This window comes from Rhipicephalus sanguineus, chromosome 11 (assembly GCF_013339695.2).
Source record: "Rhipicephalus sanguineus isolate Rsan-2018 chromosome 11, BIME_Rsan_1.4, whole genome shotgun sequence".
NCBI lineage: Eukaryota > Metazoa > Arthropoda > Arachnida > Ixodida > Ixodidae > Rhipicephalus > Rhipicephalus sanguineus.
This window is the reverse complement of record NC_051186.1, coordinates 12,763,584-12,835,672: the sequence shown is the minus strand read 5'-3', so window position 1 is coordinate 12,835,672 and position 72,089 is coordinate 12,763,584. Positions and strand designations below refer to the sequence as shown.

The 72,089-nt window shown below is 45.7% G+C and overlaps 2 protein-coding genes across 4 annotated transcripts in view; both read left to right on the top strand.

Moving 5' to 3' along the window:
* Positions 1–2,537, top strand: part of LOC119373471 (salivary cystatin-L2-like) — a 10,037-nt gene extending 7,500 nt beyond the window's left edge. Inside the window, exon 4 of the mRNA XM_037643506.2 lies at positions 2,345–2,537. Coding sequence (XP_037499434.1) covers positions 2,345–2,446 — 102 coding nt within the window. The 3' untranslated portion in view covers positions 2,447–2,537. The remainder of the gene's footprint in view (positions 1–2,344) is intronic.
* Positions 2,538–11,916: 9,379 nt separating this feature from the next.
* LOC119373470 (salivary cystatin-L) lies at positions 11,917–54,611 on the top strand. 3 transcript variants are annotated; one of them, XM_037643502.2, is made up of 4 exons: positions 11,917–12,050; positions 12,911–13,138; positions 17,684–17,788; positions 19,200–19,319. In XM_037643502.2, the coding sequence occupies exons 2-4, from the start codon at positions 12,917–12,919 to the stop codon at positions 19,299–19,301; spliced, it is 429 nt and encodes a 142-aa protein (XP_037499430.1). In that variant the 5' UTR covers positions 11,917–12,050; positions 12,911–12,916; the 3' UTR covers positions 19,302–19,319. The 3 variants fall into 3 exon arrangements, with proteins under 3 accessions (XP_037499430.1, XP_037499432.1, XP_037499433.1); XM_037643504.2 differs by lacking the exons at positions 12,911–13,138; positions 17,684–17,788; positions 19,200–19,319 and adding exons at positions 49,205–49,432; positions 51,486–51,590; positions 54,490–54,611 and having other exon boundaries at positions 11,918–12,050; XM_037643505.2 differs by lacking the exons at positions 11,917–12,050; positions 12,911–13,138; positions 17,684–17,788; positions 19,200–19,319 and adding exons at positions 45,218–45,378; positions 49,205–49,432; positions 51,486–51,590; positions 54,490–54,611.
* Positions 54,612–72,089: the final 17,478 nt, after the last annotated feature.

Below are 72,089 nucleotides of genomic sequence, written 5' to 3'. Positions count from 1 at the left end.
CACGAATCCAGCTTAGCAATCAAAACTCATTAGAATCATTTTGTATGCCGGGAGCGACTAATAGTGTTTAGTATCCTGAAGACACTTCACGAAATGCTGAACGTTCACGGTTGCCACAAAAGTAAAAAAAAAAAGATCATTTATAGGCGCTTTAGCGATGCCATCACAATGCGAATGGATATTCAGATATATACCATACCCACTGCTGAAGTTGTAATTAAGATTTTCTTTATTAGGCAGCAACATAGGCGCAGCGTATTAGCAAAATTTCAAACTGTCAGTTCTAGAAGCTTGCCTTTAAAAAAAATACGAGAGTAGCACTAGATACCACAAATAAAAGTCCAAAATTATTAGCACAATGCATTCAGTTGTCTTTCTGTATTTAGTTTTCTTTATGCTACTGTTGACGCTTTCCGTTCTTTAAAAAAAACGTAATGACGCACCATGCAGACGAGGTAATGGTACTGGTCGTTATTTACGTTTGAAGAAGGTTCATAGTACGTAGGTTTAGGGGTGTTAATTTTGAGAAAGGTTGCTACCTCTATTGGTCGTAGTTGTTATGATGTAATGACGACAGGCTGATGTAAAATTTACACGCAATGCAAATTTTTGTTATGTTGGAATACCAGTTCGGTGCAACGTGATGGCACGAATATACAGGGTGTTTGAATAAATGTGTCCAACCTTCTCAAAAAATCAGGAAAATGCGATATTTTCTCGGGGCCTTTAGAATTGCTTTTTCTGTAGCGGCAGGAATCTTAAGGTAGTTAAGGACATCATTTAGGGCAGTAATTAAGAAAGTTACGTTAATTAACGTTTTAATTAGAGGAGTTAGACGATTGTGTCAAATGGGAGCTTTGAAGTTCTTCATGCGAGGAACCCATCCGAGCTTTGAGATTTCGAAAAAACGTCCTCTAGTAATTGTTGTGGCGTAATGAAATTCAAGGAAATGCAACGGCTTTCAAAGCGAAAGCCATCGAATTCGGTTGAATTTCATTACTTCGTAATTATTTTAAAAGACCGCTTTTTCGAAATCTCAATGTTGGGATAGGTTTCTGGCACAAAGAACTTCAATTCCCCTATTTGACACAGTCACCTAACTCCAGTAAATAAAAAGTTAACTTAACTTTCTTAATTACTGTCTCAAGTCATGTCTCTAACCACCTTAAGATGCCTAGCGCTACAGAAGAAGTCATTCACTCATTTTGGACGTCTCAGAAGAATATTGCAGTTGCATTCTTCTATGTTTCTGTTTAGGTTTCGCCATTGAATTTGGTTGAATTTCATTACTTCGTAATTATTACTAGATGCCACATTTTCGAAATCTCAAAGTTGGGTTTCTGGCATGAAGAACTTCAATTCTTCCATTTGACACAACCACCTAACTCCACTAATTAAAAAGTTAATTAATTTAACTTTTTTAATTACAGTCCCTAATAATTTCTTTGACCACCTTAAAATCCCTGCCACTACAGAAAAACCAATTCCGAAGGCAGCAATCAAATATCACATTTTCCTGATTTTTTGAGAAGGTTGGACACATTTCTCGAAACACCCTGTATGCAAATGGCAGGGTACAATGTACTAGGTGGAAAATGTCGCTTATTCCTCTAAATTCTACGGCATCTAACCTGTACTAGATGTGCTGCTCTCTCTCTTGTGCATTACCTTTGCCTAACAGGCTATATTCCCTAGAAAATGTGTGGATTGACTAGAAGGGCGCCGCAGGAGCAGCATCATCGCATCAGTTCAGAACCAGCAAATTTTATGCAGGACAGTCGCCGTGGCTGGAAGCAGATTCATTCGTTACAAGTGCCACATAATGACATCTTGCGGAGTGGTTTCGGCAACTTACTCTAAGTATAAGCCTGCTATAAAGTGACAACGACACAATATTCGGAAGATCTCAATTACGGTCGATTTCACTTTTGGAGTAACCGCGGTCGCCGCTTTGGGCTCTCATCGCTGGGGAATGATGTTAAACTTCGTGTAAGATGATAATTATCGACAATTACCATGAACTATATTCTCACTCTGAAACACTCCTCTATTTCACAGCGGTCTACTTGTAATGCAACTGAGACAGCCCACGCTTTTATTTGCTGTGTTAAAGTAGGACAGCCATTGTGACTTAAGCCTGCTATACAGGTGGGGGAAAGGTAGGGCAAGACGAAGTTAGATACTGAGACAGACAAATTGAAGAAGTCCATCGCTGTTGAGATGAACAGCCTTTTTCTCACACATTTCGCACACCTGACACAGGAAAATATTAATAGTTCGTTGATTATGTATAGAAAAAAATGGTTAAGCCGCTATCGCACTCTTCTTCAATTTTTTTTTTCAGACTATCAAGGACGTCTGTACTGCCGCAATCACTGATGTTCCCTGGACGAAGGTGCGCGAGCTTACGTCATTCACCTGCGAAGGATCAACGGTTTCCCACTAAGTCTCAATCGTCTTTCTGGTTCCTGTGACTGTACTTTGTGTCATAAGAATTTGCACTGCAACGTGCGACTTCAATAAAGATGTTTTAGTAACTGCCACCATACGGTCGATTGCGTCTGCTCGGTTTTAGCAGAGAGCTGCTTATGCCAGCCGTAAAAACTTTGGTGTCCCCACAAAACCGCCGAGGAGCGCCTCGCTGCATGCCCTCTCTTCGTCGCCCTGCTTTATCTGCTGCTTTGCTCCCGGAACACGTGCGCCGATTTTCCGACGCGGGATGCAATGACTCTGATGGGCGGGACAACGAGTAGAGTGATCGCGAAAGAAAGAGACAGAGAGAGAGAGAGAGAGAAATACAGATAGTAATGATAGAGAAAATTTCTTTGCTAAGAGAAATTCGTTACCCGAAGGTAGTGAATACCCGAACATTCGTCCTAACCAGTCGGCTATCCAGGCACGCTAGAAGAGCATAGAAGGCACGCTAGCAGAGCCTTGTGTAATATAGTAGGGTGCGTCCAGATAATAGCGAACACGAAGACCCGGTCACCATTCCCGATTTTGATTTAATTTACTGTTGTCCTAGGTATTAGACCCATAACAATGGTTTCCAGGTTAGTTTTGAGAAAAAAAAAAGATTGTTCGCCCGAAAAAAAAACAAATTCTGACCGCAAAAAACACTTATCCGCCAATTTCGCGATTTCTGAAGTTTGAGAGCACCTGGGGAAAACACAATGTACTTCATGGTCACAATATTTATTCCCCTTAAAGAACAAGTACAATACTATCGTATGAGTTCATTATTTCTCTTACCTGCCTAATCACTTTTGAAGAAAAAAATCACAAACATTGTAAATCACATAAAACACCGGTATTTCAGAAATTTATTGCTGTAAACAAGTTAGACAGGGTCATAACTGATACTCGCGGTCTTTTTTAAAATTATTTACATATCTTTATCGCGCTCCATTTCCCTCCATATTTGTGCATAAACATAGGTCATTTACGAGAAACGCCAAAGTTTGAAAATAGTTTGCTCAACAAGACCATTTTCGAATTTTTTTTAAATCCCTCTGATTCAAGCCAAGGACGTCACCTAGCATCCTGTGCAAAAAAAAAAAAAAAACGTTCAGTTATTATGGCTGCTAACAAGTTATGATGCGTCCTATGTGACCAAGTTAGCGGCCACGCCGTTCGTTATGCGCTGAATGTCGTATATCAGTTGTTCAAAATAACTGTACGCGGTATAGTCAGAAAGCAGTAGCTCCGCAACGGCAAATTCGCAGCCAAATGTCAAGGTTCAGCAAGCTTTGTCTTGAGATCAGCCGCTTGACAAACTCGCCGCAGCGGCCTCTCGATGCTGCTAACGCCCACATTGTATGAGTGCCTTTTCGACTGCGGACGAGCTCGGCTTGCGCACCAAACTACGCTCAGAGGACGAGCGAGATTACAAGACACAACAACAATTGACAGCACAGTTCTGCTATCAATCACTGCGTGAATAACATTGTCATTTAAAATTCCTGCATGGCCAGCAGGGGTTCTACCCTAGCCAACCATGAGGGAACGCATTCGTTTGTTTACTTCGATAAAACGGGCCATAATTTCCTGAAAATAGTCTTGCTGGTCTTCCATGTGGGTCACAGAAAAATCTAACCATACGTGAGCGCCATATACTGTGCAAAGAAATCATCATGATTAGGTCAAATGATAACTCATCTTAACCGTCTACTGCTAGGTACCTGTTATTATGCAGGTCTAATGGAAATGTTTCTTTGATTGTCCTCTCGAATGCGTTCCAAAAGTATACCCATTCCCAACAGTGTAGAAAAACTGGATCAAGGGTTCCAACCGCAAAACCTTTCTCTTTTAAGTGTCACACAGGAACACATCCACTAAGGATATTACTTAGGAGAGCAATGTTTTCTTGTATCATGTAGCTCCGACAGCTTAATCTGTAAGCAACCTGAAACTTGGCTATCAAGGCACGCTACCAGACCATAGCATAGCCTTGTGCAGTGATGCTACCGAGGACTTCTGATTTGGAGCAATTTTTGAGGCAGCAAAGTTTCCGTTTTGGAGCACTTTGGAACAGCAAAATTTTCATCTTGGAGCACTTTGGAGCAGATAATTTTGCATCTGGGAGCACTTTGGAGCAGCGAATTTTACATCCTGGAGTGCAATACAGAAGCATATTGTATAAACATTCAAGCACCTGAGTATTATTATGGGGCTCTTATGAAGGTTAGAAATATTTCGATTCATTGCAAATCTCATGAAAAAAAAATCATCTCAGGAGCATAGGCGTGCGCACAAGGGGGAGGGGGCAGGGGGGGGGCGCCCCCCCTAATCACCTAAGAGGGGGGGGGGGGGGGTGCGCAAAATCTGCCCCGTACATTGACCCTTGCGATAGCAGTTATATGGACACTCTCGGCGGATTTTTGCCGTCGCCGTTGCCGTAATTTTCCGTATAAAGTCCAAATTAATAACATCACCACGTCCATTCTAGCCGCGGGTAAAAGCTCGCGAGCGCTGGCGACGAACGCGGCTGAAGCGGAGATTAAACTAGTCGGCCTTCTGTCTCCGTCGCACGGACAGCGCATGAGATAACATCTTCCCACGTGCGGGCCTGCCGTCGATTGCTCATCAAACAGAGAGGAAACGCCCCGCCCGTCTTTCGTAAGGAGCATGAAGGTACGCCAGGGGAGCGGAAGGGGGGGGGGGACCGCATTGTTCGAAGGGCGCAGTCGCTTGTGCGCGCGCTATCTCGAGGCATCAGGAGACGGCTCGTAAACTTGCTGTGCTCTCAACGCTTACTTCGCGTTTAGAGAACTCAGAGAAAGAAAACGCTTCGGTTCCTGGAGGGGCCATATTCCCTTAAACCAGCGTTTTGTTGAGTTACGCGAGATCGGATCCAAAAGAGTTAGCTGCTAGTCTTACTTCGTTTCACAATACATTTTTGGTATCTCATTCATTGCTTCGCTCTTAAGCGAAACTGAGTTTTTTTTTACCGTTAGCTATTGACCCCCGAAAGCGAGGGGCGGACGTGTAACATGGCGTAGCCGCTTCACTGTGGGCCGTCAGCGACGGGCCCGCTACTGGACAGCTGCGCATTTGCTGCTGCTCCGACCAGGATATATGATGTTACTAATGCGATGACATTTTTTAAAAAGCAAGCAAAAAATTCGAATTGGAACCCTAGCACGTGAGCTCGAAAGGGCAGGGCCTTTTAGGGGGTATTTACCGCAGAGTGATTACAAACTCGGACGTGCTGGCGGAAGGAATTACGAAAAAGCTGTTCTGGATGAAGATCCATGGATAAAGTATATCTGAGGAAAAGTGTCAACGCGTTTCCAGTTCGCGTGCCCTTCCATAAACGCGAAGCAAGGAAAATTCGATATTGTCCCATATATCTACTGCGAGCGATCCCAGATTTCATTCCTCGATGTCCGGAAACAGAAGCGACAGACATTTTAGCGGCACTCATGTAGTTATTACTGAACACTGCTTTCCTTACGTGCCGTGCGACGCTTGAAACGAGCTATCAGCAGCGTTTCTGGAAGAGACGGCGTCCGCCGATGAATCGCCGTCGCACTTTCTCGCTACCGATAGGCCTAGACGTCACGAGCCTCTGCGGAGAGCGCGTTTTGCTGTCGAGCCGACTTGCAGAACAGAAGCTGCGTCGGCACCGTGCATGGCATCGTAGCTTACTCGGAACGCACGCGCGAGCGCTATTTATTCAGCGGAATAATTCTTGGTCCAAGATTGCGACTTTATTGGCAGCCCCAAGATCGAGCTGCACATGTTCTGACGCGCCGGCGGTGCGATTGCCGGTGATAGACGCCCCCAAACCCGAGACTATGGCGCAGTTTGGCGCAAGTTTCGTCTATATTATCAGGATGGCGCAGTAAATACAATTTGGCGCACTTTGGCGCAGTTGGCGCAGGAGTGGAATCACTGCTTGTGGAGTATTGTATAGCAAGGGTGTGGGGTGGGAAAGGGAAGTGAAAGTGACGAGGAGAGACGTGAGCACGAGTAAGAGGAAAAGTAGGAGTGGAGAGATTAAAGTATTACATAAATAGAATAGGATCGAGAAAAATAGAGAGAAAAGTTGAAAGAGAAAGAGGAAATAAAAAATAGAAATATATATATACACAGCAAGAGGAAAAGAGAAGTAGAGAGAAAATTAGTAATAATGGGAAGAATTGAAAAGAAAGATGGAAGGAACGAGAAATAGAAAGAAATATAGAAAGAAAGAAAGAAAAATAGAGAGAAAAGAGAAAAGGAAGAAAGATGTGAAGAAAGACAGAGAATAAAAACAAACAACACAAAGAAACAAACAAAAAGAGAAACAAAGAAGGCCTCCAAGTTCCGCACTTCCTTTAGGCTTGGCACCACTATTGCGATGATGATTTCATTTTTGTATTTACACAGTTATAATGACGGAAGAATTAAATTCTTCAGAATCAAATCGCGACGCTTTGTAAGTGCCTTAGATGATGTCATTATGTCAAATTTAACAAATTTTCGCGATAGAACAAAAACCTGTTATTTCAGATGTGCGTGGAAGGTTCAGAATAGTGGTGCTGGAGGTAACAACTTTATTGAGGTATCGGGTAAATTCGTGGGCTGGGCTTAGGCCACCCCGTAGGAGCACCAGAAAACTGGTCTCCTCGCCGCCTCCCAGGATTGCTGGATGGCCCATAGTTCATATTAGAGGTTTGAGCTGCAGAGCGTGGCCGTCCTCCGCACCACAATCCATCTAGTGAGACTGCATTTTTTCTCCTATAATCTCACATTCCTAGAATATGTGTCTAAGAGATGCATTAGCCCAGCCTCATAGTTTGCAGTTATCGTCTGAATTGATATATGCATATATCCTCCTGAGATGAATGCGGCTGGGGAACGTCTGGGTTTGTAACTGCCTCCAATCTACTGCTTTGGGGGTTTGGGGGTTGCTAAACACGCCTGAATTTTCGATAGAGTTATGTAACGTCATAGTATATCTGGTCCTTCGATCCCTCTCGTCCATCCCTCCTTTCGATCCTCATCCCACAGAGAGGACCTTTCACACGGGCACGGCACGTGAGACTTCGCGCTACGTGTGGAGCCCTCTCATTGAAGTTGGGCATGCGAGTGTGGTGGGACGTGCGAGCCGGAAACTGTATAATGTCTCTTTCCTTCACCTTCTCGGAGGCGATATAGTTCACCTTGATGTTGAGGATAGCCCCGGTTTTTGGCGAAAAGTTTGCCTCGTACATAATTTCTGACTGCCGTCAGTGAGTCACTGAGCATACATCTGCAATCGGGGCAAACGATGGCTAGGACTATGACCACATCATCCGCTACCTCTGGTTTTTTTTTTCGTGTATGCTACACTAGCTTAAACCTAGCGCATAAGAGCGATATACTCTAAAGAACAACGCTAATCGTTGTCTCATGAGTATCTGGGGGTGGGGGCCTTTGTCAGGCTCATAAGCATCCAGTCCTCGCAGCCCCCTTTAGTTGTCAAGGAAACGAAGACACTCAGTGGAATTGAACTGAAAACTGCAAATTTTTTGTCAGTGTTAAGTACTGCCACGACGCAGCGAGCGATGGAAAGGAAAATGATAGGTGTAACCTTAAGAGACAGGAAGAGAGCAGAGTGGATCAGGGAACAAACGGGGGTTAAGGATATCATAGTTGAAATCAAGAAGAAGAAATGGATATGGGCTGGGCACGTAGCACGTCGGCAGGATAACCGGTGGTCATTAAGGGTAACTGACTGGATTCCAAGAGATGGCAAACGCGTGAGGGGGAGACAGAAAATTAGGTGGGTAGATGAGATTAAGAAGTTTGTAGGTATAACGTAGCAGCAGAAAGCACAGGACCGGGTTGATTGGCGGAATATGGGAGAGGCTTTTGCCCTGCAGTGGGCGTAGACAGGCTGATGATGATGATGATGATGATGATGATGATGATGAAGTGCTGCCACTGCGAAGGCACATCCATCCGCGTATTCTGCCGCGTCTACAAATAGCGCTTCCTCGTCACTGTCGAAGACTTGTAGTAAAGTTTGAGATGCATGTTCTTGGTAAGTTAGCCACCTGAAGCTGTTTTCCTCTTCGAGCATGGGAGGGATGCCTTGTCGCCATGCCGCTTGTGATAGGTTATCGCGAGTTTGTCCTGGATGCTCCTGCCCGTTAGCGTCTTGCTTAGGTACTCCGCTTGGGAAATTTGTTGCGTCTCTATTAACTCTTCGAGCTTGCTGTGGACGCCCACCTCTAGCAGAAGATCCGTGCTAGTGCTACATGGAAGGGCACTGCCATCCTGTGCGATCTCCTAATTAGGATGTTCATTCTGGCCTTTTCGGCCGCATACCATTTATGGAAAGCGGTCACTTAGGTGATGTGACTAATGACGTCGCAAAAAATTTCAGGACAACTCAACCGTGTGCCTTTTTTGAGATAAATTCAGGCAAAGAACTTGAGAGATACATGTATGTTCATGCAGTTAGAGACAACGCTTTGTTGACACACGTAATCTATTTTGGCGACGGCGCCTTGCTTGTACTTCGGCAGCGTGTACCTCTAGATTCTGACGTCGAATTTGCTGAGCCACTATTCTGACAGCTCATCTTGCAGCCGTGAAGAGAAAGCGCTTCCACCAGTCAAGTCGCTCATTGTTGAGAAATAGCTGGCGAGAAATGTGATCCTCGGGTTAAGTTTAGCCTTTATACATTGCTCGTCGATCGTTCCATAGTAATCGCGTGGCTTCCAGAGAGTACAACGCTATTCGCGTGGCGCATGCAATCACTACTGAAATGGCACTATGCAGATGTTATGGTGCCACCTCTGGGCGCCACCGCCGATGATATTCTCTTTTGGCGGTGCGAATTGCATTGCCCTCCTCAGCCTTGCGCCATCCTCTCCTCACTCTGTCGTTCTCGCGTTTACGACGGACGAGGCACGCCAAAGCTCACAGAGGAACGAGTGGGCAAGAGCTGCGCTCTAACATGCACCATGGCCTTTTGCTGCGACGAGAGACGAGGCACAGCTGCACCGATAGCCCCCCAACCCAATTTTTCTGTGATGTTTGTTTCTTTCAAAAGAAGGTACTTCCTATCCCTTTCCGCTCATAGCTCAGTGTCAGTCTCTCAAAACATCATTCGATGCTGTTAAATGTTGGTATTGTGTTGCCTATGCAGTGAAAGAACGAAGCAGCCGCTCGGAATGTTTTCCGGTGTTTCATCATGTACCGTCGTTTCAGGAGCGGCAAGTTTTAACACGGCATGTGTTCCCGGTCTCGCTCATATGCACTTTACATATCGCCTTTAGGATCATCACACCAAGCGTTTGTCATCGGGTTCGTTCGAGTGCAATGACACGGTGGTGCAGCCCACATTTATTGCAAACATTTGTTTAGGACTGACCTTGCTCAAAAGCTTTCGCATTGGCATTCATATAAGCGTATCTTGACTGATTGCAGCAGCGTGAGAAAGGTGGAGACCTTGTTGTACACCAGCAAGAGAACCAAGGAGCGACGCCTTCTTGCAACGAAAATATGTTAGGAAGCTGCGCACATATAGATACAGTAAAACAGGTCGAAGAAAGACAAAAGAATCAAGCTGAGAAAATGCAGAGCCCTTTCAATGCTGTGAAGGTGGATGCCTCCGAAGCTGTAACTATATTGCGATTGTCAGTTGAAATCCCGCCATCGCTACGGGGAAATGTTCAGATGAAATGTTCCGGCAGCGTGCATCGCGCTTGCGTTGCGCTTCAATGGCGCGATCCTCGTCGGTAATATTCGCCCTTAGGCGCCGGTCCCACCGTCGGTTTTTAGGTGCCGAACATCTTATGGCAGAGTTCAAACCGGTGGTGGTGTGCGGCGTGACCACCCTTACTGTGCATGCGCAAACCCTCTCCACTCCCCTCTCTCTCCGTCTCCCCTTCTCCTCTCCACTTTCCTTATCCCCTCCCCTCTCCACTCCCTCTCTGAAAGGCGGGCTCGACGTGCCGAAACACTGCTTCGCATCGCTTCATGGTTCTCTTTAGCGGGGGATGGTATGATTTTTGCTCACGTCATCGCTTAAGGCGGGTGAGCTGCTATTCTTCCGTGATGGAGTCGCAGCTATTCGACGTGGCGGAACTCGAAGCACCGGTAGCGGCTGCAGTTGCACGGTCTCAGGCACCGGAGCCCTTTTCGCGCCCATTCGAGCTTCTGTGTGCGTTCTCGCTCCATTGATTGCGTACTCCAGCAGTGAAGTACTGCAATACTGCAGCAGTGATGCCCGAAGTAGATTTATGATGGAAACACTCACTTTATGCCTGCTTTTCTGTTGCAGTGTATGCAGGAAATGTTGCGTTCTAAGTCAACGCGGTTATTGAACAGTTCGCCTGCTCGCAAGAAATTAGGGGAAACTACAAGTAGCGCTTGCTCTAGTTTCTGGGCATCCCACTGGCGCACCTCAAAACTAGCTTGGTTTCCGACACTGTGCACCTAACGGAATGATGTTCCAAAATATTTATTTCCAAGCATTGCGTTCATACTCACACAAATGAATTTACTCAGGATAGGCCATCGATAGTTTCTGGTAAGCCTTGAAAGAAGACGCAGTTTGCGGTGATTACTTATTTACTTCTCACGTTTGAATGATGCTTTCATGACTCCCATAAGCCTGAATAATGTGGGTCACGTTACGTGCGAAGGTCGTGTTTTTAATGTCTGTTTTTGTCGGTGAAATGGAAATGGGGCAGTACATTATGCACCATTTCAGATTTGCATTCTGTGAGAAATCGGCTTCAGGACACTGCTGGCCCAACTGAGAATCTCCCGCTGAACTAAAGTGATTGTGCCTTTCAGAGATGTTTCTTCGCACAAACGTTTGTCTTCTCCAACCGCCGACTCGGCTCGCTTGAAGGTTCTTTGTCTTTCAAAAAACAGTTGCACCCAGAGCCTCAATATTTCCGCTGATGAGCATCTGGTGATCTGAAGGAAGCATTGTTTTGCCTTCGACGAAACAATTTGATAGAACGCCACCCTCCAGAAACCTCCGAACAGCGCGAACGGAAAGAGACTCCGCGACCCTAAGTATCGTAGCCGTCTTCCTTTATTTCAGCAGCGCCGCCAACAAAATCAAGGCCTTCTCGAGTTGCGAAGAGCTTAAAGCAAGCACGCTACGCGAGTCGTTATGCCAAAGTGTGACGAAATACCTTCAGTTCTCGTGTACCATAGGCAACACACGCGCAACGACATGTGGCAACCAGTTTACCCGACGGGCACGGCTCTCCATCCTCTTACCTGCCAACCTTTCGCAACTGCGATACAGCCTAGCCTCGCGTTCCCCGTGATGCGTGGTCGCTGAATGAAAATAAAGATTGCGAGTGTAAACGCGCATATTAAACGAAGGCCCGCCTTTCTATCCGGTTTTGTGAGGGCCTTCCTCCTCGTCCGTCTTCAGTGCGCATCTACTATAAAAAGCACTGAAAATAGAAAGGACGTCGCAGTACATTTAGCGTGGGAACCGCGCTGTTTTGTCAGCAGCGCTCTCGAGGAAACTTCCCTCGTTGGTAGCGTGAGCTTCGTTGAAAGGCTCAAGGCATTTAGGTCCTCCTGCGACTTACTGATCAACGGTGAGATGCTAATTCGTTCGGCCTGCTTTCTGTGCTAATGTTTGCAGTAAATTATTATAGTAGTATATTAAACGGCGAATTTCTCCCAACTGTCACACCGACATATCTATGCGGCACGAACGCAATGACTATTTAGGACAGCTAAGCTGCAAGCACGGGTGTTGAATTCATGTCCCCAATCACTTTTCTAACGGCACAGACTTGGCATGGTGTATGGGTTACGGATATATATTACTATATAGCTATAGCCACGTATCCTTTGTGGCTATGTATGTGGTTATATTCACATTGACATGAATTTACCAACTTTCCGTAATCGCGTATAGTAAAGCATTGCGAAAGAGCTTGAAACATAATACTAGTAATCGAAGGTTCTATACTAGCCTTACTAGCTATGGTAGTTTCTAATGAAACTAAATCGACTGCCATGTTTTTTTAGTCATGTTATTACATCGCGCATTTTTATTATCAATCGACACAAGCCTATAAATGCAAAAAATGCCTACAGTAATTGCACAATATTCGCCAAGAACAGCCTTTGCGTTACACACCGATGAAGGTAATTGCACTGAAGGCGAAAGCCAGCCGGCGGGGATGTTTCACAGTGCACACATTATATTACACCGACGCCCCATTCTTTATATTTTTTTTTGGCAGCGCGTGTCGCAAACACGAAGTGAAGGGACAGCTCGGGCGGTCCCTTGAGATTTTCTGACTCTTCACGTCGAAATGTTACGGCCTTTTTTTTTTGCAAGACGTTAGAAACAAATGGTGCTCGCTGTGAATTGGATCAATTCGAAAGAGCAGGTAAGAAGACTAAAGCGATTAACTCTTTTTCTTGAAAAACGACACAACTGCAGGTAACCATGGTTTCGTCAACGGCCGCCTTGTATGGGCTTGTGATGGCTATGTTGGCCGTCGTCGCGTGCAGCGGAAACGAGCCGATACCGGTGCTTGGAGGTTGGCAGAAGCACAACGTGGGAGACAATGCCATCTACGAGGAGCTGGCCCACTTTGCCATTTCCAAGCAGGTGGCAGGCCGGCAGTTTTTCGACACCGTGCTCGAACTCGTCGATGTCGAGACACAGGTACGTATTCTGCTTGAATATAACAAAAGTTCCATGGCGTTAACCATCCTGACAGTTTGCATTAGCAAAGGCCTGCATTTCAAGTTGCGTTGTATCCAAGGTGCTACTTCGCAAGAAACGGTAACTGCGCTGTTGGCGAGAACCATAGGCGTATCTACGGGGGGGGGGGGGGGGGGGGGGGGATTGCAAGGGTGCGTTAGCCCCTCGCCCCCCCGCACTGAGAAATGTTGAGGGGGCGGAGCCCCCCCACTTTCGAGAGCGGTTATTGTCGACGGCAGACTGGGAAACTAACAGGTCAGGCAAAGTTTTACTTGCACCCAGCAATAACTTAATTTTGTAATAAAATTTGTCCTACGATTCTGCTGTGACGACTGTGCTCCGTGTGTCATGACCGCGCACTGTAGGCTACCTGCGGTGCGGGCTGCCTATTCCACGCTTGTGCGTCTTGCGACGAGCGTTGCAGAGGAGGCTATCGCTCAGCAGGGGCTCTATAACATTGCAGCAATCTGTCATGATTTTATTTTGTTCTGCCTGGCCTGAAATTTAAGTAATCCAGGACGCAAATATGGGTGGGAACCAGTCAACGTGTTATAGCCCGATCAAACGCTCTCCTCTTTCAGGAAATTCAGTTTCTTTCTTTGAAAACAAATAGCACCGCCACTACTCCATATTCAAGCTGCTGTGAGTTGATGAGTGTGCAGAAGTGCCCAGCATTTTAGTTGTGCGTAGCCGGGACAGCTAAAATAGATTCCCACTTTAGTCACCCATTAGCCCGTTTCACTTGGCTTATCATATGGTAGCCTGCAGCGCTCGTGGCGGCTTGTAACAAGGCAGTGGACTCGAGCACATTGAGAAGCCCAGCTTTCAAGTTTGCCCCGTTACTTGATCTGACTCACCAGGAAGATGATATGCGTTCATGGTTTTCTGGACTAAGGAGGCTGCCTACTTGCAAAGGATTGTGTCTGCTCCTAATAATGTTTATTTCTCTCTCTACCTCTTTCTTAGCAAAGATGAGTTCACATAGAGCTGTACACGCGCAAAAGCAGCTCAACATCGTCATACTACTACTGAAAGTATATAATATACACATATGAATCCATCTCACCCACTGCTATCTGTAGCCTCTGGCAATGTGATTGGCGGGCACCCTTCTTAAATTACGTTCAGAAAGATACACTGTCTGGCTATTCCGAAAAAAAAAAAGAGTTATTGTTCAGCAAAGTAACGTGCAGCTTATTGTGCACACTTCATTTTGACGCCGCGAGTTTTCGCAGACTTGTGACATCGCGTAACAAGAAGGCAATTTTATAGCACATTGAAATTTTTTTACGAATAGCGAGGAACCAATGACAAACAATCCGCCGTATTGAAAATAGTTCATTATTAATATTATTATTATTTACGCAGTCATGCGTACGTGGTAATTACGCGGTGGCTCACTTACGCGTCATTTGTAGCGCGTCATTTTACGAGCAGGTGCTGTGAGCATGACCCAGAAAATTTCGACCAGTCATTAACAGCTAACGACCCGTACGAAAGAAAACAATGCGGGGTAGTTTAAAGTTATGTTGGCCCACATTTTTTCAAGGAAAACTTGAGCTTACACAGTTTACGTAGGCTATTTACTTGGAGGAACCGGAGGGCAAGAGTAAAGGGCCACTACACCGCTTCCCCCCCCCCCCCCCCCCCCCCCCCCCCCCAAGCTGGGAAAAGTAGAAGGGCAAGGAACGACTCCTATATAAAGTCGTAGTCATTTATAATCTTATAACTATGCACAACCAGCTCAATGTGGTTTGCTGCAGTATTAACCGACTGAACTTGGTCTTCTTCTTAAGAAAGACTATATTATAGCGCTCTAACAGTAAAGAAATTGGCATTCGGCTTATCCTGAAGACTTCTGCGAAGTACCTTGCTTTGTCAGCCACGTTTTGCTTAATAAGTGAGGTACTAGAGTCATAGCAGGTTCTTCATACTCATCGTATCTACAACGCCAAAGTAAGAGTGGGAAGTTTGCTGATGCAGTGCTCAGAGGATCATGTCAAATTTGGGTGTACTTTTTAAACTTCACGGTAATATTTCCAAAATGTTATGGAACACTGCCCATGGCCTGCACAATCTCTTTGTGCAGATTCGTGAAACAAACAGTTGCGAAAAGCAAGTCGTCTGATCAGCTCCATGAATATATATATATATATATATATATATATATATATATATATATATATATATATATATATATATATATATATATATAGTGAGCGACGCCAGGCCCCCCACTCGCGAACGAGTTGGTACGCCACTGGCGAGAACGTAACCTGTTCACTTGCCTTGTAGAATGGCGATACATGGACAAATGGAATATTAAGGAAAAAAAGGTAACAGCTTCAATAAAAATGCCACGTATAACATCGAAATATTTCATGCAAGCCATAAACACTGAAGGAAAATTACATTTAACTGGACGCACCATTAAAAGCAATGCTCAACATAAGCAATTAAGGAGTGTCTAAGTATAAAAATAAAGTATAATTAGTGTCTTATTCGGATAACCCGACAATCGCTTGCCACAGCGCTACGGTGATATGAGACGCTGCGATCTCCATACATCCTTCCTTGATCGGTATAAAAGTTTACTTTGCTCACCGCATTGCAATACAAACCTTTTTACAGGACGCATATATTATACTTCTGGTGTCAAAATAATTCCGAGCATGTTTTCTCTAAAGTCGTTAGATTTTTTCGATTTTACTTAAGTAGCGACAACTGCCTCCTTTCCCGGCCCTCACTCACGCGCAGCTGGCGTTCGACGCCATTTTCTTCCTAACTTGGACGAATTACAAAGCCATGCGCGTCTAAGTACATTAGCCACGCATCTTTCAGCGGACAATATGCTAACGCGACGTGCCTTTCTCCTCCCGTCAAACCCCTGTCATTAGTGAATGGGGGGTCGCGTTTCACCGGGTGCTGGAAAAGAGTTAGGAAGAACATGGCTACCGAAAACGATCGTTAGCCAATGAGATTCGTCGACGGCGCTTCAATGGTTGTCGGTACTTAAGAAAGAACAGGGAAATATCTAGGGACTTTAGTTTTCTCCACACACCTTCCTTGAATACTTATCCTAACGTGACGTAATAAAGTCTGCAAGGAAAACATGGCCGCACAGGAAGCGAAAAAACAACGTAACAGAAAAGGTTTCAGTTACAGTGGGGAAGGGCGAGCGAGTGGACTCGCCCCTCGCTTGGCCGCGTATGTCAGCAGCCCTAATTAAGTGCTGCATTTTATTTTGCCCGTTTATATACTGATGGGTTGAGCCTTGCGTAATAAGGCTCTATCATGTTGCTCGCAGCAAGACCAGATCTATTGTTATATTGCAGATCTGCCTTTAAATTTACAGTGATTCCAGATTGACTTAGTCCCTCATTCATCCCTTTCGTTCTCTTAGAAAAACAAAGTCCCTATTCATTAGGTAGCGCAGCACGTGACTCATCACAAGTTAAGGGTCATTTAAAACCGGCGTCATAATAGTCACAAAGCAACGTCGCCAAATTAAAATTAGAGGAGGAGGAAGGGAATACTTAAGGGCGAGGGCAGAAAGGTTAACCAGACAGCAGTCCGGTTGGCTACCCTACGCCGGGGGAAAGGGAAGGGGAGTGGAAAGATGGGAGAGACAGAGAGTAAGGGGGAGCGAAAAAAAAAGAAGGAAATGATCAATAAATGCACTGACATTGCACTGACACGTATGTGGCAGTGGCACTGTAAAAATAGTCCCAAGCGCTCACAAGCGTTCACACAAGCCCGTTGGAAGAAATTGGGAGCTTATCTAATGTTCTTCCATTGATGCGAAAATGGGTTTGATCTGTCACTTCCGAATGAATACAGAGGCTTGATTACATAAAATGTTTTTTATATAAATGAATATCAAATGTATAAATGATATATATAAAAATAGCAGATGAATTTTGTTCTACTTCTTTTCAACCTATCACCTGACTAGTTTCGCTGAACACATATATATGGTGCGTTTCGGCCAAGTGGCTATCATCTCTGGTATTTGGTAGAGGAACGCTGTTTCAAGCGCGCAGCACTTGAGAGAGCCTGACGCGTTCTTCTTGACAAATTATTTCTGAACTGCTCCAGCATGGCTGCCTAACGTGTGGCTGCCTTGTTTGTGTATCGAGCTTTTACATAAAGTTCCGAATGGAAATATGGATATGGGCATTACTATCGCATCCCCTAGCAAATAAGTTATTATTCAGTCGTTATTGTGCATTTCTCATATAAATAAATACATTAATAGTTCTGAGTACGACGCACTGATGAAGACAATGGGTTTTTATTTACCGTTACTCGGAGAAATGACCAATGAGTATGTCTGTTCACACAAAAGAATTGTCCACTTCTGCTGCCGTACGAATCTGTAAAATTCTATTGGCGTACAGAATTAGGTTTTCTTCACGAATCTCTGCATTTTTTTTAAATTTCATTCATGTGCAGCGTGCACTGCAAGAGATGTTTCGTCATGTCCTTCATTTATTGATCTCACAGGTAGTAGCGGGTATAAACTACCGAATCAAATTCAAGATAACTGAATCGACCTGCAGAATTACGGACGTTTACAGCAAGACGACATGTGTACCCAAGTCACGAGAGGTAAGCGAATTTTCAACTCCGATTGGCTTTGATCACGAAAATTCCAGAAGATCCCGCGCATTATGGGAATCGATTTCATGCGAAATGGTCAGCGAGCCGCTCTAAATGCGGCACTTTTGAACCAAGTCTGACGTGCTGAATCGATGTTTTTGTGCACTTGAAGTGCTGAGCTTATAGTGGGTTTATCAGGCACGTTGTCTACACCGACGTCTAAACGGTAGCTCGTTTTCGTATTTTCACGCATAACAGTCAAGCTACTAGAGAAATTGTTGGAAAGAAGGTGACTTTTAAGCGCTCGTTTTTCTTTGTTAGACACAATATTAATGAGAACTAACAGACAATAATGTCAAGGAAAGTATAGGGGTGTTATTTCTAGTAATTAGGATATAAATGTGTAGAAAGTAAAGAGGGCGAGAAGATAACTTGCCGCCGGCAGGGACCGAACCGGCCACCTTCGAATAACGCGTCCGATGCTCTACCACTGAGCTACGGCGGCGGTCATCCGCCCGTACACTTTGTGGGGTATACATGTACATTTAAACCTAGGAGTGTTAGTGAGCGCCGCTCGCAGCCATGGCGGCGAGTGTGGAACACTCTTTTTCTGCCTGTTGGCGTCACGTAGCACGTGATCTTTTTTACGAGCCGGCAGCTGACCAATAATCCCTTGCATACTACCTGAAGGCATCAAGTCTGCCAGAACGAGACCCTCGATATGAATGAAGGAAAGAAAATGACTTTTAAGGGCTCATTTTTGTTTGTTCAAGATGGTTTCATCACATAGCAAAAAAATGTACATGAGATCAGTTTTGTAACCGTTGCTAATCTTCACAGAAGCATATGTTTCCGTTTCCTTTTGGCTATGAATGATGTAAGATCACGTGATACTTGGTGAAGGTTAAAATAGCGAATGTTCTTTCTAATATAGTTGGTTGTGAGAAGGCGCTCTGTGGTGCGTCGCACATTTATTTTGTCTTTGATTTTGCGCCGCCCGTTTCAAATATGTATAAGTAATTCCAACTTCTGCGGTTTGTTGTCGTACTTTGTCTGAGGGCTTTGTGGAACGACTGTTTCCTCGCCCATAAAACATAAATTTGGCGACAGTCAAGGAGACGGCAGTAGTGTTACACTGTACTCGTGCATTTTGCCGTCGTTCGCTTACAAGGCTATACTAGTACACCTTATACGCTATTACGGCAAGTGTCAGAGTGCATAAGACAGCTTCAATTAAACATGCTCTGCTGGTGAATATAAAATGGCACACCTAGAAGGAAACCGCAGATGTACGTGGCAGTAAAGTTCCTTCTTCTGGAACATTTTGAGCACCTGGTATAGAGAAACATTGAAAGATTGCCGATGATGTTTAAAATAAAACATTTTCCTTTCCTCCTATTCGTTTACCCATTCTTTCCAGAACGTCAAGGACGTCTGTACTGCCAGTGTCGTTGACCCTGCAACGAAGAAGGAGCCCGAACTTCTCTCATTCACCTGCGAAGGATCTTCTGCTTCCCATTAAAAACTGAATCAAGTTTGCAATTCTTGTGACTGTTCTTTATATTTTAGCAGTTTTCACTAGAACATACCACGTGAAAAAGAAAGTGAACGTTTCAGCAAGTTCCACCACCTCAGTACGTTACGCGCGTTGTTCGTACTGCGTGTTTGTTCTGTTGCCTTTACTGCATGCAAAGTTATTTGGAGACAGTGATAATGGCTTTACGGTTATTTGCTGGGTATTTATGGCCGCTGCAGTTTAATGTAGTTTAATGTAGGGCAGTTTAGTATTGCAATGTATTCAAGATTTGCCCGTCGTATTTGGCAGGCTCATTCTGACGAATAGCAGAGCAACTCATCCCAAAGACGCTGAACACTGCATGATTACTTGAGTAACATGGTGGAGGTTGTGTCTGTTCCCGTCCCTCCTGGTAGAGGCGTCACTCAATGTTGCAACATCTTGTGCAGAATATGAACACGCATACGCCCATTTTATTGTATTCCCGACCATCCCTAATTGTCCAGATCACTGTCTATGACGAGGTTAGTACTGCTCAATGTAGCTGGTAACTTTGGCATCGTGTTTCAGGCCGTTTACAATTCAGAGCTTCCAGGTGCGACGAGGCGACATGTCCAACGAAAGTGAAGTTCTAAATGGTCGCTAGAAAATTGGCGGTGACGAAATGCCAAGAAAAAGCGCGAATTTACATGTCTCGTTAGGAAGCCCGTGTAGCATGTTTTAATCGTGTGTGCACTCTCCAATAAACACACTCCTGGGTCTCTTTCTTGTCGGCATGGCTGAGAAGGGCAGTACAGGAGCAGATAGCCAAGTCGCCAAACGGCCAGAAGGAATAGCTCCTATTTGCGAGCTCAAGTTGCGTACTCCCAATTACGCCCCTTGCGGTGAACATCTTCAAAGCCAAATTGCAAAAGAAAAAAATCGCTTGCACATCACGTGCACACCACATTTCTCCAGCTTCTTTTCCTCTTCACTCTCCTTCGCCCCATACGGCTCTCCGCGGTTTCGCATTCGCCAAGAGAGAGAGATAATAAAACGAGAGAAAGGCAGGGAGGTTAACCAGAATTGTAGCATCCGGTTTGCTACCCTACACTAAGGGGAGGGGGGAAGGGAAAAAAAGATGGAAAGGACAGCGGAGAGAAGAGCAGGCGCGCGATAAAAAAAAATATAAACAAAAGGAAGCTGTAGATCGGCAGTACTAAAGCCTATTCAATAGGCCACTGGCACGCAAAAAGTTCAGTAAGGCCTTAAATGATTTTCGCTGTGCAGACAGTTCGGGTCGGCATTCCAGCACTGACTGTTCCGACAGGGGTCTGTCGTCAAGGCGGGCCAACACAGCAGCTAGCGACAGTCTGTGCGAGCTGTAGCGAGGGCAGCGACAAAGAACGTGGTCTATCGTTTCTTCGCTGTCACACTGGCTGCAAGCAGCACTCTCTGCCATGCCGATTCGGAAGGCAAAAGATTTGGTGAAAGCAACACCAAGCCACAGTCGACAAAGCACCGTTGCCTCGAGTCGAGAGAGTCCGGACGGAGGTCGAAGTCGACGACACGGGTCTAGTCTATGCAGTCGTGTGTGCTGTAAACTTGGTGTGTTCCACAAGGATTTTATGTCTTCATTGGCAATCTCTCGAATTTTCATCGCAGCATCCGTTCTTGATAACGGGATGGATTCTTGTACGCCGTCTTCGTGTGCAGTTCGAGCAGCAGCGTCGGCATGTTCGTTGCCCAATATGCCGCAGTGACTTGGAAGCCACTGAAAGGTGATGTCATGTCCTTGAACGAAGAGGTGATGGAGCAGCGCTCTCGCTCCATGTCAGGGCGGTGTATGGTGGCCGGCCCGTCTCGTTTCACTGCTGCTAACTGTTGCTTTCCGGAAATCGGTTGAACTAAATCATTGGGCTGAACACCATAAAGTTCCGAACATCAATATTTCCCGGTACCATGAATAAAGGTCTCATACTGCACTGGAAAGCGAAACTTAAGGCTATTCTTAAGACCGATCTTGAAAATAGGATTTTTCGTGCATTTATAGGCATTTAGGCACAAACGCCAAAAATAGGCATTTATAGGCACTACAAAAACCCGATAAAAGCCCTTCTTAACCTCTAATTTACGCTAATATATCAGAGTGGGGCGATAAGAGCGCGAGGAACGATATAGGAATTTGCACTCTAGAAAAAAATTGTAGTGGCTTAGCTCGGCTACGCCAGGATGTACGTAGCGTGCGCTAAGTTTCAGCTGATTATTCTATATCTCGCGCCACGGTTTTATCCTATTCAGGCGCCGCCGCTAAACTCAAGGTTTCACGCATGGCACTACTTAGCGGCGTCAAGTCTTTCATGGGCCACAGTCTTTCACAGACGTCGCAAACATATCCAAACGGATTGTTTACGAAGTCCGTCTCGAAGGTCGGAGACGCACTGACGCTTTCGCTAAGTCTCAACGTATAGTCAGTCGATCGGCGAGCCTTGACGTCATCGACGCCGTCTTCTTGTTGCTGCTGCAGAGGTGGTCGGGCACGTCGCTCAGCCACCCGGCGACGCCGCTTTGTTAGACGTTCCTTCCTTTGCGTCATTGTCTCCGCAGCCACGTTTAGCCTTGTGCCTTTCGTTGTTCCTACGCTCAACCGCTAATTACCAGGCAACTACTTCGGGATCAGATGAGTTAAGCTTCCCCGCTATTCTGCGCCGGTGAGCAGCATTTGCACCCTCCTTCTCCATGGCTATTGGCCTGGTGTGCGACCGACGGCGGCGCTGCAAACGGCGCCTGTATGAGGTCATAGCGGGGATTCGCGCGACTACGTCGGCTACGTAGGCCCAGCGCCGCGTTGAAACCACCGTTGTGGTAAATCTCAACAAATAACCAGTTCAGTTGGTTATATTGCGTATGGTGGTTACTGACGCTGTTCGAACAACCGTTGAACTGCTTTTAACGTTCATTTAGAACTACAGCTCTTTGTTTCGTAGAACTGCGGCCGCTTGCCTCAGCGGCGAGTGCTGCGCAATGGTGAAGTACAGCTCTCAGTGTACTCCGTCCGCTCGTGAAAAAGGCGTTAGCTTTCACAACTGTCCTAAGGGCCCGAAGCTGAAGAAGAAGTGGATAGTCAAGTTCAGAATGGGAAAGCGCCCCAGGCCTTCATCCACAGTGTGCATCAGGCACTTTGCGGACAGTGACTGCTGCTACCCACCGTATACGCGCCACTCTTAGGTAAGCTTGTGACCGCGTTTAAGCGCCTCGCCAATACTTAAGCCGTTTATTGCACGCAGGCTATAAGCATAGGCGACGTACACCAGGTGCGGTGCCGTCCCACAACCTGCCGCGAAGGCCCCTAGAGAAGGAGCCGACGACGCTGGCTCCGATTCTCCTCGCAGGAAAGCCCGCCTCGTGAGCTCAGCTGAGCGGCGCAGGATTTCTGATACTACGGCTGCATTTGGATGGTGTAGGCACGAATTTTACCTTTGAAGGCAAGCGCGCGCCTAGCGGACTGCTTATCATAAAGTCATAAGCGAAACCTGGTGCCACTGTTTAGTGTACATTCTCTAAAGGTTTTCACCTGAGGCAGCACAGACGCGTTCTAAAAACGGAGCTCTCTAAGCTTTTCGTTAGGCTGCGTGGCGTGAAACTCGACCCAGCTTGCCTTTGCCGCGTTAATCTTTGTGGCCATCCCTATTGGAAAACCCAGTGGCGCTGTCCCAGTGCCATACATGATTATTCGGCCAGTGTGGCGCTGGGTACTGGGACACTGGCACGCTGCACGAGGCACGCTGGACGCTGGCGCGCTGCACACTGGGACACCCGTTAAGGGCCGAAATCAGGCTTCTAATTTTTTTTTTTAGGGGCGAAGCTCCTTAAGGCGGCACCCGTTCGTCCCTCGTAGTCGTAGTAGTAGTCGTAGTGCGTAACCAGTCTTACGCTTTGACCTCCAAGGTGGTGCCGGTGGGAGATTTTTCCTGTGCGTTGTTGAACAATAAAAAATTCGCAGCGTGCGCGTTAACTAAAAGCCGAATTCTTGTGTCTCTCATTCCCCATTAGCAGCCATTGGCATGTTCCAGTAGGAAACGTTAGTAGAAGTAGAAGTGTAAGTCTTAGCTAAAAGCCGACTTCTTCTGTCTCTCATTCCCATTAGCAGCCATTGTTTACCTCCAATGTAGTGCCTGGTGAGATTTCTCCTGTGCGTGATTAAACAATAAAAATTTTGTTCAAAACGCCGTTGATTGATGAAATAAACCAACGAAAGACGCCAGATGTTTTGTAAAAGCAAAACGAAAGAACGCCAGATGTTTTTAAAGCAAAACGAAAAGACGCCAGCTGCTTAACGAAAGACGCCAGATGTTTTCTAAAGCAATGGTTTTCTAAACAATGAAAATTCACAGCGTACATGTAAAATTAATGTGAGCTGCAAGTCGTCATAACTCATCGAACCTTTAGTATAAACGCGCCCGATCTCACGTCGGTGATGATGTACTGGGCAGAATTCACGGAAGATTCACGGTTTACCGATGAACCTCCGCAGCTTCGCCCACTCATCATCATTCACTCCGTGGATATGCTGTGATTTTTTTAACTGTGGTCATCCCCAGATTGAAAGGGAACATTATCACAGGTGATTTCATTTTTATGTACTTAAAACATTCTTGCTTTGTATTCATTCATTCCTTGCTACAAGACAAAGGGTATGAATTTTTGAAGCACATTTGGAATTAAGTAAAAAAGAATTTTGTTACTGTTGCACCTATTGAGATATATATGAACAGAGCAGCACTATACGCCGTTAGGCTCGCAAATTCGCTAAGGTTTGCACATGGGCTGTAAGCTACATAAAAAAGCATTGCCGCGCTTCCAATAATCTAAACATGCCTTGCGCAGAGGTGTGATATGCTCTTACTGTGTACATTTATCAGTGATTAAACTTTGGGCTTTCTTTTCCCACATCGGCGCGTAACACGCGCAGCGTGCTACGAAAAAAAAGATAGATCTCGTTCGCTATCTCCCGTGAGGGACCTGAGGGCTGACAGGGCGGTAATAGATTGAGTAGCTACGCCGCATACGCGCTCATAGCTCTCGTATCCTACCTATCTCAGACCCAGCCGCGACTGCTAGGAGGCGCTGGAGCGGTCTAAGGCCGACTTCTCGACCGATCTACAGAAGTGTGCTTTCGTAACACCTCATGTGGCTTCATCTGTAAAAGTACTCGATTTTTTGGGCCAACATCATGTGTTCAGTGAAGTGCTGATGTACTCGTACACTGGTAAATTTAAAAGATTTGTTATTCGCTTGAACTGCGTTTTTTGGTCGCGTGGGCTGCGCCACACGTTTAGTTCTTTTTTGGTCATCTGTGCGGCGTCACGTCTACTGTAAGCGAGCCATATGTTGTGCTGCATGGTTATGAAATAAACACAAGTTCGAAGTTTAACACTCATCTTGTTGCCTCTCATTTCCTTCTTTGCTATGGAGTCGTTCCTCCGTGATAAAGCTGAGCTGCTCTATAGCAAAACGGCTCTATAGTGCACCAACTTGCGCAATCTGCTGTACTTGTCAGGAAATGGGTGCCCCCTAAGCCATTTGTGGTTATTCGGTGAGCACGCCGTGTGTCGTGTGCCTTTAAAAGTATCAGTGCTCGAGGTGCCGTTTATGTGATAATTCCTGTGCCAGGCAAGTTGCCCCGTATCTGCCCACTCCTTCAGGGCATGGTCGAAGGCTCGCGTGCCTAATGAGGTCGTATAGTTAAGCACAAATGACAGTCCGTAGATTGTAACATAGGAATCGGGGCAGCCACTATTGTGTAGAGGATGCTACATAGCGCTGTCCGAAAGATGCCTAAGTATTGAAATACATGGGCACGAGAATAGAAGGAAGAATTCGCCCCGAGATCGGGCTACAGGTGGCAGCACTGTTGCCGCGCCAGTGTGGATAGACGGCCGGTGGTGTGTATACAAATGTACTTACACAGCGGCGCTTCGTTGTGAGCTCCTTGAACTGATTGTCGGCAAATAAAACGCGTTGACTGCAGCTTTCTGGTTATATGTACGTTCTCCATTGCCGAATGGATGCATGAAGCCCACCGAACGATACTATTACTTGTGAGAGAAGCGCAACCTGCCAATGAACGGGATGCTCCTCGGCGACCGTCTGCGGTTTTGACATGTTTTGCTGTTTTATTTGAACGTATTTAGCTGGTGCCCCGCCTACTACGCAGTGCTGTTGTTCGACTGAACTAATTACATATTTACTTCTTTCTTATCTGGCTACCGAATAGCTCTCTGTACACTGTGTGCACGAATACGCACCCGTGTTTTCTTTTTCGTATTCAGCTCTCCATGAAATGTAGGACAGTTGGTAAGAAATTTAGTCAGAAAAGTTACGTGGCTGACAGCGCTTTGACAGTATGAAGATGTTTCACACGTATGCGCTTGATTTTATTCCAGTAACAGCGTAAAAAGGACACAGTTCAGCAAAGAGCTTTCTTCGATTCATTACCAGCATGACAATGACGCAAAAAAGGAGTGGTTAATTTATGGGACAAAAGTGAGTTGTTTCTTTTTTTTTTCAAGCCAATGATGCCTTGCTATATCTATATATAGCAAGGCTGCACAAATGCTCAAGGTGACGTAAAAAGAACAAAGATAAGGTTTTGCGTGAAATTACAACGATATGACTGTAAGGCACGCCGTATATATGGAATTATTTTTGAACATCTGGGTTCTGTAACGAGAATCTAAATCAAAGTACACTAGTGTTTTAGCACACATTTCGCCACAAGTTAAAAGAGCGCCCGGCAGCTCAGTTTTATAACTTCGGTGTCGTTCCATTATTTGTTCTCTTTGGGGGATTATTTAAGTACCGAAGAGTCAGACTTGTGAAAAATATCACTCTGCAGTGCAACCAGGACCGTGCAATAAAAGCACATCTTAAGCACAACTAAATCTCGTCACGTAACTGATAAAAGACAGTCACACAATTATACACCCAGCAACAAGTGTGACACACAAGTGAATGGCATAGAGCACTCTTTTGTTTACCACTGGGTCGCTAAAGCGCTGCATTCACACGATATGCTCCTGATGTTTAGGACGACGCCAACTGCACTTTACGATGTGCTTGAACCACAAAGCGACACCCACACTGAAATGATCCTGGCGATGGCAGGGTACGACGACCACACAGAGCGCTCTCGACAACTGCACTCACTGATCTTTTTACAATGCATATACAGCCTAGAAAGGCCAAATGCTTTTGTACATCGTGGTAGGTACATGTACAAGCATTTAAGAGTGTGCTAACACAACAGACAAACTGCCCTTTGAAGACGTGCACGATGTACGTGCCTATGCAAACACGCTGCGGCTAGCAGACGACGCAGGGAGCTATCCACTCTAGGCGCGCTTGAGCCAGTTGCCGCCAGGCGGCGACTCCGCTCGATCTCGGGGCCAGTAACGAAATGACTGACTCGGAAATACACTTACGCTCAAACGAGTGTATGTGACGATATAGTAACACTAACATCGTCGTCAGACAAGATGATCACGTAACCCGCCTAATACTTGAGGCAGACCATATACAAAAATAAAAATACAATCGCATCAGCCATCTATGGATCGTTCTAACAGAAAAGGCGACAGACCATCAGGACGAGTGGCATTGACATTGACGGTATTTGCAAGTGAAAGGCGCGTCATGTGCAATGGGGTATTAGTGGCTCATATTGACGTGAAGTACAGTAACAGCTCGTTAATTTGAATGAGTTTCGAAGCGCCCCGAGCGCGATGCACCGCTAATGTGCGACGCAAAGAGCGAAAACGGTGTTTGCGGACAACCGAACGGAGGCGGCGCAGTCTGCATCGACATCGTCGTCAGCGCGAACCGTACTGTAACGACGGTAACGACGTTTTGGGTTAGCGTGTTTCGGGTTACTTAAGACAGGGAGGTCTTAAGCCGCGGTCACCGTGTGAACAAAGTCGCGGGTGGCGAAAATTGCGGCTTTTACACTGCTCGTTTGCAAAGTAAGTGCACGATTTACGTATTTGTCAAGAGGATGAAAGTTTATTGACGTCTTAGACATTTATTTAGGCTTAATTCGGAATTAAGTTAATTGCGACATTTTTTCCGGTCGCGTGAAATCAGAATTAACAAGCTTTAATAGTATAATTTGTTCCCATAATAATGCGTCCCTATATAATGTGCGTCCCTAATAAAAATTGCAGCTGAGAGTGAGCCTTTGTGTTTTGTTCATTTCTTTCTCACTATTGCGGGCGTTTGATTCGCGCTGTTAGACTGTCGATCATTTAGCTTTGCCAACTTGCCCAAATATTTGCTATTATACACTGCATTAAAACCACACGCTTGAGTTATGGCACCCAAGTAATATAACTGTAATTAAATGTAAGTGTAACTGTAGCCAGTGACATATGCCAGCTAAAATGAAGCTGCCGCAAGTCATGTCATGGAGCCCGCCACTGGTCGCCGTTGGTGGCGAACATTTAGCGAGCGTCCCGGCACAGGTTCACTAGAGACACATTGTAGCACTAGAGGCACACTAGACATGTCGCTAGAGAAATTGTCCCAGGACGAGATACCAGAATAGAATCAGTGTGAATTGTAATATCAACTAGCGATATACACGCAGAAAGTGTATGGTAACGCGCAATGGCAGCAGAGAGAGAGAGAGAGACTCTTTATTAGAAAAAAATCGGCAGATCCCACGCAATGTGGGAATCGATCTAATGCGCAGCAGCCATTGAACAGCTGCATACATCGTCTGGTTCTTCACTGAGGGTAATGAAGTCATTCATGTCATGACATCTAGTTCGCTATATATCGCGAGATTGTCATACATGCATGCGTTTACAATCTGGTATATGCCACGCTAATGAAACATATATTCTACTAGATGTATACGATGCGTGACCTGGCATTTATGTTCGTCACGCACTCCTATCATGCCATACCAATTTAGGTATATATGCAGCTAACAAAGCGACCGCGAGTGCACCGTGAGCGTGTCGTCTAAATCACACCCTACACGACATGCATTTCATGATTTTCGTGTTACCACCTGTTATTTATATTCGTCACACAGCCACGCAGCGCATACCAATATTGGTGTGCATAGGCGTGCACAGGGTTCCTCATTAGGGGGGGGGGGCGAAGGTTCATCGCAGCGCCCCCCCCCCCCCACCCTAAAAAGTCCATGTATGGGGCAGATTCTGCGCCCCTCCCCCTCTTATGTGACTAGAAGGGTCAATTTACGGGGCAGATTTTGCGCCCCCCTCTTAGATGATTAGGGGGGCGGCCGCTCCCCTGCCCCCCCCCCCCCCTCTGCGCACGCCTATGTTGGTGTGTCGAAACGGTCGCCAGCGTACCGTGAGCGTGGCAAGTAAGTCATGCTGTACATCACATGCGTTTCATCATTTGCACGTTAGGACATGTCACTTATGTTTGCCATACCCTCTTGTCACGTCATACTAATTTTGGTATATATCAAGTTAACGAAACGGCCGCAAGAGCACCAAGAGAGTGGCATGTAAATCATGTCGTTCATGACATGGCTATTATGATTTTTATGTTATGACCTGTCATTTATGTTCGTCATAAAGTCATGTTACGCCATACCAACTTTGGTGTACATCCTATTAACGAAACGACCAGGAGAGCACGAAGTCGTAGGCGGCTAGATATATAGAATGACAGATAGATAAGCTCAAAGCTGCAGAAGTTCGGTAAGAAATGCTTCGAATTTAAAAACAGATTTTTGCCGCGGGTTGTATACCACTGGTGTGCTACTCTGTGTAGAGATGGGGAACGGGATATAAAGGCTAAAGAGCAGAGAGAAGGCAATATTAATAAAAGTAAGAATAAAAAGAAAATGAAATGCGCAAGTAAACCTTATCAAAATATTTACAACGACAGTGTTAGGTAAGTTAAGGTTTGGCTATGTGAAACAGTCAGTCGTTAGAGCTATCCGACTAGGCCACTTTTTGACACGTAATGTCTTCTTCTCCTGCTTCAATGCCTTAAGATATACACACTGCGGGATTCGCTATACCTGTGACGCTTCTGCGTCCGTTCATCGACGACGACGGACTCATAAGCGTTGGAGGGCGCCTCCAACTTCTGCCCGGCATCATGCCCCTCCGCCACCCTATCGTGCTTCCTGGTGGCGACGCTGTCATTGAGTTGCTAATTCGTTCTACTCATGAACGAATGCTTCACTCAAGTGTCGAGCACACACTCATCGAATTACGGGAGCGATTCTGGGTGCTGAAAGTTCGCAAAACCATAAAATCCGCATTAAAAGGCTGTCTGATGTGCCGACGACGCAAGATTGCCCTTTATCCTGCATACTGTATAGAGATACAGGATTTCTTAAAGCTGCAACACGACCGAAGGAAAGCTGATAGATGAATCTTTTTTTTTTTAATTTTGAATATAGCATATCTCGAATATACCATGCCATGCCTCCACACCAACTCGCCCAACTGTCAGTACTACTTAACGTAATTTCGCTGCATGTCGAGAAGCATTGCCTTTTTAACTACTGCGAGGACAACACTCCTGAGTGGTTCAAAATACCGGCGTCTTTATATAGCCTTCGGCATAACAGCTCAACGTGTTTAGTTGTTTTTTTTTTCCTTTTTCTTGCAATTTGGGCCTGCAGTTACTTATAAAGTATTAGCCATCGGTGTTGCTTCTGTTAGTGTACGAAATTTGTAATGTTGCATACGTGCACTGAATTCTGATTTATGCACGAATCACAGAATTTTCTCTTGCAGTCATATACCATATGCTCTCGTAAACAACGTCTTGCCATGTCTTCCATTTTTCATCAAACAAACGGTAGCTGGTACAAACTACCGTATCAAGTTCAAGATTACGGAATCGACTTGCCCCATTACGGTTGCTTACAACAAGGCGACGTGTCCACCCAAGTCTCGAGAGGTACGCGCTTTGTATGCACTGATATGCTTTTGATGAAAATAACCGGGAAGTGCATTCGCGTTGCAGAAATTACTCTACATATTTTCTGCCAGCCAACGAAAATGCTTCCAAGAGAATGTGCACACACTTGCGTTAAGACAGAGGTCGCAAAGTTGTCCTGGAAAGCGAACCCACAAAAAGGCTTCTGCGTTATCTTCATATGTGCAAGTCACATGTTTTCATTCAGATGACAGTTATACATCTTACGCACCAAAAACAACTCAGTAAGCAGCTAGTAAATCCATGTATTTATTAGTATTGAGTGAATTTTCGTACCTTCGTGGCATCTCTTTACTTGTGTAGAGCAAGTAAAGCTAGTAAATTCTGCCGGTACTAACCAGTGAGGCTTTCTTGGTGTCTTTATTTAGGTCTCCACTAAGACGCGTCCATGTATCAGACGCTTCGTAGATGGCTCTACCTGATAAAAAACGGCAGAGGCTGTGTGGACATTAGAATTCCCGTGAGTTCTGCCAAAAGATTATCGTTAGATGAATCTTCAATCATTATTTTTAATTAGCAGCTGTGGTATGTATGTGTTCCTTAACTGAATAATTGAAGCAATGTTCAACAGAAATTCAAATATGCAAATGTATCGCCTATCACAGCTCTCGAGAAATGCATCGCAGCACGAATAAATGTTCCATGGCGCACAAACTCAGCGTTCAAAACTCATTATAATCATTTTGTATACCGGGATCAACTGATGGTGTTTGATATCCTGCAGATATTTCATGAAATACTGACCGTTCACGGTTTCTACTAGAGTAAAATAACGATGACTTAATGGCACTTTAGCGATGCGATCGCAGCGCGAGTTGATATGCAGATATATACCATAACCACTGCTTAGGGACTATACGCGCGCTATCCGCACACCCGCTCCGCACGTGGCGGGACACCTGCCGCCCGCAAACGGAGGAGGAAAAACCGGTACCCCATGTGCGACGATTGGCGTCGTTCCGGTTTTTCCTCCTCCGTTTGCGGGCGGCAGGTGTCCCGCCACGTGCGGAGCGGATGTGCGGATAGCGCGTGTATAGTCCCTTAAGTTGTAAATCTGATTTTCTTAATTAGGCGAAAGCAACATAGGACGCAGGGTAATAGCAAAATTTAAAATTGTAATTTCTAGGAACCTGTCATTAAAAAAGATTGCGCGACTAGTACTAGATACTACACATACCAGACCAATTATATTTCCAAAATACATTCAGTTGTCTTTGTGCATTTTGGTTTCTTGCTGCTCATGTTGGCACTGTCCTGTCTTTAAAAAAACGTAATGATGCACCAACAACACGAGGTAATGGTACTGGCCTTTACTAACAGTTACATAGTAGGTTTATGGATGTTAGCTTTAAAAAAGGTTGCAACCTCTCTTGGTCGTAATTATTATGTTATAATGATGACGGGCTGATGTAAAATTTACACACAAAGTTATTTTTTGTTATGTTGGAATAACAGTTCGGTGCAACGATGCAAATGGAGGGTACAAGGCACTAGTTCGAAAAGATTGGTTATTCTTCTAAATTCTACGGCATCTAACCGGCACTAGGTGTGCTGCTCTCTCTCTCTCTTCTGCATTCACTTTGTCTAACAGGCTATATTCCCTAGAAAATATGTGGATTAACTAGAAGGGCGCCGCCGGAGCAGCATCATCGCATCAGTTCAGAACCAGTCGATTTTATGCCGCACAGTCACCGTGGCTGGAAGCAGATTCATTTGTTACAAGTGCTACGTAATGAGATCCTGCGGAGTTCGTTTGGCTACTTACTCTGAATATAAGCCTGCTATAAAGTGGCAACGACACAATATTCGGAAGAGCTCAATTATGGTCGCTTTCAATTTCGAGGGAACCGCGGTCGCCGCTTTAGTGTCTCTTCGCCGGGAAACGATATTGAAATTCATGTGAGATGATAATTACCGACAATTACCATGAACTCTTTTCTCACTCTGAAACACCCGTCCATTTCACAGTGGTCCGCTTGTAATGCCACTAAGACAGCCCACGCTTTTATTTTTAAGTGCATATAATGCCTTACGGGTGTTTAGCGGATACCATGGATCTCCGCAGAATGACGAAAAATTGCATAGTGGCTGCTTCCCTACTTCACAAAAATTATAGTGATTTATAGCGTAGTGGGTTCGTCGCAAGTGGACTTCTATTGGTTGCCAAGGAAGCCCATCAGGCTCCCATGATCCATTTCCTCAGGGTCTCAATGAAGTTAATTGCCTCTCCCTCTTTCTCACGTTCACGTATGCTATAAAGCATGGTGGGAGAGTGCATTAATGACCGGGCGTCACACAATGCCAATTATGTAACTAGTGGTCGCTTAAAGCTGCCAACCCTTTACAAAAGGCTCAGCCATAATTCATCGTCATCAACCGTCGCATCTACAAAGTTCTCAGAATGCCTTACAGATGGTACCTCGCTTCTCCGTAGTGTCGTGCTGGGTGATTCCCAACTTCACAAAAATTATGATTTGTAGCGTAATGGGTACGTTGCTAGTGCACATATATTAGTAGCAACAAGAGAGTTTATAACGGGCTCTCGAAATGCCAGTCTTCCTGCTTTCGCTGTGACTGCGCTGCGCTTTCCGCGCAGGCCTGGCGGTTTTTGTGTTAAGGTAGATCTAACATCGGAGGGGATACAGCGCAAGAGAAAACGAGGACAAGAAAGGCGACGCACACAGAGCGCTGACTTTTCCGTAGTGTTTTCCGCACCGGAGAAGTTGTCCAAGCTTTGCAAGTTTGCTTCGAGTGGCCGCCGTAATGGCTGTTCTGTGAAGCATAAAAAGCAGTTTGTGCCCTGTACCACTGGCGTGGTATACGTGATTCCTCTGTCCTGTGGGAAGAAATACGTGGGACAGACTGGTAGGTGCTTAAACGACCGTCTAAGAGAGCACCACAACAATGTGTACAACACGGTTCAGGGCCACTTGGGCATTCATTGTCGTGACTGTGGCTGCGCGCCCTTCTTTGAAAAAAGCGAGGTCCTGGCCAGGCATTCTTTGCAGTTGACACGCGAAATCATCGAGGCAGACTTCATCAGAAAGTTCGATAGCAGTTGCATCAGCTCTCCTTCGATAGCACTTTCATCTCATGAAATATCATATCTAAACAGACCATGAGTGATACGCCCGTGTGCGCAGTGATGGTTGCTCTATGTATAAAGTTCAAAAAAAATCGTCAGTTGCCCCGGTTGTGGCGCATGTCAGCGAAGTGTATAAATGTTCATCTTTCCCTTTCTACCAATAAAGTGTTGTAAGTCAGCGCTCTGTGTGCGTCGCCTTTCTTGTCCTCGTTTTCTCTTGCGCTGTATCCCCTCCGATGTCTAACCAACACGCCCAAGCTTCGATACTAAGTCGCTTTATTTCTAGTACAACGGGCCCTTTTCCATGTGCTGTGCCGTCTCCCAGTGTCTTAGTTAGCTACATAGCCGGCGCAACATGCCGTGCTCGCTCTCTCGCATACTGTATCCGAGCTAAGATCCTGCCACAAGAAGTCAAATTACTGTGTGCTGGATTCACACCCTCCAGTGGTCATGGAGTGAGGATATGCAAGATTCTTCGTGCCGAGTGGCAACGCCAAGCTCGTCTTCACCGCGACAGCCTTTATCTGCAGCTGCATCATCTCGATAGACCATCAACGGCAAAGAAAAAATGGCGCGAACTGTGTGTGCTAATCGACAGAGCGACTGAGTTCCTCTGGCAGCGCATGCTCACTACCTTACGGGACAGCACTCCGAAGAAGCCGCCGCAGCCAAGTAACCGTGTGCACATCGTGGGTGAAATTACCCTTCCGGAAGAAGTGAACCAGATCCTGGGACTTGGACCAAAGTTCGCTGTGGAGCCTCGAAAAACGCCACATGAACTGCTTACGCTTGTTAGGCAAGTTGCTCAACGCATGCCGGAGGACGAATCAAACAGGTGTGTCTCGGAAGGTGTTGACATTTTGTTCCGTCAAAAACCACGTCACAGTGCCGTGCAGACCAAGTCTGTAGTCTCCTTCTTGAAGGCGCAATCTCTGGTGCTTTTACCTTCAGACAAAGAAGGAGGTTTTGCTGTTTTACGTTCGGGTACCTTTAATGACAAAGCCACTCTGGCTATCAGCTCTGCATTCAGACGTGACGATGGTATCTCTTTGAAGAAAGTAAAATCCGAGGCCAAGAGGCTCATTACTTCTCTAAACTTCGATAAGTTAGCCAAGTCTGTCGAAAAATCAACAAAGCTTAGCTTAGATTTCCTTTTTACAGCTAAAACACACAAAGATGACTGCCCGCTGCGAGTAATCGTAACCGAAAGAGGGACCTGGCAGAAATCTGTCGCAATATTTTTGCAAAGCAAGCTTAAGCTACTAACGGTTGACGACCCCTTTCTAGTAAAAGACTCGGACGCTGTAATCAGGTTTTTAAAGCAAAACAGCAAGGGCCTGAGTGCTTTTCTGTAGACGTTAAGGATTTATATTATTCTCTGCCACATGACGACATGTTAAAATGTGTAGAAGACGCTATTGACAGTTTCGGGCCAACAGCTTTCCAGAACGCCACAGGGATCGCAGTGAGCGGGTTTATGAATTTGATGACAATGTACCTTAAATCAACGGTTGTCTCGTGGGAAGGTTGCCAGTACATACAAAAAAGTGGCGTTTGCATCGGGTCGTGCCTGGCACCTATCCTAAGCGATATCTACCTTGCCCAAAAAGGATCGCAATATTCTGTCCAACCTCGATGTGTCCGTAGTTGAAAAAGTGTGCAGATATGTAGATGATTTCTTGATTTTCATTGATTGTCCGAAAGAGTCATTTGAACAAACTGCGGAAGAAGTCTTAAATGTGTTTAGGCAGAACCTACTTCCGCTGAAGCTGACGCACGAATTACCCGAAATGGTTACTTAAGGTTCTTGGATATCAAACTGTACCTCTCTAGCGAACATGTATGTTGGTGTTTTGAACCGAGGAGCGGAAAACCACTTCTGTCATTCCATTCCGCTCATTCAAAATTAGTAAAAAGAGGAATAGCGAATGTGTGCCTCTTCAATGCCCTTAGAAGGTCGTGTCCGCATTCGATGCAAAAAAGTTTTGACGCCCAGGTTAGCCGCTTGGTATCTGCAGGGTATACGAAGGCTCTGGTTTCGGCTGTGGCGGAAAAGCTGTTAAAACAAATCAGACGTGGTGAAAATGACCGTGTACCAGTTGCGCACGTTGAAAAGAAAAAACTTGCTGTACTTCCGTACATACATGATCTGTCCCACAAACTTAAGAGGGTAGGGCAACGTGCTGGCGTTAAGGTAGTGTTTTCCGCACCGGAGAAGTTGTCCAAGCTTTGCAAGTTTGCTTCGAGTGGCCGCCGTAATGGCTGTTCTGTGAAGCATAAAAAGCAGTTTGTGCCCTGTACCACTGGCGTGGTATACGTGATTCCTCTGTCCTGTGGGAAGAAATACGTGGGACAGACTGGTAGGTGCTTAAACGACCGTCTAAGAGAGCACCACAACAATGTGTACAACACGGTTCAGGGCCACTTGGGCATTCATTGTCGTGACTGTGGCTGCGCGCCCTTCTTTGAAAAAAGCGAGGTCCTGGCCAGGCATTCTTTGCAGTTGACACGCGAAATCATCGAGGCAGACTTCATCAGAAAGTTCGATAGCAGTTGCATCAGCTCTCCTTCGATAGCACTTTCATCTCATGAAATATCATATCTAAACAGACCATGAGTGATACGCCCGTGTGCGCAGTGATGGTTGCTCTATGTATAAAGTTCAAAAAAAAAATCGTCAGTTGCCCCGGTTGTGGCGCATGTCAGCGAAGTGTATAAATGTTCATCTTTCCCTTTCTACCAATAAAGTGTTGTAAGTCAGCGCTCTGTGTGCGTCGCCTTTCTTGTCCTCGTTTTCTCTTGCGCTGTATCCCCTCCGATGTCTAACCAACACGCCCAAGCTTCGATACTAAGTAGATCTAACATCTTGACTGAAGCCTGCCATACAGGTGGGAGAAAGGTAAGGGAAGGCGAACTTAGATACTTAGACAGACACAATGAAGAAACCCATCGCTGTGGAGATTAAAAGCTTTTTTCTCACACACTTTGCGCATCTCATACATGAAAGTATTCATAGTTCGTTGATTATGTTTAGAACAAAAGATTAAGACTCTGTCGCACTCTTTCATTTTTTCCTTTCAGACTATCAAACACGTCTGTACTGCCGCGATCACTGATGTTCCCTGGAAGAAGGTGCGCGAACTTACGTCATTCACCTGCGAAGGATCAACTGTTTCCCACTAAGTCTCAATCGTCTTTCTGTTTCCTGTGACTGTACTTTATGGCATAAGAATTTGCACTCCAACGTACGAAGTCAACTCAATAAAGATGTTTTAGTAACTGCCACCATACTGTCAATTGCGTCTGCTCGGTTTTAACAACAGAGATGTTTATGCCGGCCGTAACAACTTTGGTGTCCGCACAAAACCGCCGAGGAGCGCCTCGCTGCACACCCTCTCTTCGTCGCCCTGCTTTGTCTGCTGCTTTGCTCCCGGAACACGTGCGCCGATTTACCGGCGCGGGATGCAATACCTCTGATTGGGCGAGAAAGAAGTTAAAGAAAGCGCAAGAAAGAGAGAATGAGAGAGATGGAGAGAAAAATAAAGAGAAACAGAGATAGAAAAAGATAGAAGTTCTAGGGGGAAGAAATTTCTTCGCTGGACGAGATGTCGATATCCGAAGGTAAGCACGCTAGCGGAGCATAGCATAGCCTTGAATAGTGTAGTGTAACAAGGACGTAGGCAACGAAAGTGAGTGAGAGGAGGACAGATTAGATGATGAGGAGGAGAGAAAGAAGGAGGGCAGAGCATAGAAAGAGAAAGATAGAAATAGAGAGAACAAAAGGTAGAATGAAAAGGAAGGAGAGTAAGAGAAAGAATCAAAAGAGAGCGAGAGAAAGAGATAGATTGAAACGGAAAGCTAAAAATACGTAGAGAAAGAGAGAGAAAGGGAATGTAGAAAAATAAAGAGACAAAGACCGAGAAAGATATTGAGAGACAGAAAGAGAGAATCAAATAGAAATAAACAGAGACGAGAAAGAGATATGCAATGGAGAGGGGATAGAAAAAAGAAAGAAAGAGAAAGTTCGCGGAACAACAAAACAGCAATAGCCAGGGCTACCTAGGTGCCCAACATCTTTGATGTCTCTTTAGCATTGCATCTCCGGTGCAAGGTACGCTAATTTTTTTTCATTAAATGTTCATCATCTTTTTATACTCCAAACTTCTCATTTTGCGCCACATCAGTGACATTTTCAGACTGTCGCTTTTTCGAGTACAGCAAGAAATGGCTAATTTTCTGCTGAAACACTTACACATATATTGACCACATGTTATACGAACATCTCCAAATATTATAGATGTTCAACGGGTCGTTCACACACGCAATGACAGCGCTATAAACCGTATCGAATAAAAATTTGACATAATTTGTTCTTACTGGAAATAAGGGGATAGGCTAATCCTATCCATACGTCGCTTGAAACACGGGCTCTGTTTGCATCAAAATTAGGCTGCTTTATGGCGGTGACCTGCGAACCCCTCTCTGTGCGCACTCCATACAATTATAACTATTACACTTCCTATTGTAATGTGCTGTGATATTATGTCGCATTCCGTTGATTATACGCTTGCGTGTTAAAGTGATACCTCATTTGTGAACCTATGGGGTATTCGTGTCCTGGCTGGGGAGGAGAGAGAGCTCTTTATTGAAAGGCAGGGAATTTAGTCGGCGTGTGTAAATTCGCTGACTTGCTACCCAGCGTGGGGAACGGGATTGGGGACTGAGAGACACAAAGAGAGAGCGATATAGAAAAAAAATATAAAAAGTAAATGGCTGTTGGGTGCTGCTCTGCTGCGGAACTACTTTTCTTGCATACTTTTTTTTTATCCTGCCGGGTAGTTCATACGAAGCACAACAGTATATGGAGCACACTGCAACTTTGTCGTCTAGACTACTCAGTATGTAGGCTGTACTTAATATCACAGTGAAAAAAACAGCGCGTTACGAAAAAAAAAAACAAGACAAGAAAACCAAATAGGATCAGCGCTGAATAGATATATTTACTATACTGCACATGCATACTGTGTATTTAAACTATTCCGTATATACCAATGTCCCAATGAAAACCTCTGCAACTATATCAGAACAATTCGTCTCTAGAGTTGATGAATGTTGATATCGTGCTCGCCTCAACACAGAGGCCTGTCAACAACACCGCAAGAAGCGTTGTGAGAACCCTCATCGTGGCTTCACCTTTTGTCCTGATCATGTACTTCCTGGACGCCCGTTGGCACCATATACTGTTACTGAACACCCTATAGTGTTACTGAACGACCATTCTCAGTAGACTATCATGTAACTCCCGTCGAGGTTTCTACGGATCGTCCCTACTGTACTTCTGAGATAGTTCTCGTTTCGCGTCTCAAGCCATTTGTTCAGCGTCCCCTTTCCGCCTATGTCTCTTCCAGGGTGGCTGTTTACGTGGGCGAGCAAATTACTGTGAGCATTATTTATGCGCCTCATCTTCGCATCTCTGCATACTGATCATCACCGCTTGGGTTTAGATTGCGGGACTCGTAGTGGAGGAAATAAAGAGACTGAATTGTTCTAAAGGTTGCTTCACACCTTGTGCGTGTGTATATATATATATATATATATATATATATATATATATAATAATATGCACACATACACATACATACATGCATACACACATGAGCTGCAATGCGCGGGCAAGTTCGCTCCTTCTCTTCTCTTCTGCAACTTGCCCGCGCATTGCAGCTCATGCATGGGGTGTGAGCCGGACTTCAAAAAGGTAAAAATTCTAGGAAGGAGCAAGGAGAGAGTGGGTCGTGAGCTGTTAGAAGCTTTTTATATTAAGGAATTAGGGGACAACTGCGTGAGTGACACTTCTGTTGCTCTGTATAGCGCAGAAATCAATTTTCTGCGCAGCTTTTGTTTTTGACGTGAGGTATCCTTGACATGTTTCCTCCTCTTTTCTTCTCCCCTTCTTTCGTTTTATTTGGGACGTGTGATAAAAAGTTAATATATATGCAGCGACCAAATGAATAAAGCCAGTTGATAGTTTGCGCTCTTTCCGTTTACTCTGTCCTTCCTTCCTCTGTTCGTCCGATTGAATGCGCAACGATTCCCACCACGAATAATTATGTTACAAGACACAACAAAAATTGCTAGCACACATCTGCCGTCAATCACTGAGTGAATAACATTGTCATTTCAAATTCCCACATAGTCAGCAGGGGTTCTATCCTAGCAACAACGAAGGAACAGATAATTTTCTTTACTTCGATAAAACGGGCCATACTTTCCTGCTAATACATTCTTGCTGGTCTTTTATCTGGGTCGCAGCAAAATCCAGCCATTCGTCAGTGCCATGTACTGTGCGAAGAAATCATCATGATTCTGTCAAATAATAAACCATCTTCATTGTCTATTGCTAGGTACCTGATTTCATGCTGGTCTAATGGAAAATGTTCTTTATTCGTCCTCTCCAGCGCGTTCCAAAGTATACGCATTGCCAACAGTGTATCAAAACGTGATCAATGGTTGCAAATGCAAAATATTTCTTTTTTTTAAGTGTCACACAGGAACACATCCACTAATGATTTTTTTAGAGGAGCGAAATTATTTTATGCCATGGAGCTCCGACTGCTTAATCTGCAAGCAACCTGAAACTCGGCTATCCAGGCACCCTACCAGAGCATAGCATAGCCTCGTGGAGTATTGTATAGCAAGGGTGTGGGGTGGGCAAGGGAAGTGACAGTGACGAGGAGAGACGTGTGGATGAGTAAGAGGAAAAGCAGGAGTGGACAGTGTAAGGTATGGCATAATAATTGAGAAAGAAAGAAATAGAGAGAAAGGCTGAAAGAGAATAAAAGAAAGAGAGAACTGCATATAGACAGAAAGAGAAAGAGATTGAAAGAAAGAGGAAATGAGAAAGAGCAAGAGAGAAAAAAATGGGAAGAAAGGAAATGAAAGATAGAAGGAGCGAGATACAAAAAGAAATATAGCGGGAACGAAATAAATAGAAATAAACAGATCCAAAGAAGACATGAAAAAAGAGAGAGAAGAGAAGAAAACGGAAGAAAGAGGCGAACAACGTCAGAAAATAAAAAGAAACAACACAAAGAAACAAACATGAAGAGAAGGCCATCAAGTTCCGCACTTCCTTCAGGCTTGGCACCACTAGTGCTATGCTGATTTCATCTTTATATTAACACAGTTATAAAGGCGGAAGAAGTAAATTCTTCACAATCAAATGGCGACATTTTGTAAGCGCCTTAGATGATGTCATTATGTCAAATTTAACAAATTTTCGCGCTGGAACAAAGGCTTGTTCTTTCAGATGCGCGTGGAAAGCTCTGAATGGTGGTAGGGGTAACAACTTCATTGAGAACTTCGGTGAATTCGTGGGATGGGCCTAGAGCACTCCCGAGGAGGTTAAGAGCACTTGTCTCCTCGCCGCTTCACGGGCTTGCTGGATGGCCCATAGTTTATCTTGGAGGTTTGAGCTGCCCAGCGCAGCCGTACATGGCACCACAGCTCCTTCTGGGGAGACTGCGTTTTTAGGAGCGAAGCTCCTGAGGCCTGCACCCCGCCTTCGCCATCGAAGCTCCCTTCTCTTAAGCATCGCTTTAGGCTGCAGTGGCCGGTGATTTAAGAGGAAATACTTAAGCCTTCAGCGGTTTGGTTTTAACGCGCCAGAAATTCGATGTTAACAGAAGTAAGCTCTGTGAACAAGTGGTTAAGTTATAATGGTCGTCTTCACTTTCACCACCTTTATCGTGGGTTGTGAAATGACAACCATCATTCTGGCGCACAATGGGCGCCTTGTCGAAGGTAGTAGCAGACGCTCTACTCACCCGGCGCCAGCGGTAAAACTGAACTGAACGATGCGAGCGCCAAACGCCGCGTGCGGCGTTAAGGCCCGAACACACGTACGCGTTGCAGCGCGTCAACGCGTGACTTTTTGACACGGTGTCTCGCCCTCTCCCTATGAGGAGAGAGGGCGCGTGGCTACGCGAAGCTGCGCGCCCTCCCTCTCCACAGGGAGAGGGTGCGACGCCGCGTCAAAAAGTCACGCGTTGACGCGCTGCAACGCGTACGTGTGTTCGGGCCTTTACGTTGCCGATGTGGAAACTCCCCGCCGCATCACCGCTCGCACCCCTCTCACACCTGTCTCCCTCTCCCTGCACTGCGCGTGCCGCACACTCACTCGCTCAGTCGTTCCCGCCACCGAACGCACCAGAAGGCCAACCCACCCACTACACACATTACCTCCTTCATAAACGCCCGCAGCGAGATCAGGTGCATAGTCGTCTGCGTCCCATTTCTAAGGAGCTTCGCGCATCGGTTGTATTCGTACAAGGAACGACTGCTAGTTTCCCCCCCTATAATCTCACATTCCTACACAATGTGTCTAACATATGCATTAGCCCAGCAGCATAGTTTGCAGTTATCGTCTGAATATATGTATGGATATATCCTCCTGAGATGAACGCGGCTGGGGAATGTCTGGGTTTGTAACTGCCTCCAATCTACCGCTTTGGGGTTTGAACACGCCTTTGTAACGTCGTTTCGTAAGTTTTGTAACGTCGCAGTATCTGGTCGTTCTGTCCCTCTCGTCCATCCCTCCTTTCGATCCTTATTCCCCAGAGATGATCTTTCACACGGGAGCGGAACGTGAGACTTCGTGCTACGTTGTGGGCCCCCTCATTCAGGTTGGGTATCGGGGTGTGGTGGGACGTGCGAGCCAGAAACCATATATTGTTTGTTTCCCCTCTCTCCTCGGAGGCGATATCGTTCGCGTTGGCCTTGAGGATAGTCCCGGTCTTTGGTGGAATTTTGCCTCTTGCATAATTTCTGACTCCCGTCCGCGAGTCACTGAGCATGTAGCTGCAACCGCGGCAAACCATGGCTAGGGCTATCGGCACTTATTCCGCAGCCTCAGGTTTTGTGCCGTGTATACTACACGAGCCTAAACCTAGCGTATAGGAGCGATATGCTCTAAAGAAGAATGCTGACCGTTGTCTCAAGTGGGGGCGGGGACCTTTGTCAGGATCATAAGCATTTAGTCTTCGCAGCCCTCTTGAATGGTCAAGAAAATAAGGACATTGAATGCAATTGAATTTAAAGCTGCCAATGATTTGTCAGTATTAAGGACTGCCACTGCGAAGGCATATAAATCCGCGTATTCTGCCGCGTCTACAAACAGCGCTTCTATTTCCTTATCAAAGACTTGTAGCAAAGCCCCACGGATGTACTACCTCTTCGACCCTGATCGAGTTCGGGATGCATGTTTTTGGCAAGTTAGCCACGTGGAGATTCCTTCCTCTTCGAGCTTGGGATGGATGCCTTGTCGCCGTGCCGCTTGTGATAGGTTATCCCGAGTTAGTTCAGGATGATCCTGCCCGTTCGTGTCCTTCTTAGGCACTCCACCTGCGAAATTTGTTGCGTCTCTATTACCTCTTCGAGCTTGCTGTGGACGCCCAGCTGTAGCCGAAGTTCCATGCTAGTGCTATATGGAAGGGCACTGCCATCCTGTGCGTTCTCCTAATCAAGAACTTCATTTTGTCTTTTTCGGTCGTATACCACTTGTCGCAGACCGCCACGTAGGTGATGTGACTAATAACGAAGCCCAAAACTTCAAAGCAACTCAATTCATGTTTCCTTTTTGAGATACACTGAGGCAAAGAATTTCACAAAGGCATGTATGCACGTACATGTAGTTACAGATATAGCTTTGTTGACACATGTAATCTATCTCGGCTACGGCACCTTGCTTGTACTTTGGCAGCGGGTAAATCTAGATTATCACATCGAAGTTTCTGAGCTATTTCTCTGAGAGATCATCTTGCAGCTGTGGAGACGAAGCACTTCCATCGGTTGCATCGCTAATTGTTGAAAAATAGCTGGCGCGAAATGAGATCCTCGGCTCAAGCGTGTTGACTTGATGCACTAGTCGTCGATAGCTCTAGAGCAATCGCGTGGCTTCCAGAAAGTACAATGCCATTCGCGTCGCGCATGCAATAAGTACTGATCGAAATGGCAAGATACAAAATTTTATGGTGCCACTTCTGGGCGCCGCTGCAGATGATATTCTCTTTTGGCGGTGCAAATTGCATTGTCTTCCCCACCCTTGCGCCATCCTCTCCTCACTCGGTCGTTCTCGCGTTTACGATGGACGAGGCACGCCAAAGCTCAACGCAGGAACGAGTGAGCCCGACAACGAATGAGCAACGCCTTCTTCCAATTAAAATATATTGGAAAGCTGCCTTCATATATATATACAGTAAACAGGGTGAAAAAAAGACAAAAGAAGCAAGTTGAAAAAATGCAGAACCCTTCCAATGTTGTGAAGATTGAAGCCTGCGAAGCTGTGACTATATTGCGATTGTGAGTTGCAATCTCGCCAACGCGACGGGGAAATGTTCAGATGAAATGTTCCGGCAGCGTGCATCGCACTTGCGTTGCGCTTCAGTGGCGTGATCCTCGTCGGTAGTATTCGCCCTCAGGCACTGGTCCCCCTCAGGCGCCGGCTTTTTAGATGAGAAGCTGCTTTTAGACGAACGCTGCTTCGCATCGCCTCATGGTCCCCTTTAGCGGGAGATGGTGTGATTTTTGCTCACGTCGTCGCTTAAGGCGAGTGAGCTGCTCTTCTTCCGTGAGGTAGTCGCACCTATTCGACTTGGCGGAACTCGGAGCACCGGTAGCGGCTGCGGTTGCACGGTCTAAGGCACCGGCGTCCTTTCCGCGCCCATTCGAGCTTCTGTGTGCGTTGGCGCTCCATTGATTGCGTATTATAGCAGTGAAGTACTGCAATACTGCGGCAGTGATAGCCGCAGTAGATTTATGATGGAAATACTCACGTTATGCCTCCTTTTCTGTTGCGGTGCATGCAGGAAATCGTGTGTTCTCAATCAACGCGGTTATTAGGCAGTTCGCCTGCTCGCAAGAAATTAGGAGGCACTACAAATAACGCTTGCTCTAGCTTTCGGAGCATGCCACTGGTGCACCCGAAAGCTAGCTTGTTTTCCGACACTGTGCGCCTAACGGAATTATGTTCCGAAAGATTTCTTTCCAAGCAATGCGTTTATACTTACACAAATTAATTTGCTCAGGATAACCCATCACTAATTTCTGGTGAGCGTTGAAAGAAAATGCAGTTTGCTCTGATTAGTTATTTACATCTCAATTTTTAATGATGCTTTCATGAGTCCCATAAGCCTGAACAATGTGGGTCATGTTACACATGAAGGCCGTGTTTTTAATGTTTGTGTTTTTGTCGGTGAAATGGAAATGGGGTAGTACATTATAAATAATTTCATATTTGCATTCTCTGAGAAATTAACTTCAAGATACCGCTGTCCCAACTGAGAATCTCCCGCTGAACAAAAGTGATTATGCCTTTCAGAGACGTTTCTACGGGCAAACGTTTCCTTCTCCAACCGCCGGCTCGGCTCGCTTGCAGGCTCTTTGTCTTTAAAGAAATAGTTGCACCCAGATCCTCAATATTTCCGCTGATTATTATTTTGCATTAGCATTATTTTGCCTTCGACGAAACAGTTTGATTGAACGCCACACTCCAGAAGCCTCCGAACAGTGCGAAGGAAAGTGACTACATGACCCTAGATATCGTAGCCGTCTGTATATTTCAGCAGCGCCGCCAAAAAAATCAAGGTCTTCACGGCAACCAGTTTACCCGGCGGACGCGGCCGTAAATCGTGTTACCTGCCAACCTTTCGCAACTGCGATACGGCCTAGCGTCGTGTTCGCCGTGATGCGTCGTCGCTGAATGAAAATAAAGATTGCGAGTGTAAACGCGCATATTAAACGAAGGCCCGCCTATCTATCCGGTTTTGTGAGGGCTTTCCTCCTCGTCCGCCTTCAGTGCGCATCTACTATAAAAAGAACCGACAATAGAAGGGACGTCGCAGTACATTTACCGTGGGAACCACGCTGTTTTCGTCAGCAGCACTCTCGAGAAAACTTCCCTCGTTGGTAGCGTGAGCTGCGTTGAAAGGCTCAAGGCATTTAGGTCCTCCTGAGACTTACTGATCAACGGTGAGATGCTAATTCGTTCGCCCTGCTTTCTGTGCTAATGTTTGCGGTAAATTATTATAATAGTTTATTCAACGGCAAATTTCTCGCAACTATTACACCGGGAGATTTATGCAGCACGAACGCAATGACTACTTACGTCAGCTAAGCTGCAAGCAGGGATGCTGAATTCCTGTCCCCAGCCACTATTTTAATGGTGCACACTTGGCATGGTGTATGGGTTACGGATATATATTACTATATAGCTGTAGCCACATATAATTTGTGGCTATGTATGTGGCTATACATGCACATTGACATGAGTGTAGCATATTTTCGTTATCGTGTATAGTAAAGTATTGCGAAGGCGCCTAAAACAATGTCATCCTAGTAATCGAAGGTGTTATGACCAGGATTTGGGGCCATGTGCACGTAGCGCCATCTCTCGTCGTTGACAGCGGTCGCCTGCCGTGACTGAATGGAAAATAGGCGAAAAAATATATCTGGCGCAAAAAGCTAGTTATGAGAAACGACTCCCAGTTCTATACAGCAGACTTATTTGAACATTCTCTTAAAATTACCTTATCGCACTACAAACCGTGTGGCTTCCTAGAGTGGTCAATATTTTACAATGGAGCCCCATGTGTTTCTAAGCGGCGGTGTTCAATTGCTCTGGGAAGCCCCACGCTTTGTAGTGCGATACTGCTATTTTACCAGAATGTTCTAGTAGCTCTATGCTGTATAAAACTCGGAGTCGTTTTTGATAACTAGCTTTCTTCAACGGATATGATTTTTTTCGCCTATTTCCCATTCAGTTATGGCAGCACGCCAGAGTGCTGCTGCCGAGAGATGACGCCACGTACAGATGTCCCCAAATCCTGGGACTGTATACTAGCTATGGTAGTTCTTATGGAAACTTAAAATCGGCTGTTTTGTTTATGTGTCACGTTATATATTGTGCATTGTGATTATAAATCGACTCATGGAGCTTTCTCAGGTCTCTTGCTGGTGGATTAAACTGCGTATGACCCTACCATGCTCCTCAGAAGTTACATACCTATATAAATTGAGTGGCATTCTTCTAGTTTGTATACAATATAGGAAAGTGACATTTATCTGCCAACTGTATGCAGCTCCGAGTAGAAGCCTTCTGGTTCCCAGATTTCTAATAGCACAGCCCTCATAATATAATGTGTGTGTTGTGGTCATTTCTGTTTTATAGAGTTACTGTAGCACTTAATTTCTGAAATCTCATTGCGCAACATCACTAACATCGGTGCAGCAATTTTCTGACCAGGTGGTCTCTCCATTTATCTAGGAAAGTCGAACTTTACCTCGCGCTTCATGTTTCTAAAAAACGATGAAATGAGACTTATGGTGGCTTTTCATAGTTTCGATCTTTTTCCTTATGCTAAGAAAATAATACGTGACCGCACATGGCGCTCAAGAAATGACGCGAAAAACTTGCAACGGGATTACTCGTATATGGCGACGTGTCAGGTGGCATCTAATTTGCAATATCCACGCACACAGTACATGGAGCAGGTCATCTTGCAGCGCATGCACTGCAAGCAGTGATCATGCGCACCGACTTTCCGTGACACTGACTGGCTCGTACGATGTAGTAACAAGGACGTCAGGGACATTAAAGGCGCACCTTTCATCGTTGCGGCGAAAAACCCCTGTATCAGTATGCCGTCATCAAAGTAACTCTAGCAGAAATTGCATTTCTTAAAAACTATACGCAGTAATCTATTTTAAGTATAACTGGCTCACGAAGGCCTCAACTTTTGTAGTTTGTCTTGCCTTTTGTTGTAATTTTTCTGGCTATTCGCTTGCCATTTGAACTTCTCTCCTCCCATCTAATCCTGAACCTTGATATGACACGTAAATACGAATATGCCAATTGCGAGTTCTGAGCACCATTCATTGTTATGGTGTCCCTTTCTAGCCATTCTATTTATCGCACTGCGCAAGCATAAACGATAAGAACTTCATTGATAAAGACGTAAAACAAGATTTCGCTGTACATTTAGAAGCTTGTTGTGAAGCTCATCCAAATTACCTGCACTTGAACTTCTAAGGCTTTTGCGAAAGCCCCATGATTAACTTTGTCGGAAAGAATTCGCTTACAGTAAATTTTACATTTATCTGGGACTCTTAAAAACAAAAAATCAATGCACCGTTTGATGAGTGATGAATTGTCTGCCACGTACATTCTAAAACCAGATTTCTTTCTTCAATGTGGTCAACGCTATTAAACACCCTGTTAAAACTCTGTAGAGGCAACGTTGTGTCTGATTTAATTACAATACACTGCTAAAAACACATCGTTAAAAACCCTGTACAAGGAACGCTGTGACTGATTTCATTTTTATGCGCGCTACATCGTCTCCCTGCAAAAGATAGAGTGAACTGCTCAACGCAAGGCCAACACTATAGATGCAAACACTATAGCTACACTATAGATGCGAACTGTGACAATTGCGCTCCGAAGGAACACTGACGAAACTTTGGCTGCATGCATAGAGTCATCTTTTTTACGCAGAGAGAAATATGTTATGTTTCGATAACTGCAAGAAAAGCCAGTACGTAACAAGTAGGAATAAATTCTCACCTGCGTACTCCTCACACTAGTGGGAAAAATGCGATACAGTTCTTTTTTATATCGGCAGGGTTATAGATAAAATACCACTATCAGGAACTAATCAGACTTTTACATTATCACTGTTGAAATTTCATCGTCACCATAAGTTAGAGTACCTTCAGCTGGCTTTCATCCTGTGCTTCTTCTGAAAGTTTTCCGGAGGCCTCCAGGAAGCTGCAGCACCACATGTGGGCGTAGGTTTTAGTTGAGTAGAGGCGCTTTGTGGGCGAGTTGGTAGATGGTTACAGTGGAAGCAAGTCGCTAAAACCAGGTAGTGAGGTCCAACCTAGAGGCAGGACACCTCAGCAAGCCTCTGTTCTTCCAGATTTCCTCATTTTACTGGCTTTCTTCTGGGCGTAGTAGTTAGTGCTGCTCACAGTAGCTCCTCCATATAAGGGACAGTTCCAGACGCATACCGGCTCACCGTGTGCCACTTCGCACGTATTATATACGGTAAATCGACAAAAAGCTATAGATGCTATCGATGGCAACAGTGATGGCACAAAATTCGCCAAGAACAGCCTTTGCACTACACACCGATGAATAAAATTGTACTAGAATGCGAATTAAGAATGTTTTGCAATTTGCGTGTGAAGAAAACAAGCTCTTCTGGCAAAAAAACCCTGCGGCCCTTCATGCGTTCGTCTAAGGTGATTTGAAGGCGAAAGCCAGCCGGCGGGGATGTTTTACCGTGCATTTTATATTACACGAACGCCGCTTTCTTTAAGTTTGTGTTGACACGCATGTTGCGAACACGAAGTGAAGACGCAGCTTGGGCGGTCATGTGATATTTTCCGAACCTCCCAATGTGACCTTGAAACATAGGGATAAAGGGCTTTCGCCGTAAGAGAATCACCAACTGGTCGCTTCTGCTACAGCTTATAATCAAGGAGGAGCCATGATTAGTCCGCGACAGCTCACACCCAACATGACCAATTTACAGCCATTGCGTGCACAGAAATGTTGTATCACATTCGGAAGCAGATCTATTACATTTGAAAGAAGTGTACAGGCGCGATCACGGGAACTGAGGGTTACACTTGGCTAAATGCCTAAGCGATCACTTCACGGCGAAATGCTACGGCCTTTTTCTTCCAAAACGTTAGAAACAAATAGCGCTAACTGTGAATTGGATCAATTCAAAAGAACAGGTAACATGGCTAAAGCGATGAACTCTTTTCTTGACACACGACACAACTGCAGGTGACCATGGTTTCGTCAACAGTCGCCTTGTATGGGCTTGTGATGGCTATGTTGGCCGTCATCGCGTGCAGCGGAAACGAGCAGATACCCGTGTATGGAGGTTGGCAGAAGCACAACGTGGGGGACAATGCCATCTACGAGGAGCTGGCCCACTTTGCCGTTTCCAAGCAGAAGGCAGGCCGGGAGTTTTTCGACACCGTGCTCGAACTCGTCGATGTCGAGACACAGGTACGTATTCTGCTTTAATATAACAGAAGATGCATGGCGTTAACCACCCTGAAAGTTTGCATGAGCAAAGACCTGTATTTCAAGCTGCGTTCTATCCAAGATGCTACTTCGCAAGAAACGGTAACTGCGCTGTTGGCGAAAACGTATCCCGTTCACTTGCCTCGTGGAATGGCAACATATGGCCAGATGGAGCAGGAGGAGAAAGGCAATTTATCCCAATAGGGAAGGGTGCGGTGGTGGAGGGAGCATAGGAGCCTATGTGGTGTATGTCTCCGCTACCCTCTTTGCCCAATCCAGGATATGGTCCTGGAGCTCGGGTGCCGAGCTGCACGTGGCAGCCTCCCACTGCTCCTTACTATTAATGTTTAGTGAGTTAGGTGGTGGGTTCCGAGTACACCCAACATGATATGATCGTGATTGGCTCTTTGTTTGCAAAAAATGCATAGAGGGGAGGGATATATCGTAGGGTGTGTAACATGGCGGAAAGAGGAAATATTGCGAAAAAAGGGTAACAGTTTCAATGAAAATGCCATGTTTCGTGCCATATTTCGTGCCAGCCGTACAAACTGATGAAAAAGTACAATTAACTTGATGCGTCATTAAACGCAACGCCCTCCTTTAAGCAATTAAGCAGTGTCTAAAGTTTAAAAATGGAGGATAATTAGTGCCTTGTTCGGATAAGCGGACAATCGCTTGCCACTGCGCTACGGTGATATGACACGCTGTCATCCTCACACATCACTCTTTCTTGAGTCTAAAAATTTACTCCGCTAACCCCTTGCTATACAAACCTTGTTAAAGAACGTATACATCATACTTCTGGTGTCAAGATAATGCCAAGCGTGCCTTTCTCCCCACACCTTCCTTTAATACTTATCCTAACGTCACGTATTAAAGTCTGCAGAAAATCATGGCCGTACAGGAAGGGAAAAAACAACGTAACAGGAAAGGTTTCAGTTACTGGGGAGAAGGGCGAGCGAGTGGACTCGCCCTTCGCTTGGCCGTGTATGTCAGCAGCCCTTATGAAGTACTGCATTTTATTTTGCCCGTTTATATACTGATGGGTTGAGCCTTGCCTAATAAGGCTTTATCATGTTGCTCGCAGCAAGGACAAATCTACTGTTATATTGCAGATCTGCCTTTAAATTTACAGTGATTCCAGATTGACTTAGCCCCTCACCCATCCCTTTCGTTCTCTTAGAAAAACAACGTCCCTATTCATTAGGTTGCGCAGCACGTGACTCATCAAAAGTTAAGGGTCATTTGAAACCGGCGTCATATTAGTCACAAAGCAACGTCGCCAAATTAGATATGTTTGGAAGAAATTTGGAGCTTATCACATGTTCTTCCTTTGATGCGAAAATGGGTTTGATCTGTTACTTCTGAATGAATACAGAGACTTGATTATATAGAATGTTTTCTATATAAATGTATATGAAGTGTATAAATGATGTATATAAAAATGGCAGATGAATTTGTTTCTACTTTTCAACCTATCACCTGACTACTTTCGCTGAACACAAACACACATATATATGGTGCGTTTCGGCCAAGTGGCTATCATCTGTGGTACTTGGTAGGGGAACTGTGTTTCAAGCGCACAGCACTTGAGAGAGCCTGACGCGTTCTTCTTGACAAATTATTTCTGAACTGCTCCAGCATGGCTGCCTAACGTGTGGCTGCCTTGTTTGTGTATCGAACATAAAGTTCCGAATGGAAATATGTATATGGGCATTACTATCGCATCCCCTAGCAGATAAGTTATTATTCAATCGTTATTGTGCATTTCTCATATAAATAAATACATGAATAGTTCTGAGTACGACGCAGTGATGAAGACAATGAGTTTTCATTTAACGTTACTCGGGGAGGAGTATGTCTGTTCACACAAAAGAATTGTCCACTTCTGCTGCCGTACGAATCCGTAAAATTCTATTGGCGTATAGAATTAGGTTTTCTTCACAAATATCTGCATTTCTTTTTTAATTTCAGTTATGTGCAGCGTGCACTCTAAGAGATGTTTTGTCATGTCCTTCAATTATTGATCTCACAGGTAGTAGCTGGTATAAACTACCGAATCAAGTTCAAGATAACTGAATCGACCTGCAGAATTACGGAGGTTTACAGCAAGACGACATGTGTACCCAAGTCACGAGAGGTAAGCGAATTTTTAACTCTGATTGGCTTTGATCACGAAAATACCAGAAGATCCCGCGCATTATGGCAATCGATTTCATGCGAAATGGTCAGCGAGCCGCTGCAAATGCGGCACTTTTGAACCAAGTCTGACGTGCTGAATCGATGTTTTTGTGCAATTGAAGTGCTGAGCTTATAGTGGGTTTATCAGGCACGTTGTCTACACCGACGTCTAAACGGTAGCTCGTTTTAGAACTTTTGAGAGCAGTTTTTTTTTTGTCACACCTGAACTTTTTTTCTGCCAGCTTCCCTTCAAGTAGCACACGTCACTGTTTGTGCCTTGCACAATGGGAGTTGTACACCGGCTTACTTTTTCCTGGGGCACGTCCACATTGGGCAAGCTGGTCGTTGCCTCAATGTAAAGTTGTCGGAATGAAAGGGCTCATTGGACGGCAATGCGTACTCGCACGTTGCTCGACAGAGAGAGAGAGAGAAACTTTATTTGCGTATAACGCGGAGCAAAGCAAATGGTCGGGCCCCTATTCCAGGGCTCCGCTGGCCCTTGCCATCTTCTCTGCCCGTTGGATCAGACAAAGCTGATCATCAAAGGCCGAGCTGGACAGCAGTGCCTCCCATTTTTCCTCTGTGTTATTCATGTTGTGGTGTTCTTCGTTGTGAAGTGTACACTCCCATGTAATGTGAAACAGAGTTGGTGGGGCCCCGCACCACGGACATATATCTCTGTATGCTGTGGGGTAGAATACATGTAGCCTGTGTAAGTTCGTGTATGTGTTTGTCTGGAGTCTGCGTAACGCCGCAGATTCCATTGCTGTGAGGTTCTTATGCGGTGCTGGATAGAGTTTTCTATTCTCCCTGTAATACTGAAGAATTGTAGCAAAATTAGGGTCTAGGGGCGTTGGGTCCTCTATTGCAGTGTGCAAGGAAGCTCGGTGATTTGTGAAGCCTCGAGCCGCCTCATCCGCAAACTGCTCGACAATGTGCACAAAAACGGATGCACCCCAACTTCCGTGACACCATATGTATTTTCACGCATAACAGTCAAGCTACTAGAGAAATTGTTGGAAAGAAGGTGACTTTTAAGCGCTCATTTTTCTTTGTTAGACACAATATTAATGAGAACTAACAGACAATAATTCCAAGGAAAGTATATGGGTGTTATTTCTAGTAATTAGGATATAAATGTGAAGAAATCAAAGAAGGCGAGAAGATAACTTGCCGCCGGCAGGGACCGAACCAGCCACCTTCGAATAACGCGTCCGATGCTCTACCACTGAGCTACGGCGGCGGTCATCCGCCCGTACACTTTGTGGGGTATATATGTACAGGGGTGGTCAAAAGTTCCTAGGCCGCAACGCCCGGCTGAGCGCTCTCATCGGGGCGCTCTCATCGCAATCACGCCTTGGCGCCCGCTGGCGTCGAGCGTGTGCGTGAAGGGGGAGGGGCACCCCTCTCCATTTCTTGCTCTCCTTGATAAGAAAGCGACGTATAAACTTGGTGCGTCATGTTCCCTCACTGTCTGCTCGTCGATGTTTTACTACTGTGCAGCGTGTAGCGAGGCGGCAGTCTTCCAGAAAACTGACGCATCACGATTGCGGCCACATTTAGCTAGGCACCACATACATTACCGTGGTTTTCGGCTTCCTGGAAAACAATGTCGTGCGTTTAACTTTCCATTGGCACTGCGGTGGTTCTATCAGCCGTCTTCGCAGGCCATTTCGCTGCATACGAGCTTGGTCGGAGCCCGAAATGTATTCAGAAGAGCTTGTGTTGGGGCTAGGTAGAACATCTTAGTGGAATAAGCAGCGCTGCACAGTAGTAGTTTATACCTAGGTTCCTTATGAAGGAGAGCAACAAAGAGAGAGGGGGATACACCCCCCTCCCCTTCCACGCACACGCTGGACGCCAGCGTGCGCCAAGGCGCGATTGCGATGGCAGCGCCCCGGTAGTAGCGAGCCGCTGCTCCGCGGCCGGGCGTTGCGGCCTGGGAACTTTTGACCACCCCTGTACATTTAAATCTAGGAGTGTTAGTGAGCGCCGATCGCAGGCATGGCGGCGAGTGTGGAACACTATTTTTCTGCCTCTTGGCGTCACGTACCACATGATCGTTTTTACGAGCCGGCAGCTGACCAATAATCCCTCGCATACTACCTGAATATATCAAGTCTGCCAGAACGAGACCCTCGCTATGAATGAAGGAAAGAAGATGACTTTTAAGGGCTAGTTTTTCTTTGTTCAAGATGATTTCATCACATAGTAAAAAAGTGTATATGATATCATTTTTGTAACCGTTTCTAATCTTCACAGAAGCATATGTTTCAGTTTCCTTTCGGCTATGAATGATGTAAGATCACGTGATACTTGGTGAAGGTTTAAATAGCGAATCTTCTTTCAAATATAGTTAGTTGTGCGAAAGCGCTCTGTGGTGTGTCGCACATTTATTTTGTCCTTGATTTTGCGCCGCCAGTTTCAAATATGTATAAGCAATTCCAACTTGCCCAGACATCACTTCTCCTGCTGTTTGTTCTCGTACTTTGTCTGAGGACTTTGTCGCACGACTGTTTCCTCGCCCGTTAAAAATAAGTTTGGCGACAGTCAAGGAGACGGCAGCAGTATTACACTGTACTCGTGTATTTTGCCGTCGTTCGCTCGCAAGGCTACTAGTACAGCTCATACGCTTTTACGGCAAGTGTCAGAGTGCATAAGACAACTTCAGTTAGGCATGCTCTGCTGGTGAATATAAATTGCCACACCTAGAAGAAAAGCGCAGATGTACACGGCAGTGAAATCCCTTCTTCTGGAACATTTTGAGCACCTGGTATAGAGAAACATTGAAAAATTGCCGATGATTTTTAAGATAAAATATTTTCCTTTGATCCTATTCGTTTACCTTTTCTTTCCAGAACGTCAAGGACGTCTGTACTGCCGGTGTCGTTGATCCTGCAACGAAGAAGGAGCCCGAACTTCTCTCATTCACCTGCGAAGGATCTTCTGCTTCCCATTAAAAACTGAATTATGTTTGAGATTCTTGTGACTGTTCATTATATTTTAGCAGTTTTCACTACAACATACCACGTGGAACGGAAAATAAATGTTTTAGCAAGTTCCGTCACCTCAGTACGTTACACGCGTTGTTCGTACTGCGTGTTTGTTCTGTTGACTTTACTGCAGGCAAAGTTATTTGGAACAGTGATAATGGCTTTACGCTTATTTCCTGAGTATTTATGACTGGTGCAGTTTAATGTCGTTTAGTGTAGGGCAGATTAGTACAGCAATGTATTCAAGATTTGCCTGTCGTATTTGGCAGGCTGATCCTGACGAATAGCAGAGCAAGTCATCCAAAAGACGCTGAACATTGCATGATTACTTGAGTAACATGGTGGAGGTTCCCTGTGTTACCGTCTCTCCTGGTAGAGGCGTCACTCAATGTTGCAACATTGCACGCAGAATATGAACACGTGTACGACAATTTTATTGTATTCCCGACCATCCCTAATCGTCCAGATCACTTTCCATGAAGAGATTAGTACTGCTGAATGTAGCTGGCAACTTTAGCATCGTGTTTCAGGTCGTCTACGATTCAGAGCCTCCATGCGCAACGAGGCGACATGTCCAACGAAAGTGAAGTTCTAAAGTGTCGCTAGAAAAATGGCGGCGACGAAATGCCAAAAGAAACGTGAATATACATTTCTCGGGAGAAAGCCCGTGTAGCATGGTGAATTGACTGTCCACTGTCCCTCCTGCGAAACATAAGTGGTGCAGGCCGGGTCTCCCTAACGGCCCTCTCACGTTCTGTCCACTGTCCCATCAACACACTCCTGGGTCTCTTTCTTGTCGTCATGCATGGCTTAGATGGGCAGCACAGGAGCAGATAGCCAATCCGCTAAATGACCAAAAGGGATAGCTCCCATTTTCGGGCTCGAATCGCGTACTGCCAATTACTCCCCTTGCGGTGAACAGCTTAAAAACCAAACTAAAAAAAAGAACAAAAGCCGCGTACACATCAGGAGCACAGCGCATTTCTCCTGCTTCTTCAGCTCTTCACTCTCCTTCCCCGCATATGGCTTTCCGCGGCTTCGCATTCGCCAAGCGCTCGCGCCATGTCAGGGCGGTGTATGGTGGCCGGCCCGTCCCGTTTTACTGCTGCTAGATGTTGCTTTACGGAAATTGGTTGAACTAGACGATTGGGTTGGACCCCATAGTGTTCCCAACAGTCAGTATTGCCCGGTGACATGAATAACGGTCTCAAACTCCACTAGAAAGCGAAACTTGAGGCTAAACAGTGTTAACAGAGGCACCGATCTTGAATATAGGATTTTTAGGCATTTAGGCACAAACGCCGAATATAGGCATTTATAGGCACTACAAGAACACTATAAAAGCCCTGCTTAACCACTAATTGATGGTAATATATCAAAGTGGAGCGATAAGAGCGCGAGGAACGATATAGGCATTTGCACTCTAAAAAGAAGGGGGGGGGGGTGTAGCTTGAATCGAGCAATGGGTTACGTTGCTCTGCAGTGTACTAGAATTGGGCAGTGAGCTCCCTGCCGTACCCTGCGCCGCGCCGCCACGGCCCTCTCCGCGTCGACTGCTTGGGCGCCCGCCAGGGGCGCCGCCGCCAGTTTCTCCGGAAAAACTTTCTTGCTGGCTGTGAAGCGCTTCCATTGGTCGGGGTTACGCTGCTTACGCTGTAATTTGGGGGGATCAACAAACGCGGGGTTGGAGGCGGGGAGAGGGCCACCACAAGGACACAACAAAGCTACTGTTTCCATTCGTGTATGGCCTGCAGCGCATGTTCACGCCAAATCATTCGTTTGAAGGACCTTTGTTTGCACGTGTTCCGCTTTGCTGCATTTATGCATGCTTGTTTTTCTGAAGGATCGGCATCTATGTCTATCCGCATATTACAACTGTGGCCCGCCGCTGCATCTGGACGGGAGGGACGCGCTTTTTACAGTATCCGGCAGTCGTACACATAGAGCATGCAGCGTACGTACAGAGAAATTTCTGAGGCAGTGTTCGACAACAAAAAACAGCTGGACCCAACGAAACTCAGAGTGACCGCAAAATCCCTCTTAGCCACTCTAAGAAAGTCACTCTAAAAAATGATAAAGAACTCTGGTACACGGCTGCTTGTTTCGGTATCGAAGTCCTAAGCACACACTCTAAGAAAAAAAAGAGTATGCGTGACTCTTTTCGGAGAGTTCTGTCTTGCCACGTATAGGACTCTCTTTAAATAGTCACGGTGACTCTCTTGGTGGGTCAGGGTCGGCTCGCTCTAGGAGAGTCCCCTGACCCTCTAGGAAGAGTGGAAAGACTCTCATCCGGAGGATCACGTTACCACTTATAGGGAGTCAGACAACTCTTGCCGGTAAGGCTCCTACGGGGGTCAAGGGACCCACACCGAAGCATCAAGCGACTCCACAAGAATGTTAAGCTACTCATTTGATCCTTGCTCTACTTTTGCGCGACTACTGTTGAAAATAGTGGAGTATTCATTTTAAGCAAGTCCAATAATACTTGCCGTTCTGCCCAGCGACTGTAAAAAAAGAATAGTTCAGTTTAGCATTATTTTAATAAAACTCGTCAAAACAACACATATTTTCCAGCAAAGTTATATAGAAAGCGCGAAAAGATGGTCTGCGATTTACAATTAAGAAGTTTCTGTATTCCTCATTTACATGCTTCTATGAGTATAGCCAACTAAAATGTGCGACTGTGATGTGCACAGTGCCATGGTGCCAAATGAACAGCAGAAATCGCCATCATGTTTCCATATTTATTCCTTGTGATTACGAATAAATAAAAAGTGGTGACGGCTTGAGGCATCAGACTTGTGGCTTGCTAGGTTGTCGCTCCTGTCCAGCGTGAGCACCATGAAAAACGGTATCTGAAAAGCAGAACGTGATATTATGATGAGAAAATGAAATTGCAGTAAGGTTTGCAAAACCTACACAATAAGTGGTTCACAGAGACATAATAAAGGCTAACAACAAAACAACAAAGCACATCCTCCGGCAGCCAAGGGTATGCCGTGAGCGGTTATTGACCGCATGTTTTACAAACGTAACCCATCCTTAAATACTCAGATAAACAGATGCGAGTACTAGGGCCCGAACGACACCCAGCGCGTGCGTACGCCGTCTACGTCGAGATCAGACATGTCATATGCTAGAATTAGCGCACATAACTCCCATAATCACGTACACTCACTCGATTCTGTTATAGCGCCCAACGTCATCGCTGTATGCAAACCACGAAAACAGCAAACAGAAATGAGGGAAAAGAGTGCACACCGGCGGCCGCAACAACGCGCGCCGTCGAAAGTCTAGAGCTTTTTTCACTTTACTGGCGAGGCGTGTCCAACTTGAATGACTACCGCGTACGTTCTGGAAGCCACCGTACTAGATCTGCACCTCAAACTACCGTCTTACACCATTAAAAACCATCACATGTAGTGCGTCTGAGCGTTCTGTACACAGGCTTTTTTTTCACATTCCCACGCGTGGAAGCACGCTGCACACTCAAGGTCGATGGAAATGTTATTATGAAGTAGACTAAAGTGCATCTCAAAACGACATCTTGCACCTTCAGTAGTGCAAACACGACGTGCGATCAGCAAGAAATGACCCTCGATAATTGTTTGCATCGCTTGCTTTATGGGAGCTAGTACAGCAACGCGCATAACGGTGGCAACTCGTTAACTGACAGCTTTAGTTGGGCATCCGCAACAGCCCCGTGGACACGGGCTACTGTTGGAAATGGCTGGCAGATTCCGCAGAGCTGTTGCAGACGCCCAGCTAAAGCTGTATAATTAGTACCTACGAAAGCAGTACACTCACCGTTAACTGGCGCCCGTTGTCGGTGTCCGCAGCTCTATGAATATTCCGTCCTCCAAGCGTCACTTCGTGCACGGAGCCGGCGTCAACACCACCGAAGACGCGCAACCAACGCAACCTCCAATAGACTGAGACGACTGAGAGAGGTGAGCGGCGCGCCACCGCGGCGCCAACCCCGTCTGCGTGGCCGAGCAACGCGCCACAACGGCGCCAAAGGGCAAGCGCGCGATATGTATGGCGTATACGGCGGCTCTTCCGTATACCGAAGCCAATCGAAACGCGCTTCAGGAGGGTCCAGTGACTCCTTCCCAAATGCGAACTCTTTTTCTCTGCCTGTACCTTCCAAAATGGGTCAGATGGACACCCGAAGAGAGTCACGGTTCCATGACCCTCTTTTTGACACTCTTTTTTCTTAGAGTGCAGAACAAGTGACATATGAAAAGGGTTGGATAGAGATGTAGAGAAAAAGGAAATTTAGGGGATGACTGAAGTAGCTGTCATTAGGAAGCGGGGGAGGCCCACAGGGATTGGGGTTCTTTTGGGATGCTCCAGTTAGATCGACGTTGTCATCAGCTGTTTATTGTTCGACCACGAGTGACCATGCATGCATTGTTAATCCATACTGTGACATGGTAAGCATTTGCGCATACATAGGCAGGGTTTTCTGTAAATGAAATCAGATTGTCAGCACGTGACGCTGTCGAGTGTTGGCGGTGCAATTCTGCGGGGTAATAAAAATGTACGCATGTAATGTCTGTTACTCGTTATGTGCTCATAATAACTGTGTATAGATGTTTTTTTCATTGGACCCGCAGTTATAGTACCAATATATATCGCCCACGGCTCCCACCAGTTTTGGTAACCAATTGAATGATCTAGGGTAAGGCGAGGCAAAATGATACGCGGGGCAAAACGTGACATTTTGACTTTGCCGCTTTGTACAGCTGATACAATAAGTACCTTTTCTTTGTTTCTCTATTTTAGCGATAGATGTCGGTAGTTTTCGACGTTTTTTGTGTAAAAGTTGATGATTGCTCACAGCGTTCGCGCGGGAAAAATTGAGTGGCTGATGTCAGTGTGTTTGTGACACACCAAAAAGGGGTGAAATTCTGCTCGGCCAAATTTTCAGTTCCGTGCATGAAGCTACTCCTGCCTCAGCACAACAACTTAAGTATTTATATTGTTAGTTTATGCTACTAGCTACATTCCACCAAAAGTTTAGTTCATTTGGTGCCGTGGGCGAAAGGGTAATTTTTTTTTAATTCGGGCATGTGAGAGGGGAGAAACGCGACAAAAGGCATTGAATTGCCTTAGAGAGTGTCTTATTAGGTGAACCATTTATTTACGCTCATTATATATAATATTTTTTGTTTAGGATGGTACGGACGTACAAGGAAATATCATCTAGAGTTTCCTGGGAGAAAAACAACATGAAAAATGCACTGAATTCTTCTCAGGAATTCCGGAGCAACACAACGTCAGGTTCTGTTTGGATTCAATGCGTGGAGTGCAAAGACTGGGCTCATAAAGACTGCGTGGAGGCCCACGGAGTGAATTTGAAGCGCTTCTACTGCAAGAACTCAAAGGTTAAAAATTTTTCACACTGTCTCGTTTTGCCTCACGCAGCGTCTCGTTTTTCCCTGCAGGTTCGGGCAAAATGAGGCATCTGGTGCATTTTTTTTTGTTTCTTTTTAAAATAAACTTTTGACCACTCGCAGCATCGCCATATTTATGTAGCACATACCTCGTACCCAAACGAAAGTCCTTATGAGAACGAATGAAATAAAATAAAATATTCGCTATTTTCAAATTTTCGTGGAATTTTGCCCCGCCTTACCCTACATCTGCAAATAAAAAAAAAATAAAAATTACGGTGCGGATACATTTATTACAAAGCCAAGTGATTCCGCCCCTTATTGATTCGCGAAAAGATAGATAGATAGACCAGCTCATATATGAGAAAGGAAATAAATAAAAAATGAGTCGTTGTTTATATTCGGCTTAGTAGGGCTCGAAAGGCGGGGGTGAAGTCGCTATGATCGCTACAGTGGCGAAAGGGCATTGTAAATCGTATCGATCAGCAGGAGAAAAAGAACTTGAACGCCCCCACCTACACTCAGGAGCATTCGTATTCATCATAGACGCTTAAACCATCGCCCCCACCCTCTGTAAATCAGTCACAACGACAACAATTTACTTCACAACTCACAGAAAAGTTGCATGAAAAGAAGTTTCGTGCGTTGTGCCGTAACTCGACTTTTCTTGCGCGCAAAACAGCAACGCGCGCTAGCCGCGCCCTGCAACCCGCCGGAAAGTTTCAGGTGACGCTGCGAGCCGCGCCACCTATCGGCGGCGGCATGAAGTACGTCACGCTCCGCCGCTCAGTGAGCGCACCACAAACTTCTAGAACACTGTAGTACTAAATGTATTTGCTCCTTCAGAGCAGAGACTTTCACCTTTGCGGACGTTTTAGCCTTGGCGCCTTCCTGCGGAAAGCGCCAGCGGAGAAACGCTTCTCCTCAACCACATGGTCTTGTGCGCGCGTGCATGCGCACGCCTAGTTACGTCGTGATTCCGTGCGGCGGAAAGCTGCCGCCCTCTGAGCTACGGGTATTATATTTCGCATCCTTTCGAGCTTTCGTATTCATTCGGCAGTCTTAGACTAGAGTGTACTACTTAGACTATCCAGCACTACCCGACCTCGGCCAGTGGCGTGCGATTAATTGTACCTAGGGAGCAATGCAAGCGTGACATTTATTATTTTGTTTTATTTGTACAGTAACGTATGTGCTTTTTTTTTTAATCGCTCGGCGTGCGCGCGATACGCCGCACACTTTTGGGTGTCTCGTGTTGTTACGTTTGTGCACGGTCTGTTTGTCATAAATACAATAAATCCTGCTTCACAAATCGGTCTTGTTTTTTTGAACAGCTTGGACTGTACACCAATAATGATTTTTTTCGGCTTTAACATACCTGACAAGTGCACGCGTTTTTAGTTTTGCACGGCCATTATGGGACTTATACAGCACGCAATATAAAAAGGCACCAAAATTTATTTATTCAACATTTTAGCAAACATGAAGCCACTGCACAGCGCATGCGTTAAAGTACGATAATATACAGGTTGTCCCACATAACTTGAGCGAAGACTTTGAAAATGAAAGGCGCTTCAGAGGCAGACTGAACCAAACGCATACTTCTCGCACTAGCCTATAGATACTGAGGCTATTTTTTGTTTTCCCCTAAACTAATTAGTTAATTATTTTAATTACTTAACTTTTTAATTATTGCCTGAAAACCCAAACTATGAACACTGAGCTGTAGAGCAATTTTAGAAACCACGGACTGAATTGTTTCCTGTACGATACGTCTCGCGCTGTTATTTTTTCCGCGTTGTAAAGAAAGCCCGCGAAATTTGAAAAGCCACGTGACGGACCGCGAGCGTACTGCTATAGTGCTGCGCTCAAGCGTGCAACCGGTGAACGAGGTCGCCTGCGGCTGCCAAGTGGAAGCGACGGGGGCTTTGAAAGTGGCCGATGTTTGGGCGTCCGTCTTTCGTTGAATGACGGTGCAAATGCACGCTGCTGGCCGAGCACTGCCGCGGTGATTAAGCGGTCACGACTGCGAGGGAAAAAAAACAGCAGTTTGATTCTGATTCATGTAGATAGGGCGAAACGCGACAGAACGATGAAGTGCCTCGACGGCTGCTGCAATTCGAGATTTCTCTCGCCGGTTCTACTCGCGCGGAGTCGCTCGGCGTCGCGTCATGGGAGAGGAGGTCGACGGAACGAGGTCTCCGGCCGTACTGTGGCTATCACGTGACCCTTTAATGGCTTTTGCAGGCTTTTCTCACGTCTTGGACCGTTAAACAATGCATATTGAATTTGAATTTGAATCGAGCCTCGACGAATCCCGTGCAGCTCATAGAACGCTCCGCCTCCGTTCTGTGGAACGCTTGCAAAATAGTAAGCTTTACCGGGCGTTTGTGGTGCGATCTTGTACGCGTTCCAAAATAAGCACGAAGGCGTGGCATTACATTCAGCCGCACGTGACCGCACGCGATTGGTAAATGCAGGGCTGTGACGTCTGTCGCGGTTCACACGGGCCATTCGCGTGCGGCTGGATGTAACGCCACGCCTCCGTGTTTATTTGGAATGCGTACAAGATCGCACCACAATGATCGCACCACAATGACGTCTTTTAATACTTGCTTTTTTTTTCGTCGTTCGCGTTTCTTGGGCGAGCGGCTGGGGCCGTGCTATCGCGCTCCCGTTTGAAAGTGGCCGCGCGCGCGCTTTGTTGACGCGTTCGTTTGTCGTTTGTGACCACGGTGTAAGAATATTCAGGTGTTGACACTGCGCGCGCCTAAGCGGCCAGATAATGTTCGGTCATGGGTCCGTTGAGCGGTGCGCCATCTAATGGCTTGAGGCGGAGAGCGCCCGCGAGTAGCCGAACCACGGTGGTGCTGCGTCATCGCCGCCGCGCTTGCCGTGCCCTCTCCTGTTATTCTCTCGATTTCGCCCCTCGACGCCGCTTGGCGGATGCACATTATCCAGCAAAAGGCAAAGAAAAAATGCATGTTATCAGCAGCATGCGCGTTGCTATGGAGACGACTGCCCCGCTTTTCGTAGCGCCCTCTAAGACGGCGCCGATGAAACTGCAAGTCATCTGATAAGAACCCGAACATTATCTGGACGCGCGTGGATTGCGGTTTCCCATGCGTTGGGGGAAGAGTGTCATCACCTGAGTATATTCTTACACCGTGTTTGTGACAAAGCAGCTGACATGCCGTACTCGAATGAGCAACGAGCGGATATGGAGAGGATATGAGCATCACGCGAAAACAGAAGGCAGGCAGTTAAGCTGTTTCAACACTGGCATCCAGGTACGCGGCCGAGCTCAATGACAATTGTGCGTACTTCTGAAACGCTGAAAGAGACTGCGACATTTACCACGAAACGGCATAAATCTTCAGTTTTGGGCGAGGAAGTGGAAAGGAATATCCTGTCCAAGTTTTCTGGAGACCCCCAGGCAAGTGTTCGTAGTGTGGGTGCTGAAGCCGTTGTCTCAAAATCTTCGGTGTGGAGAATACTAAAGAAGAGACAACCTCATCCCTATCACGTGCAGCTGCACCAAGCATTGGAGCCTCGCGACTTCCAGAATCGCACAGACATTGCAAACTGGATCCTAAGCAAGACCGAAGAAGACACAGGCTTCCTGAACAAGGTACTTTGGACCGACGAAGCTAACTTCTCGCGCAATGCTCAAGTGAACCTCCACAACGCTCACTATTGGAGTGACAAGAACCCTCACTGGGTTTAGCAGGCGCGTCACCAATATCAGTGGTCATTCAATGTGTGGTGTGGCATTTACGGTGGTGCTCTAAACGGACCTGCCTTCTTCGACAGCACACTTACAGGCGAACGATATGTCACGGATATCTTGGATGAACCACTTCAAAATTTTCTGTGCGAAGTTCCACTGGCTAGGATTAAAGATATCTGGTATCAGCATGATGAAGCTTCTGCGCACAGAAGCAGCAAAGCGTGCAATTGGCTGGATAAGGTTTTCCCGCAGCAGTGGATAGGGCGGCACGGGCCCATTGCTTGGCCAGCAAGGTCTCCAGATTTAAACCCCTTTGACTTTTTTCTTTGGGGGTACGTCGAGAGTCAGGTATACCAGGCACCAACCACAACATCAGGTAATCTAAAAGAAAAAATAGGACAAGTTTGAGACTCCATTCCCGAAACTATGGTCAAGAACGTCACGGAAAACCTGATAAAGAGATGCCACAGTTGTATTGCAGCAGATGGCGACCTCTTTGAACGTGTTGTGTAATCGCGGCTTAATTTTAAGAGCACCGATCACTTAAAACAAAAAAAGAAACGCCAGGCCTGCGCTGAAACCGCAGCACAGTCACAGCGAAAGCTGGAAGAGCGGCGTTTCTAGAGCCCGTTAAGCTCTCTTGAGACTACAATACAAGTACACTAGAAAGGTACCCACTACGCCATAAATCACAATTTTTGTGAAGTTGGGAAGCACCTACTAAGCCATTATTCGTCATTCTGCGGAGAAGCGAGGCACCAGCTACACGTCTGTAAGGCATTATGTGCACTTTGTTGACGCGACGACTGATGACGATGAAGAATTATGGCTCAGCCCTTTGTAATTAGTTGGAAGCTTTAAACGGCCCACCAGTTATGACGCCCGGTCGCCATTTGCCTCTCCCGTCATGCTGTATTACATACGTTGACGTGGGAGAGAGACGGGGGGGGGGGGGCGAAGAACTTTACTGAGACCCCGAGGAAATCGATCATGCGCTTATGGGCTTCCTTGGCAACAAATACAAGTGCACTTGCGAGGAACCCACTACGCTATAAATCATTGTAATTTTACTGAGACCCCGAGGAAGTGGATCATGCGCTTATTGGCTTCCTTGGCAACCAATACAAGTGCACTTGCGAGGAACCCACTACGCTATAAATCATTGTAATTTTTTAGAAGTAGGGCAGCAGGCACTGTGCCATTTTTTGTCATTCTACGGACAGCGTTGGTACCTGCTAAACGCATGTAAGGCATTATGCACACTTTGTTGATGCTGTGCCTGGTGACGATGAAGAATTATTGCAGAGCCCTTTGTAATGGGTTGGAAGCATTCAACAACCTACTCGTTGCGCAATTCGCATTGTGTGACGCCTGGTTACAGAAATTGATTGCGTTCTGCGACGCTTGGTGCTTATTTTACTCTTCTACCACGCTATATTGCATATGCTAATGTGGTTCCTTCCCGACATGAAGCCCGAATAGGGCCCTTTTGCAAAGCAGTTTCAAGCACCGGCATGGCTCAGAGGTTGAATACTGGGCTTCCACGCGGAGGGCCCAGGTTCGAACCTCGTTCCGTCCTGGAATTTTTTTTCTTATTTCAGTTTTTTTTTCTTATTTCGAGCGATACTGGTTACAGACACCGGCGGCGGCGGCGTACAACTACGGCGCCAAAAACGGCCGGTGAAATGATCTCATAACAGCTTTCGCTGTAAAAAAGTCTCCTCATGCCGTTCGCATACCACCGCCACCCGTGACAAGCTTCACGTCGTCGCCTCCTTTTACGCATCTCAAGTTCAATAGAGACAATAAAGCTTTTTTCTTGTTTTATTTATCCGTCTCGGACGCTTATCTCGGCAGCGCTCGGCCAGCAGCGAGCATTTGCACCGTCATTCAACGAAAGACGGACGCCCAAACATCGGCCACTTTCAAAGCACCCTGTCGCTTCCCCGTGGTAAAGTCCCTTGATATATAGAAAGTAGCGACACTCTCCTCCATATCCTCTCCCAAGTGTCCAACCCTCCTCTCCCAAGTGTCCAAACCGTATCCATCTCCTCTCCCAAACGACCACCGTGCGGGCGCCGGCCCTATAACCCGGCTCGCGCCACTTTCCTATCAAGAATGCTATGTCACGCAGATAACGCGCGCGTTTCCCAGGCGACGGCCCGTGAAGTGGGGAGGTGGAAGGCGGGAGAGGAGGGTTCTCGGCGTGGCGGCTCGGTTAAAAGGAGGACGGTACTTTCCCAAAAATATCCAGGGACTTTACCCCGTGGCAGCCGCGGGCGACCTCTTTCACCGGTTGCACGTTTGAGAGCAGCACTATAGCAGTGCGCTCGCGGTCCGTCACGTGGCCTCTTTTCAAATTTCGTGGCTTTCTTTACAACGCGGAAAAAATAACAGCGCGAGTCGTATCGTACAGGGAACAATTCAGTCCGTGGTTTCTAAAAGTGCTCTACAGCTCAGTGTTCATTTTTTGGCTTTTCAGCCAATAATTAAAATGTTAAGTAATTAAAAATAATTAACTAATTAGTTTAGGGGAAATAAAAAAATAGCCTGTGTGTCTATAGGGTAGTGCGAGAAGTAGACGTTTGGTTCAATTTGCCTTTGAAGTGCCTTTCATTTTCAATGTCTTGGCTCAAGTTATGTGGGACAACCTGTATAATTGCTGGCGTTTTACGTGTCAACACCACCATATGATTATGAGGCACGCCGTAGTGCGGGACTACGGATTAGTTTCGACCAACTGGGGTTCTTAAACGTGCACCTAAACATAAGCACACGGGTGTTTTTCGCATCTCGCCCCCATCGAAATGCGGCCGCCGTGGCCGGGAGTCGAACTCACACCCTCGAGCATAGTAACGCGACACCCAACGGTCAAGCTACCACGGTGGGTGAAAACACAAAGGGAAATGGGCAGCAAAGTTTCACCAAGCGTTTATTTCCCAGACTTAATTACAATAATCAGAAACGTTACACTGCGTCATAATTGCACATTTCTGAAACATAAGCCAATGACTTCTGTCATTTAAGCCACAATTCTCAATCACCTGCGATTTGAATTACTGATGTCATCACTGAGAATTACGACGGAATTATTCACGCGTGCAGTATGTATCTCTCGTCCACAGGATTCTGCTTTGGCTTGCGAAACTCAACACAAAGTGCACTCCTAGTGACAGCTCTGCACAGTAGGTAATACCTAACACTCTAACTCACGATTGTGAAAACAGTATTTCAAATCCAAACAATAGTAACCACCACCACATTGATAACGACACTGTTGTCGCACAATGACCGCTAATTGACACACCAGGAGAATACCGTGACGTAACTGTTCCGCAGTAAGCACTGTTCGGTTACGGTGCTTGGCTAGTGACCCGAAGGTCGATGGTTCGATCCCAGCCGCGGCGGTCGCATTTTGATGAAGGCGAAACGCTGGCGGCCCGTGTACTGTGCGACGTCAGTGCACGTTAAAAAACACCACATGGTCAAAATTTCCGGACCCCTCCACTACAGCGTCTCTCATATCAAACAGTGGTTTAGGGGCGTAAAACCCCAGATGTTATTATTATAACTGTAGTATCGAGGTACATCGTACTAAAATATTAGAGAACATGTATAATCGGCAGCATTCTTTTCCATGATTAGCGCGGTGTAACGCTAGTTCCTCTATTCACGTAATCGAGCTGCCGCGACGCCGTGAGCCACTGCCATCCCTCACAAATGAATACCGTCTGGTGCGAGGCCATCTTGTCTTCTTTCTTGGCACGAGCCGCATTGTGACCTACGCACACGCAACTGAGACGGCCTTTACCGCATCAGAAGCATTTTCATTGGAGGGCTAGCAGTTGAACGAATCCATGGCTCATCGTCCTACTTGTGGTCAACGCTTGAAGGGACACTACAGCAAATGACAATTTATGTCACAGTGAAAGCTCAATGTATGACAACGTGTAAACCGGCAATATTATCAACAGCAGTGCCCAACTTACCAAGAAATTAAGGACACAATGAGCGCCACGACCTTCACATTCTGCAAATGATCCCGATGACGAGAGAGAGTTCGACTACAATTAATGACTCGTAATCAAGTTAGCTGCGATAAAAAAAAAAACATTCCGTGCATAAAGAGACGTAATAAATGTTGCTTGTTCTTTTCTGTTTGATTCGCGGAAAAAAGAAGATCTTTGACGTTGCCATGGGGAACGGCGCGCGTGGTTCAAAGGCTCCGTTTTCGCCGAACTGCGCTTCGCCCGGCGCCTTGCTTCGCTCACGCGGGCGCGTCTCAGTGGTAGTTTCGGTATTGCGTACTGCCGCGTGTGTTTTGCGCGCTCGTGAAAGTCGCTCTGACAGAAAGTTCGACAAATGCCGCATGCATGTGATGTTGCCGGATGCCCGAATGGCGCACGCCGCCAGTGCACGCCGCCGCGCAGTAAAGGCGGGCAACGTTGCGCACGGCAGCAGTGACTTGAGAAACACCGCTTTCAGGCGGATGATTTGAAGTGCGCTAACGCGATGCGGACCACTAAAACGTGATTTTATTTCAAAATGAGCGCTTCCTTGGCACAAACGTAGCACTACGAGGTTTCTGGACCGTTATATCAACAATCAACATCGACTTATTATTTGCCTTTAGTGTCCCATTAAATTAATGTTAACAGATGTTAACGCCGAACCACTCAACGAAGTCAACGCGAAGAAGACGACAGAATCTGGCCAGAGCCATAATCTGGCCTGCATGCTGCGCCCTCCCACAGTAACAATAAAAAGTAAAGAAATCAGATAGAGAAAACGAAAGCGTATGGCTGCTTGTTGAGCCACATGACTGCTGGCGTTAAAAATAATTGAAAGGGAACATTATCACAGGTGATTTCATTTATAAGTACTTAGTACCATCTTGCTTTGCATTCATTCATTCTTGGCTTTTCTACAAAGTAATTTATTACGTTTGATGACAGTAAAGTAACAAGACAAAAAGTATCCATTTTAGGAGCACATTTGAAATGAGGTAAAAAAGAAGTTTGTTACTATTGCACCTATTAAGATATATATATATATATATATATATATATATATATATATATATATATATATATATATATATATATATATATATAAACAGAGCAGCACTCTACGCCGTTAGGCTCGCTAATTCGCTAAAGGTTGCACATGGGCTGTAAGCTACATAAAAAAAGCATTGCCCCGCTTCCAATAATCTAAACATGCCTTGCGCAGACGTGTGATATGCTCTTACCGTGTATATTTATCAGTGATTAAACTTTGGGCTTTCTTTTGCAACATCAGCGCGCTATGAGAAAAAAAAGACATCTCGTTCGCTATCGCCCGTTTGGGAGCTGCGGGCTGACAGGGCGATAATAAATCGAGTGGCCACACCGCGTACGCGCTCGTAACGCTGGTACCCTACTTATCTCAAACTCAGCCGCGACTGCTAGGAAGCGCTGGCGCGGTCCAAGGCCGACTTCTCGGCCGCTCGAGACAATTGTGATTTCGTAACACCACATGTAGCTTCCTCTGGAAAAGTACTCGATTTTTTTTGGGCGGACATCACCTGTTCAGTGAAGTTCTGATTTACACTAATAAATTGAAAAGATTTGATACTGGCTTGAACTGCGTTTTTTGGTCGCGTGTGCTGCGCCGCACGTTTAGTTGCTTTTTGTTCATTTGTTCGGCATCACGTGTACTGTAAGCGAGCCATATAATATGCTGCAGGCTTATAAAATAAACACAAGCTTGAAATTTAGCGCTCATCCTGTTGCCCGTCATTCCTTCTTTGCCATTGTATCTTTCCTTCATGCTCAAAGTGAGCTGCCCTATTGCAAAACGCCCTTATAGTGTACCAACTTGCCCAATATGCAGTGGCCTGCCAGGAAATAGGTGCCCACTCATCCATTTGGGGTCATTCGGTGTGCACGCCGCGTGTCGTGTGCCTTTAAAAATGTCAGTGCTCGGCGTGGCGTTGATGTGATAATTGCGGTGCCAGGCAAGTTGTCCCGTATCTCCCCACTCCTTCATGGCATGGTCGAAGGCTGGCGTGCCTAAGGAGGTCGTATAGTTAAGCACAGATGACAGTCCGTAGATCGTAACATAGGAATCATGTATAGGCGGCCACTATTGTGTATAGGATGCTATCTAGCGCAGTCGGAAAGGTGCCTAAATATTGAAATAAATCGGCACGAGAATAGAAGAAAGAATAACGAAATGACTCACTCAGAAATAGATTTACGCTCATGCCAGTGTATCTGACGATATAATAACACTAACATCATCGCCAGACAAAAAGATCACGTAACCCGCCTAATACTTGAGGCACACCATATAGAGAAAGAAAAATCGAATTGCATCTGCCATCCATCGATCTTTCTAAGAGAGAAAGAGGCCGACCATCAGGACAAGTGACATTGGCATTACGATATTTGCAAGTGAAAGGTGCGTCATGTGCAAAGGGGAATTATTCGCTGATGTGTACATGAAGTGCAGGTAAAGCTCGTCAATTCGACAGCCGTTAATTTGGAAAATCTAAAATTTCGGGCGCGTTCTCTGGTCCCGGCAAGCGTATGTATTGTTCAATGGCGCCGAACTCTCGTTAATTTGGTCATATTTGGCCGCAACCCGTTTAATTCGAACGATTCTCGGGGCGCGCCGAGCGCGACGCACCGCAAATGTGCGACGCAAAGAGCGAAAACGGCGTTTGCGGACAACTGCGCCGCCATCGTCGTCAGCGCGAACCGTACTGTAAAGACGGTAACGACGTCTCTGGTTATTTCGGGTTAGCGTGTTTCGGATTATTTAAGACAGGGATTTCTTGAGCGGCGGTCACAGTGTGAAGAATGTCGCGAATGGCGAAAATTGCAGCTTTTACACTGCTCTTTTGCAAAGTAAGTACACGATTTACGTATTTATCAAGAAGATGAAAGTTTATTGACTCATTCGTCCAATAGTAGACTATGCATCTGTCATTTGGAACCCGTACAAGCAGTGCGAGATTAATACGATAGAAGCAATTCAGAAAAAAGCGGTAAGATTCATATGTCATCGCTATGACCGTGACTTTTCACCCTCTTCTACTCTTTCTTCACTGAACTTAACTTCGCTCTCTTCGCGTCGCCGTATAGAGTCATTAAAATTTTTGCATAGCATCGTGACGTCTTCAGTTAAACTATCAAATGAAAAGGACTACATAAACTTTGCACCTCAGTCAACGACAAGAAGCTATCACAGCTTAAACTTAACGCCTTACTATGCTCGAACCAACATGTTCAAGTTCAGTATTTTTCCCCGTTCTATTGAAGACTGTAATTCATTACCTGGTTGTATTCGTTCACGCCCATCGCCCAATTTTGTAGCCGACATCAATGACATGCGTCTGTAATATACCCTCGTCTATTTGCTGTTGGTGTGATCTCTTGAGTAGCATTGTTTCTTTAATCTATTTTGAATCATGTTCATCACATGTTTGTGCACTTTTGACCTTGTATAATGACACATCGGTATTAGTTTGCCTGTTTACATAATTTTCATTGATGTTTTTCCGCGTATCTTTGTATACCCACTCCTGCCATAGCTCACTTAGCGCTGCAGTATGTGTAAATAAATAACTAAATAAATAATAGACATTTGTTTATTGTTTCCTTTTCTTGATATTTTCGATAATTCGGGATTCACTTAATCTGGACATTTTTTACGGTCCCGTGAAATCCGAATTCACGAGCTTTTAGTGTATACTTTGTTCCCATGATAATATGTTCCTATATAATTTGCGTTCCTAATAAAGAATTGCAGCTGAGAGTGAGCGTTTGTGTTTTGTCCATTTCGTTCTCACTATTGCGCGCACTGTTAGACTGTCCATCATTTAGCTGTGCCAATTCGCCCAAATATTTGCTCTTATACACTGCATTAAAAACACACGCTTGAGTTATGGCACTCAAGTAGTAATATAAATGTAATCGTATACACCTTCCTACAGGCATTTCCAGCCAGCGACATACCCCAGCTAAAATGAGGCTGCCGCTAGTCATGTCATGGAGCCCGCCACTGGTAGCCGTTGGCGAAGAACTTCTAGCGAGCGTCCAGCCACAGGTTTATTAGAGGCACATTGTGGCACTAGAGACGCACTGGACATATCATTAGACAAATTGTGGCAGGACGAGACATCAGACAAGATTTAGCGGGAATTCTAAAAATACTAGCGATATACGCGCAGAAAGTGTATCGGAACGTGCAATGGCAAGAGTCTCTAATATAAAACACTTCCTGCTAGGCCACGACAACGGAAACTCTCCGCCGGCCTCTTTTGCATGTGCTACACTCGCCGTTTATTA

What these genes read in the sequence shown, in the direction of transcription:
- LOC119373470 (XM_037643504.2), top strand. Translation starts at nt 49,211, where the DNA reads ATGGTTTCGTCAACAGTCGCCTTGTATGGGCTTGTGATGGCTATGTTG. An exon ending in TCGTCGATGTCGAGACACAG is followed by an intron (nt 49,433 to 51,485) that starts GTACGTATTCTG and finishes TTGATCTCACAG; the next exon opens with GTAGTAGCTGGTATAAACTA. An exon ending in GTGTACCCAAGTCACGAGAG is followed by an intron (nt 51,591 to 54,489) that starts GTAAGCGAATTT and finishes TTTTCTTTCCAG; the next exon opens with AACGTCAAGGACGTCTGTAC.